The sequence below is a fragment of the Antechinus flavipes genome, chromosome 2 (genome assembly GCF_016432865.1).
Source record: "Antechinus flavipes isolate AdamAnt ecotype Samford, QLD, Australia chromosome 2, AdamAnt_v2, whole genome shotgun sequence".
Taxonomy (NCBI): Eukaryota; Metazoa; Chordata; class Mammalia; order Dasyuromorphia; family Dasyuridae; genus Antechinus; species Antechinus flavipes.
The window spans coordinates 278,833,522-278,905,610 of NC_067399.1; the positions used below are offsets into that span (position 1 = coordinate 278,833,522).

At 36.0% G+C, this 72,089-nt stretch overlaps 1 protein-coding gene across 2 annotated transcripts; it reads right to left on the reverse strand.

The window, feature by feature from the left end:
• Nucleotides 1–21,308: 21,308 nt before the first annotated feature.
• Nucleotides 21,309–54,592, reverse strand: SLC30A4 (solute carrier family 30 member 4). Of its 2 annotated transcripts, none has more exons than XM_051977264.1 (8): nucleotides 54,279–54,592; nucleotides 53,107–53,627; nucleotides 49,930–50,076; nucleotides 35,647–35,800; nucleotides 34,013–34,226; nucleotides 32,844–32,949; nucleotides 27,620–27,754; nucleotides 21,309–25,218 (listed from the first exon to the last, which is right to left on the reverse strand). In XM_051977264.1, exons 2-8 carry the CDS (start codon nucleotides 53,492–53,494, stop codon nucleotides 25,064–25,066), a joined length of 1,299 nt encoding a protein of 432 aa, XP_051833224.1. In that variant the 5' UTR covers nucleotides 53,495–53,627; nucleotides 54,279–54,592; the 3' UTR covers nucleotides 21,309–25,063. The 2 variants fall into 2 exon arrangements, with proteins under 2 accessions (XP_051833224.1, XP_051833225.1); XM_051977265.1 differs by having other exon boundaries at nucleotides 54,221–54,300.
• Between the last annotated feature and the right edge of the window lie 17,497 nt (nucleotides 54,593–72,089).

Genomic DNA, 72,089 nt, shown 5'->3' on the forward strand with positions numbered 1-72,089 from the left:
TGAATTCATTTAAAAGTTGCCAAAATAATTGTAATTGTAATAAAAAGTTCTGGGATGGGATATGTGTAAATATATTGAATAGTCTTATTTCAAGACAGTGTATATTAAATAAAATGAGTTTGTCTTTCAAGCTGTGCTCTATTTGCAAGTGGTAATATTAAACCCAAATAAAACTGACTTGTCCAATTTAGGTAATACAAAATATTCTAACATTCTTTCTTCAAATTAAAACTGAAGATGTTTCTTTTTTAGCCTTAATAATTAATAGAACAGTTTAGTTCCATCAATACTCAATTATGCTCACATTAATTTTAGGAAGGACTAAAATTTTAGGCTAAATAGCTCAATTCTTAAACTTATATCTTATAATAGCTCTAATATATCCAGTGTTAACCTATGAAAAGAGAATTTAATATTATATTTATTCTGATAATCTACTAAGGTTATAAAAATTTGCCAAAGGAAGAAAATAGGGACATTATATAGTGGGAATAAAAACTATAACTTCATGTATCGATACCAGGTTAGAATCACAGAGGTAGTCAGTCTTAAAAGATGGGATATTTTCTGTTCTAGAGGAACTACATACTGGAGAAATTGAGTCAGGGGAATCCTCTCTCAATAGATATCAAGAGCCTATTCTCTCTGACTTCCATCTGTAATTCATGGATGTCAATCCCATAGTATTACTTACTTCATGGATAATTGCCCTAATAAGATTCTTAGAAATCATTCCTGAAACAAGATTTAGAATGATATCAATTACAGTCTCATTAGGTCTCACAGAACATCCAATTATCATAACTTCATAATTTTAGGTGGGTTTTGTTATTAAGATTCATATATTCTTGATGCAAATGAAATTCAAGGTTTATAATTTTATTCTAGAACATGCCATGTTCTTAGATCAGTTCTGAAGGGACTTCTTCCTTCTAGATCTGATTCTTTTTTCTTTTTTTAAAAATAACTTTTTATTGACAGAACTCATGCCAGGGTAATTTTTTACAGCATTATCCCTTGCACTCACTTCTGTTCCGATTTTTCCCCTCCCTCCCTCCACCCGCTCCCCCAGATGGCAAGCAGTCCTTTACATGTTGAATAGGTTACAGTATATCCTAGATACAATATATGTGTGCAGAACAGAACAGTTTTCTTGTTGCACAGGGAGAATTGGATTCAGAAGGTATAAATAACCCGGGAAGAAAAACAAAAATGCAAGCAGTTTATATTCATTTCCCAGTGTTCTTTCTTTGGGTGTAGCTGCTGCTGTCCATCTTTGATCAATTGAAACTGAATTAGCTCTCTTTATCGAAGAGATCCGCTTCCATCAGAATACATCCTCAAACAGTATCGTTGTTGAGGTATATAATGATCTCCTGGTTCTGCTCATTTCACTTAGCATCAGTTCTAGATCTGATTCTTAATACAAACTCCATATAAATTAAAACTATAAGAAGAACTGAAGATAGTAAGAATACATAATTCACCTAAAAATTCAGAGAATTTTAATTGTAAGATTATGAGTGCCTGAATTGGAAAATGAGTCCCTTTGTCTCTCTTAATATTATCAGATAGCTTTTCCTCAACAGTTTTTTTTAATAATAGCTTTTTATTTTCAAAATATATGCAAAGATTGTTTTCGACATTCACCTTTGCAAAATTTTGTGCTGCAAATTTTTTCTCCCTCCCTTCCCCCAACTCCTCCCCTAAATAGCAAGTAATTCAATATATTTTAAACATGTACAATTCTTCTATACATATTTCCACCTTTATCATGCTACCAAATTGCTCTCCAGAATGGTGGGATCATTTCACAACTCCACCAACAATGTATTAGTATCCCAGTTTTCCCACATCCCATCCAATATTTATCATTATCTTTTCCTGTCATGTTAGCCAATCTGAGAGATGTGTAGTAGTATCTCAGAGTTGTCTTAATTTGCATTTCTCAGATAGCTTTTGCTTTTTTTTTTAATAAGAGCTTTTATTTTATTTTCTATGTGCATAGATAATTTTCAATAAACACCCTTGTAAAACCTTGTGTTTCTAATTTTTTCTTCCTCCCCTCCCTTAGACATCAAGTAATCCATTATATGTTAAATATGTGCAATTTTTCTATGCATATTTCCATAAATGTCATGCTGCACAAAAAAAATCAGATCAAAAAGGAAAAACAAATGAAAAAGAAAACAAAATGCAAGCAAACAACAAAAGAGAAAATACGATGTCGCGATCCACACTCACTCCCTACAGTCCTCTCTCTGGGTGCAGATGGCTCTCTCCATCACAAGACCATTGGAACAGATCTGAATCACCTCATTGTTGAGAAGAGCCACATCCCTCAGAATTGATCATCTCATAATCTTATTCCTGTCATACAGTGTTTTCTTGGTCCTACTCACTTCACTTATCATCAGTTCATGTAAGAATCTCTACGTCTTTCTGAAATCATCCTGCTGGTCAGATAACTTTTCAAACAACTTTTAAATCTATTATCCTTTGTGTGCCACAATGATTCCCTCTTAAGAACTAAAAAAGTATAACTGAGAAGGAATGGCATAACTTCTCAGCCACCCAGACCCAAGAGCCTTTGATTGCTGTTTCCACTTCTTAATTGCAAGTTCAGTGAACTGTTAGTTCAAAACAATAGCATTAAATATATAATTAATGAGTTTCCAAATGATCCCAAAAGTTTCATTTTTCCACTTTGGGTGGAGGAGATCAAAGTTCCTCAAATAGCAGTGCTGCAGTTTCACAGTATCCTGTCAGCAAGACTCAGTCCCAAAGAACTTCACAAAGAAAGATCTAAGAGGATTTTGCCATGTTTTCTTCTCAACAATAAGTAAGTCTTACTTACTATTATTATTTTTCTCTAGTTAAAAATTTTAATAACCATATAATAGATATATTTATAATGTAACTGTATTCAAATTGAAACCAGGAACAAACCTGCTTCAGCAGCTTTTATTAGCTTTCTTGTATTTAAAACACCACCAATTAATTGATAATAATTTAGTTAAATATTTTTCAAACTTATCAATTCATAGAAATTTATCTTATTAATCTATTAATTTGTCTTATAATCCCTTGCATTTTCAAGCTAATCATAGTAGTTTATGTAGTGCTTATTGTGTGTCGTGCTTTATCTAGGTCTCGAAAGTTGCTTGTCTGTTTTTAGAAATAATTTAAAATATTTAGTCAATAATTTTTCACTTTGTTAATATTCCATGCCAATTAGAAATTGTTCTAAAAATAGGGTAGATTGTATTCCTACAAGGCCCCAGTACTACAGAGCTCATCTTTAATATGAGTCAGGCAGTACACTAAGCATTTCACAACTATGTATTTCTCCCAAACAACTTTGGGACAGAGTATAAATATTTATTATTTCCTTGTATATGCTAAGACTGATTAAATTCTTCTAATTTAATACAACAAAATTTTCAATTTAATCAATAATTGACTTATTATTATATTCATCCCGTGTAAGGGAGCAGAGCCAAGATGGTGGAGAGTAGATAGGTCTTTGAGCTCTTCCTGGCTTCCCTCAGATCAATACCAGATCAAACCTCTAAATGGGTTTTGGAATAATAGAACCCACAAATATTTGTAGTGTAATAAATTTCCAGCAGAAGATATTTTGGAATAATTTCAGGAAAGATCTAGTTCAATCAGGCAGTAGGGAAGGGGGGGCCAGGTGTTGCAGGCCACTGCAGGTGCAGTGAGACTGAGGGTGGAGGAGCTTCCACATGCTGGAGGAATCTAGTGGGAGGCTCATAGCTAAAATACAGCAGTTTTTGTTACATTATTCTGTTTCAGAAGCCAGTGGATCAGTAGACCAGCTCCTAGGATGTCCAATACAACTGCAGAAGGCAATTATTGAGCCCTTGAAGCCAAAGTATAGTGCAGGATTTGACCACACTGGCCCAGCCTGAGAAGGAAGTCAGAAACACCAGCCCTAGGGCAGTGTGAGGCTGCTGTTACCTGTATAGAAAGCTTGGCACAATCTTCCTTTTGCCCTAAGAGCAGAAGTCAACTTTTAAAAATAAGCAAAAAAGCAAAAAGAGCTCTGACCATAGATAGCTTTTATGGAGAGAGGATAGAATAAACCTCAAACCTTGAGGACACTAAAGGCAAAACATTTCTAGATGAAGCCTCAAAGGGTAATATAAATTAGTTTCCATCTCACAAGGCTCTCTTGGAAGAACTCAAAAAGTATCTTAAAGATACTTAGAGAATTAGAAGAAAAATGGGGAAAGGAAATGTGAGTACTGAAAAAGGAAATACAGAAATTGTATGAAGAAAATCACTCCTTAAAGAATAGTTTTGGTGAAATGGGGGAAATGGGAGAAAAACAGAATTTCTGAAATAAAAAAAATGAACAAAACAACTCATTTAAAAGTTCAATTGGTCAAATGCAAAAGGAGATTAAAAAGCTAACTGAAGAAAATAATTCACTAGAAATTAGAATTGAACAAATAGAAGTGAAGGATTCAATGAGACATCAAGAATCAAAAAGAGTTGTCAAGAGATGAACACATCATCTTCCCATATAGGTATGTATACATTTTAACCTTTTAAAAAAACGTTTTTCTCTTTCCTTTTTTATCTTTTTATGTTTCTCTTGAGTTCTATATTTGAAGATTGAATTTTCTGTTCAGCTCTGGTATTTTTATCAAAAATAAGTGAAAATCCCCTATTTCATTGAATGTCTATCTTTTCTCCTGAAAGATAATGCTTAATTTTGCTAAAATAGTTGATTTTTGTTAGGGTTATATTTAGAGAGTATGGGTATAATTTGACTTTACTATGATGATATAAAAATAGAAGCTATGTGTGGAAAAGGGATTGTACTAGAGGGAAAGAGAATGTTAGGTAAAATGGGGAAAATTACATCACTTGAAGATGAAAAATAAAAACCTATTACAGTTGAGGAAGAGCACTGTGGTGAACCTTAATCTCATTGGATTTGGCTCAAAGAGAGAATATCAGACATATTTAGTTTACTATAGAAATTTGTCTCATCCTTTCGAGAAGTAGGAGGAGAAAGAGAAAAGGAAAAGGGGAAATATGAGAAGGGAGAACAGAACTAGAAGAGGAAAAGGATAAGACGGGAGGGCGGGGAGGGGCTGTCGAAAGAGGAAGGCAGATTGAGGGAAGTGGTAGTCAGAAGCAAAACTTTGATTAAAGAGGGAAAGGGGGAAAGGAAAGAGAAAAATACAACTTGGAGAAAGATGGTGGGAAATACAGTTAGTAATTTTAACTGTGAATGTGAACTTCAGGGATAAATTCTCCCATAAAACAGAAGTGGATAGCAGACTGGATTAAAAGCCAGAATATGTTTAATCCTACAATGTGTTTACAAGAAATACATTTAAATCAGAGTTATACACAGAGTAAAGGTAAAAGACTGGAATAAAAATCTATTACATCAGGTGAAGTAAAAAAAAAAAAATCAGGGGTTGCAATCCTGATCTCAGATCAAGCAAAAGCAAAAATAGATCTAATTCAAAGAGAGAAGGAAGGAAACTACATCTTTCTAAAAGTACTATAGATAACAAAGTAACATCAATACTAAACATATATGCATGAAGTGGTATAGCATCCAAGTTCCTAGAGGAAAAGTTAAGAGAGCTACAAGAAGACATAGACAGCAAAACTATACTCTTTGGGGATGTCAATCTTGCTCTATCAGAACTAAATCAAACCACAAAGTAAATAAGAAAGAGGTTAAGAAAGGAATAGAATTTTAGAAGAGTTAGATATGATATATCTTTGGAGAAAATTGAATGGAGACAGAAAGGAATAGAATTTTTCTTGGCAGTCCATGGAACCTACATAAAAATTGACCATGTATTAAGGCATAAAATCTCAAAATCAAATGCAGAAAGGCAGAAATAATAAATGCATATTTTTCAGATCATGATGAAATAAAAATTACAGGTAATAAAGGGCCAGGGAAAAATAGACCAAAAACTAATTAGAAACTAAATAGTCTAATCCTAAAAATGAGTGGGTGAGATCACAGATACAACTGATAGTTTCATCCAAGATAATGACAAAAATGAAGCAAGATACCACAATTTATGGAATGCAGCCAAAGTGGTTCTTAGAAGAAATTTTATATTGCTAGATGCTCACATGCATAAAATATAATTTTTATTCATGGTATTTAAATCTCTCTGTCTCTGTCTTTCTTTCTGTCTCTCCTCTTTTTAACAAGGGTCCATTATTTTTAGTTAGTTCATATGAAAGAAAATTCATAGTAACACTCCCTACTCCCCATTACTGCTTCTTTATTTTTTTGAATTACCCAAAATACCAAATCAGCTCCTTTAAAATTTTCTAAATTATTAATCCTTTAGCATAACTATTTAAGCAAAACAAGGAGATAATCCTGTCTCTATTAATCAATTACTATGTCTTTGTTAAATTTCAACTTTTTTATGATTTTTTTGTAATTATTTTGTAAATATTTCATTTTTTTCCAATTATATGTAAAGATAGTTTTCATAAAATTTTGAGTTCCAAAATTTTCTACTTTCTTCCTTTCCCTTTCCCCAAGATGTTAAGCAATCTGATATTTCCACATTAGTAATGTTGTAAAAGAAGAAATACAACAAAAGGGAAAAACCACACACACACACACACACACAAACACACAAAACACATCAAAACAAAAAAGTGAAAATAGTATGTTTCCATCCGCATTCAGACTCCATAGTGCTTTCTCTAGATGCAGATGGCATTTTCCATCATGAGTCTTTTGCAACTGCCTTGAACAGTGGATAGCTAAGAGCTAAGTCTGTCACAACTGATCATCACACAATGTCGCTGTTACTGTGTACAGTGTTCTCCAGTTCTGCTCACTTCACTAAGTATCAGTTCACATAAGACTTTCTAGGTTTTTCTGAAATCATCCTTTCTTTATAGCACAATAGTATTCTGTTACATTCATATACCACAACTTGTTCAGCCATTCACCAATTGATGGATGTTCCTTCAATTTCCAATTCTTTACCACCACAAAAGAGCTGCTACAAATATTTTTGACCATGTAGGTGCTCTTTCTTTCTTATGATCTCTTCCAGGTACAGACCTTTGCTCGATCAAAGGGTATGCACAGTTTGATTGCCCTTTGGGCATAGTTCCAAATTGTTCTCCAGAGTAGTTAGATCTGTTGGGATGTTATATTGATTGAGGAAAGTATATATATAACAGCTGTCAAAGGGACTCTGCTTTTAAAAAATTCCTAATTATTATCTATTTTAATGGAACCAAAAATTCTTTCTTTGATTCCTCTAATCTTTATTTCTCAACCATACAGATGACTTAGTCTTTACTCCACTGAATTTTGCTTTACACTTAAGCACAATTTTTTTTTTTTACACAAAACCAATTAACTACAATACTATCATCCTATTTTTGGATTTCTTAGTATTTACAAATGCACTATTCATACCAATTACTTCAAGGACATTTGGGAGGTTAGAATTGGTTACAATCACATAGTTTTGGTAAGTGATAGGCAAAGAAATTCCCAAAACAACTCATCCAGCACAAAGTACCTCATTGTCTTTTAACAAAATGTAGTCCTGCGTATCACTTTTAATTAGATCTATTTTTAATTCTGTATTCTTTGAGGTCATGATTGCTACCCCTCCTTTTTTTTTTTTTTTAACTCCAGCTGAAACATAATATATTTTGTTTTAGCCTTTTATCTTCAGTCTGCCTGTGTTTCGCTATTTCAACATATTGTAGGATTCTGTTTTTTAAATCCACTCTTCTATCTGCTTCTGTTTTATGGGCGAGTTCATCCCAATAATATTCACAGTTATGATTATTTCCTGTGTATTACCCTCTATCCCACTTTTTCCCTGTTTATATTTTTCTCTCTCTCCTTTCACTCTATCCCTCCTCACCAATGTTTTGCCTCTGACCACTACCTCTTTCAATCTATCCTCTCTTCTTTTAGCACTTTCCCCTTTTCTTGTCCCTTTCCCCTCCCACTTCCCTATAAGGTAAAATAGATTTCTATAACAACTAAATGTGTATATAATTTCCTCAGTCATCAGCCAAATCTGATGAGAGTAAGGTTCAAGCAAAATTACTCTTTTTTTCCTTTACATGCATCCTTCCATTTTCCTTTACATGCTTTAGGGGGCTATATCTGCTCTTAAAGCACTTAATATGCTTAGTTTGTTGTCACTCATTTTTTAAGTTGCAACTGACTCTTCATGACTCTATTTGGGATTTTCTTGACTGATTTGTCATTTCTTTTTCCAGCTCATTTTACAGATGAGGAAACTAAGGTAAACAGGGCTAAATGATTTGCCCTGTATGACACAGCTAGTAAGTTTCTGAGGGGGGAATTTGAACTCATGAAAATGAGTCTTCCTAATTCTAGGCCCAGTGCTTTATCCATTGTGCTACTTGGCTGTCTCTAATATATTCAATAAGCACATTCAGTCTCTTGGCTATAATCTTACCCTTAATCTATTTGCAATAATAATTATAGTAAATTGAGTAACATAACAGACCTGTCCTGTCCAGTCTTGTCCAGTCCCATACCTGTGGGACATTTCTTGCTGAATTGTACTGATATCCTTGATAGCTTTCTCCTTCTTGGATATTTGCATATACAAAGCCACAGATTCAAGAAGCAGCTAGAAGGCTCAGCAGGTAGAGGAAGCTCTGAGTTCGAATCTAGCCTCAGACACTTACTAGCTATGTGATCCTGAGAAAATCACTTAATCCTGTTTGCCTTAATCCACTGGAGAAGAAAATGGCAAATCATTAATATCTTTGCCAAAACCCCCCACAAAGGATGCTATTCAGATATGACTGAGCAAAAACAACAGATGAGAAAAAACACCATGTTTTTGAAAGGGTTTATTCCATTTGATAAATGGTCAAAGGATATAGACAATTTTCAGATGAAGAAATTAAAGCCATTTCTAGTCATATGAAAAAATGCTCTAAATCATTATTGATCAGAGAAATTATAAAATGACAGGAAAAGATAATAATAAATGTTGGAGTGAAGTGGTTTAACTCTTAGAGAGGATATAGCAATAACTCTAAGGCTATTTGACCTGGTCTTGGGAGTTGCTATAGTTCCACAGATAATCCAGGTTGTCAGATAACAATCTGTTGACCAGTAATAACAAAGTTTCTGAGATCATATAGGACTACTCAACTCCACCTCTAAGACCATTCCTCAATTCTACCTCTAAGCCGTAAAATTAGGATATCACTGACATGAAGTACCTGATCTCTCTTTTCCCTATAAATATCTCTTCTTGCTTCTGATTCTTTGCTAAATTCTTTTGGAACTTAGCCTGCTTTAATTGGCATTACAATTATTTTTTTTTCTTTTTTCTTTCTTTCTTTATTTATTTTTAAATTTAAATTTTATTTTATTTAATAATAACTTTGTATTGACATAATCCATGCCAGGATAATTTTGGCATTACAATTATAATAAACTTTGCCTTTTGACTTGGAGATGGATCCAAGTCTGAAAATTCTTTTGAAATACCTTGAAACACTGGTCAGGACCCCCAATATTTTGGGGGGTCTCTTTGAACTCCAACAGGACAGGATGTGAGGAAAGTGGAATATTAATACACTGTTGATGGAATTGTGAAATAATCCAGCCATTCTGGAGAGGAATTTGGAACTATGACCAAGGGGAATAAAACTGTACATATCCTTTGACCCAGGAATATCCCTATGGAGTCTGTATCCCAAAAAGATCATAAAAGAAGGAAAAGGACCTATAGGTGCAAAAATGTTTGTAATATCTGTTTTTGTAGTGTCAAGGGACTGGAAATTGATTAGATATTCATCAGTTAAGGAATGACTGAATAAGTTATAATATCTGAATGTAATGGAATATTATTGTTCTTTAAGAAATTATGAACAGGCTAATTTCAGAAAATCCTGGAAAGAATTACATGACTGATGCTGGCTGAAGTGAGCAGAACCAGCAGAGCAATGTACATACTAACAGCAAGATTGTGTAATGACCAACTATGATAAGACTTAGCTTTTCTCAGCAATATGGTGATGCAAGACAATTCCAATAGACTTGGGATGGAAAAATGGCATTCCCTTCTAAAGAGAGAATTATGGAGACTGTGGGTGAAAACATGGTATTTTCACCTTTTTGTTTGTTTACTTTTTCTTTCTTGTGTTTTTTTTCCCTTTTGGTATGATTTTTTCTTGCACAACATTACAAATATGGAAATATATTTAAAAGGAGTGTTCATAACCTGTATCAGATTGCTTGATGTCTTGGAGAAGGGGAAAGGAAGGTAATGAAGGAGAAAAAATTTGGAGCACAAAATCTTACAAAAATGAATGTTGAAAATTATCTTTACATGTATTTGGAAAAATAAAATGTTATTGGGAAAAAATAGATAGAACAAAGGAAGGGCTTAGAGAAACACATATTGTGCTTCTTTCCTCTTTTGTCTTCCGTTATTGTGGCAGCTCACTGAAAGAAGAAACTGGCAGAAAAATTGTCCTCTCTTCTTAATGGAGCTTGGCAGAACATAGGTACACTGGTTATTGCAATGGAATGTTGGAGTAAGGGCTAAAGGAGATTAGAGCAACAGGAAAATTCCCGAGTAAGGCCCAGAGCACAAATCTGTGGGTTAATTTGTGTGTCATATTAGAGCGCAGAAGCTGGTGGGGTTGGAGTGCTGAGTGAGTATGAGAGGGATTAATAACTCCACTGTTAATTCTAAAGGCTGGGAAGCTTCTTGGTTTTTTTGTCCTATGAAGTTGGGATCTTGTGAGTAAGAGGGGACTGGAAAAAATGTCTAGTTCTCCATCCAGTGCACTGTTAGTTCACAGAGAATGCTGAGGTATACTTGGTAAGAGTAATAACTGCTCTGAGGGACCTGTCCGTGGCTCAAGAGGAGGTGGGTAGCTTTTACAACAGGAGATGCTGAGGAAGTGAGAAAGAACAAAGCTAGGGCTGGTCGTGTTGGAAATAAATCCTACCCTTGGCCATCTGGGGAGAGGATGTGATAGAGATTTAGTTTCCCAACCTAAGATTGCTTGGTTATGTACTCCCTGGTTACTTGTCTCAGGGGGCTCTGACCCTCATTTTGGAGACTACTGTTACAAGTCAGTTTTCTTTGCATAAGAAACCCGAATTCAGATATAGCTTATTCCTTTTTTTTTTAGTAGATATCTAATAAATGAATATTTATTGATTGTCTTCATTTCAATATTTTCTATACTTTTCCTACATCTTAGAAAGGAGAATTAAAATCTCACACAACTATTGTATTATACACTATGAATTTTCAAATTAAACTAGATTTTTCTTTATGAATTTAAATGATAGGCTATTTGGTTCCTGTTTAATAATGTTGCTTTTTTTCATCTTTGGTAACTTTAAGCAAGATATAGTTTATTTCTAACCTAAGCCATGAAGAACAATGTGGTATTGAGCATAAAGTGCTGGGTCTGACCTGGATGGGATCACATTCTGTCCCTGAGGAAAGCCTTCATTGATCTTAAACAATCACTTATCCTCTTAGGGATCTTAGGGGTCACAACTATAAAATGGGAGTAGTTTTAGATGACCTTGGAGGCCCATATAGTGACTGTTCTAGCCTGTAGTCAGGAAAGGTTGCATTCAAATCTGACCTCAGATACTCAGCACATCACAACCTCTGGCTCGGTTTCCTGATCTGTAAAATGGGGGTGATTATACTAGCACTTATCCCCCAGGAATATTGTCAGGATAAAATAAGACAATATTCATAAAGTGCTTTGCAGACTTTAAAGTGTTACATAAATTCTAGTTATTATTGTTAGTGTAATTGCTCATTTCTTTTCCTTTTTTTTTTGTTTTTTTTTTTGAGGCAATCAGGATTAAGTGATTTGCCCAGCCAGTAAATGTCGGAAGATGGGTTATGAATTCAGGTCCTGCTGACTCCAGAATGAATGCTGTGTCCACTGTGCTACCTATATACCCCTAATTTATTTACTTCTATCTCCCATAATTGTTGTGATAAGGCTCGTATGAGTGATTTATGAACCTTAAAGCCATTTTTACATAGATATTGGTCACTATTATAATCTTTCAATACAAGGTACTATCTTTGAATGTTGAGATTATTTCTTCTTATATTTGCGGAAAACAGTACAATATCTTCCACATGGTAGATGCTTAATAAATGTTTTTCAACCTGAATATAAAGGATACTAAAAATTAAAAGGTCGTATTTGAGAGGAGTTTTTGAGTAAGTTCATACTTTTCTACACTCAAATATTTGAGGGGATTATAGATTATAGACTGAGAGCTGGAAGGAACTCAGATAAATAGGAACCTGAAGCTCAGAGACATTTAATGGTCTGCCTAAAGCCATAAAAGTGACTGACTCAGGATTTGAATCCAGGTCTTCTGACTTCTAATCCAGCTCCCTTTTTGTCTCACTATGCTATCAACCATGACCTCAGTCCTGTTAAAAATTCGTCAAAACAAAATAAACTGGTCTTATTTTCATAGTTTTTTTTTTTTTTTTTGGCATTTAAAACCCTTTATTACATATTATTCCTTATTACACATTATTTCCTTTCACACAGTGTAGTATAGTCAGATTAGCTTATTTTTCTTTTTTTTATAACTTTTTATTGACAGAACCCATGCCAATTTTCATAGTTTTTAAAAAATATATTTATAATATATGAATATTCTATAAGAAATGATCAGCAGGATGATTTCAGAAAGGTCTGGAGAGATTTACATGAATTGATGCTGAATGAAATGAGTAGAACCAGAAGAACATTGTACACAATAACAAAAAGATTATATAAGGATCAATTTTGATGGATCTGGCTCTTTTCAACAGGGAGGTGGTTCAGGTAAATTCCAATGGTCTTGTCATGAAGAGAACTATCTGCATCCAGAGGAAGGACTGTGGGGACTGAGAGTGGTTGATAACATAGTATTTTCACTTTTGTAATTGTTTGTTTGTATTTTGTCTTGTTTCTCTTTTTTTCCCTTTTTGTTCTGATTTTTCTTGTGTAGTATGGTAATTGTGGAAATATGTATAAAATAATTGCACATGTTTAACATATATTGGATTATTTCCCATCTAGGGGATGAGATAGAGGGAAGGGAGGGAGAAAAAAATTGGAACACAAGGTTTTACAAAGGTTGTTGAAAATTATCTATGCATGTGTGTCTTGAAAATAAAAAAGCTTTAAAAAAAAGAAACTTGTCCATTTCAGCATAAATTTCAACTATGTATATTACAGAACTTTTACAATAATAATTCCTCTTTCCTGTGCCTTCAGATATAGGATTTGGACTCCTACTTAATTAGAATAGGGGCACAGGAGTTTTCTTTTGTTAAACTTGTAAACTAACTTGTAATAGTTATCTGCCTCTTGCTCTGAGCTCCTTAAATCCTGTTGTTCAATCAGGACTGACTCTACTGTGACCCCATGTGGGATTTTCTTGGCAGAGATACTGGAGAGGTTGGCCATTTCCTTCTCCAGGTCATTTTATAGATGTGGAAACTGAGGTATATAGGGTTAAGTGACTTGCCCAGGTCTTGCAGCTAGTGAGTGTCTGAGGCCATATTTGGATTCGGGAAGATGAGTGTTTCTGACTCCAAACTTGGCATTCTACCCACTGTGCCACCTAGCTGCCCTCCTTGAAACTAAAATTGTATTAATTTATCCAGCTCCATTAAAGTTTAATCTTGGCTGAACAAATAGCTAAGTTGTTCAGATAAGGCAAATACAATGCACATGGAGACACTCCAAATGCATTTAAGATTTCCTTCATTCTAATTGGGCAGGAGTTCAATTTGGATATTGGACACTGAAATATATGCGGCTTTCTCACAGGACTTTCAGCTAAATCTATGAAGTAGGTCAAAGTATTCTTTAGGACTCCATCTTCCTGAGTTATGCTTATATAAAACTGGATGATTACCAAATACTTAGGAAGTTTCTCTTCTTAGATACATATATGGTGTTAAAAAATCCCACAATGGGACTTAAAAATAGGAAGCTTTAGGAACAGTAGGATCTTCTCCTTTCTTCCATCAGGGAAGATGACTGACCATTTGTTAAGAATTATGATAGAAGGAACTTGTCCTTATTTCGGGATTAGACTAGATCTACTGTGAGATGTATTCAAAGCAATACACATATGTTAAGCATTTATTATACAAGGTACCATGTCAGATGCTTGGATTCCCCCCCAAAAAAAAACCATTGTCCTTATGGAGGTATTGTCATTTGTGTATGTGTGGTACAAGTACAACCAGGAACAATAAAAGAGTCATAGTGTAATTTGAGGAAAAAGAACTGTGGGGGGAAAGAAGGGATAAGGAAAGACTTAAGAAAGGAAGTGACAACTGAACTGAACCTGACAAATCCGAGAGCAGCATGGTGAGTATAGGAGACAGCATGTCCAACTTTCTGGAGGTAGAAATGGAAGGCTGGACTCAGCGAATAGACAATAGTTAAGTTCCTAAAGCACCTGAAGGAGAATAATATGAAGTAAGGCCATAAAGGATGGCCAGATTGTGGGAAGTCTTAAATGGCAGGCCGCGTTATCCTAGAGGAATGAGGGAGCCATTTGGGCACTGACATGGGGAGTGACACAGTCAGATCTGTGCAAAATCAAAATCATCTTAGCTATGTGAAATCTTTTGGAGATCTAGAATGTGGGAGGAGGGACAATCTAGTGGCTTTATAGTAATCCAGGTGAGGAATGAGGACTTGGAGTAGAATGGTCTGTGAATGGAGATGGGTTGAAATTAAACTTGATAGAAGACTGGATCCAGGGAGGGAGGAGAAAGGATTAGGGTCAAGCTAGAGTGACTGGGAGAATGGAGAGATTCGGGAGAGGGAGAAAATGAGTTTCCTATTTAATATAACTTGAGTTTGAAGTGTCAACAGGACAATAGTTGGAAATGAGGGTGAAGTTTAGAAGAAGAGTCAGGGCTGAGTATAAATTTGTTAGCCATTTACATTTGTTGTTCAATTCGTTCATGTCTGACTCTTTTGGCAGAGATGCTGGAGTGGTTAGCCATTTTCTTCTCCAGTTTATTTTACAGATACAAGGCAAAAAGGGCTGGGTGACTTGTCCAGGATCAAACAAGTAGTATTTGAATTCTATCTCCATGACTCCAGGTCTGGTGTGCTATCCACTGAACCACCTAGTTGCCCCCATCATATACATAGAAATGAGAAGAGCAGATAAGCACAAGAAAGGTGAGGACAGAAGGTTCAGGATAGAGATTTTGGGAACAGTTATTCTTTCCATCCAGTGGGGGTTAGGGGTATGGTGAACCTGAGACTTGGAAAATCTGTGTGAACTATTTTGGTCCTCTGTATCACAGAAGTTTAAATTACTATGGTATTAAAAGATAAAATATGTTGCTTTATACACTGTTATACAAATATTTTATGCATTTCTGAGTTTTAAAACTTTTTCTCTGTTATCTTGCTGGCCTTCATCTATCATCTGCGGCTTCTGTAAAACTAAAAAATTTCTGTTTAATTTCTTATGCAGTCCAGGATAGCCGCAATAAGGAAAGGATAATTATACAACAAATTAATTGTTAGCAGATAAATGAAGATTCACAAATCAGACTGAGAAAGAATGATTAGGAAAAAAACCAGGAGATCTAGAAACTATGAGGAAAAAGTACCCAGGAAGAGAGGGGAGAGGTCAACTGTGTTAAAAGATGTGAGGAATATTGGGATATGTGGTTTGTATTTAAAGATTCAGGGGGCTGGGGTGGGGGGAGCAGTTAGGTGTCCCTATGAATAGAGCACCAGCCCTGAAGTTAGGAGGACCTGAGTCAAATCTGGTGTCAGACACTTAACACTTCCTAGCTGGGTGACCCTGGGAAAATCACTTAATCCCAATTACGTCAGGAAAAAAAAATTCAAGGACAATTTTTGAAGGAATAGTTTAAGTAGAGTGGTGATCTCAGAATCCAGATTTGATGGATTCAAGTTGAGTGTAGTTTTTTTATTGTAATAAGTTTATTGCTTTATGAACCATGTTGGGAAAGAAAAATCAAACAAAAGGGAAAAACCACAGGAAAGATAAAAACAAAACAGAAAAAAGGAAGTGAACAGAGCATGTGTTGATTTACATTCAATCTCCTTAGTTCTTTTTCTGGATGTAGATGGCATTTTCTGTCCAAATTCTATTGGGATTGCTTTGGATCATTGAACTACTAAGAACTAAGCCTTTCATAATTGATCATTGCATGTTCTTGCTGTTACTATGTACAATATTCCTGGTTTTGCTTGTTTCACTCAGCATCAACTCATATAAATTTCTCCAGGCCTTTGTAAAATCAGCCCGTTCATCATTTTTCTTTCTTTTTTTTTTTTTATTAAAGCTTTTTATTTTTCAAAACATATGCATGGATAATTGTGCAATATTAGCCCTTGCAAAAAAATCTTGTTTCAGTTCCCCCACCTTCTGCCAACCCCCTCCCTCAGATGGCAAGTAATCCAATGTGTTAAACATGGTAAAAATGTGTTAAATTCAATATATGCATATATTTATAAAATTTTTGTGCTGCACAAGAAAAATCAAATCAAACAGGAAAAAAAGGAGAAACAAAATAAAATGCAAACAACAACAAAGAATGAGAATGCTATGTTATGGTCTATATTCAGTTTCCATAGTCCTCTCTCTGGGTGCAGATGGCTCTCTCCATCACAAGATCACTGGAACTGGCCTGAATCATCTCATTGTTGAAAAGAGCCACATCCTCAGAATTGGTCATCATATAGTCTTACTGTTGTCATACTCCTGGTCCTACTCATTTCACTTAGCATCAGTTCATATAAGTCTTCTCAGGACTTTCTGAAATCATCCTGCTGGTTGTTTCTTATAGTTGTCCATCATTTTTCACAAAACAATTATATTCCATTACCTTCACGTACCACAACTTGTTCAGCCATTCCCCAATTTATGGGCATCCATTCCTTTTCCAATTCTTTGCTACCACAAAAAGAGCTGTTGCAAACACTTTTGCACATGTGGGTCCTTTTCCCTCCTATATTATTTCCTAGGGATGCAGACCCAGTAACAGCACTGCTGACTTAAAGGAAATATTACTTTTTAGAGGTTTGACAATGCAAGGACAATATCTTAAAGGCATGTCAGAATCAAAGAAAAATTATTTTAAGGAAGAGAAACATCCCTGCATCTTTGTACTGTATTTAAGTTGTACTGTAATAGGAATTAGAGTGGAGTGAGGTTAGTGACTTTGCACATCCCTGCCTCACTTAAATGCAATTCACTTGCAAGTCATTTACTTGATAGTAAATCATACAAAATCCTTTTCCAGCTCTAATGCTCAAGAATATTATTTATTGAAGTGATTCAGCTTTGATTCATGGGACAATGCCTTTTTTTCCCTAAAAAGGAATTAATTTAGCTGGAAAAGGATGTGGCAAGGAGAAAATCCAGTTAGAAAATTGATTAACTCTATGGTTGACAACCCTGTTGAAATGTCAAAATTATAAATATAGTGACTGGTATCTTGCCAACTTCTCTAAAGATAGGGCTGTAAAAAAAAAAGAGAAAATTCAGGTCTTCTACTTCTATGTTTTAGTCTATCTTTATACTATCTCAATAAGCAATTAAAAAGTATAATAAACAGCTGTGGTAATTCCAGTTATAGGACAGTGGAAAGAAAACTTTTGGAAACTATACAGGCTTATTAAACTCTATTTGAACTTTAGAAAAAAACAGTCACACGAGAATAAATTCCCAAATTGGAATTTGGTGTTATTGCTTGAAATGGCATACAGATAAGCTGTAGAGAGGACCCAGAATCAAAGGCACTAGATCTTGACTAAGAATATATCAAGTACATGTGATGAAAAGTCTTCACACAGAGATAGTATCAAAGGAAAGATGTCTATCTTAGGTATGATAAAAATAACAAGTCATTGTTACTCAAGATGGAAAACACACAGTCCTTTTAAAACTACTGTTCTCTGTTAAAACTGAATTTGCAAAGGATATGAACAATTTTCAGATGATGAAATTAAAACAACTCTGAAGTATTCCTTCACCCCCCTCAGACTGGCTAAGATGACAGAAAAAGATTATGACGAATGTTGGAGGGAATGTGGGAAAACATTGTTCATGGAGTTGTGAATTGATCCTTCCATTCTGGAGAACAATTTGGAACTATGCTCAAAAAGTTATCAAACTGTGCATACTCTTAGGCCCAGCAGTGTTTCTACTGGGCTTATATACTGAAGAGATATTAAAGAAGGGAAAGGGACTCACAAGTTGAAGCATGTGAGTTGTAGCAAAGAACTGGAAAATGAGTAGATGCCCATCATTTGGGAAATGGCTGAATAAGCTGTGATATATGATGGCAATAGATTATTATTCTATAAAAAATGAACAAACTGATTTTAGAAAGGCCTGGAAAGGTTTATGTGAACTGATGCTGAGTGAAACAAGAGTGTAATGAGTACATTATACACAATAACAGCAAGAATGTGCAATGATCAACTATGAAAGATTTGGTTTTCTCAGTGGTTCAGTGATCCAAAGCAATCCCAATAGACAGAAAATGTCATCCACATCCAGAAAAAGAACCAAGGAGACTGAATGAAAATCAACATTTACTATGTTCATTTCTTTTTCCATTGCTTTTTTTTTTTTCTCTCTCCCATGGTTTTCCCCTTGTGTTTCTCCCAACATGATTCTTAAATCAATGTGTATTAAAATAAATTTTAAAAAAGAACTGAATTTCATGCAAAAAAAAAAACTGTATAAAGTGTCACTTTGAGGACTCACTTATTTCTTTTTGCCTTAATTAAAAGTCAGAAGGAAAGCAATTTACATTTACTTAAAAAAACAGCAAGTTTTCCTCCTCAGAAATGCATATGACCAACATTATGCCTTTAGGAAAATACATATAAAGCTCACAATTATTTTAAAGTAATCAAGCTATTCAGTATGAATGTTCAACATCATCCTTTGGCTTAAAAGACCATTGATAAAGGTTCTGATAAAGGCCTCATTTCCAAAATATATTAATTTATGAGAAATCAAACCATTCTCCAATTGATAAATGGTCAAAGGATATGAACAGACAATTCTCAGATGAAGAAATTTAAACTATTTCTAGCCATATGAAAAGATGCTTTATTAATCAGTCTTTATTAATCAGAGAAATGCAAATTAAGACAACTCAGATACCACTACACACCTGTCAGATTGGCTAGAATGACAGGGAAAGATAATGCAGAATGTTGGAGGGGATGTGGGAAAACAGGGACACTGATACATTGTTGGTGGAATTGTGAACACATCCAGCCATCTTGGAGAGCAATCTGGAACTATGCTCAAAGTTATCAAACTGCATACCTTTTGATCCAGCAGTGTTACTACTGGGCTTATATCCCAAAGAGATACTAAAGAAAGGAAAGGGACCTGTATGTGCCAAAATGTTTGTGGCAGCCCTGTTTGTAATGGCTAGAAATTGGAAACTGAGTGGATGCCCATCAACTGGAGAATGGCTGAATAAATTGTGGTATATGAATTTTATAGAATATTATTCTGTAAGAAATGACCAGCAGGATAATTTCAGAGAGGCCTAGTGAGACCTATATGAACTGATGCTATTTTTGTCCACCTGCATTTTTGATTTCCTTCACAGGCTAACTGTACACTATTTCAAAGTCCAATTCTTTTTGTACAGCAAAATAACTGTTTGGACATGTCTACATATACTTTAACATATTTAACATGTATTGGTTAACCTGCCATCTGGGGGAGAGAGGGTGGGGGAGGAGAAAAATTGGAGTTTTGCAAGTGTCAATGCTGAAAAATTACCCATGAATGTTTTGTAAATAAAAACTATAATTTAAAAAAAAAAGAAAGAAATGACCAGCAGGATGATTTCAGAAAGGCCTGGAGCTTTACATGAACTGATAACTGAGTGAAATGAGTAGGATCAAGAGATCATCTTCACCACTTCAACAACATACTTCAACAACACTATATGATGCAATTCTGATGGACGTGGCCATCTCCAACGAGATGAACCAATCAGTTCCAATAGAGCAGTAATGAACTGAACCATCTACATCCAGTGAAAAAACTCTGGGAAATGTGTTCCCAATCCCTCTATTTTTGTCTGCCTGCATTTTTGATTTTCTTCACAGGTTAATTGTACATTATTTTAAAGTCCAATTCTTCTTGTGCAGCAAAATAGCTATGGCTATGTGCACATATATTGTATTTAACACATACTTTAATGTATTTAACATGTATTGGTCTACCTGCCATCTGGGGGAGGGGGTGAAGGAGGGGGAAAATTGGAACAGAAGATTCTGCAAGGGTCATTGCTGAAAAATTTCCCATGCATATATCTTGTAAACAAAAAGCTATAAAAAAAAAAAAAGACCATTAATAAACAATAAGACAACACTGACAACAAAATTTCAAGTCACATTTTTATCTCATTGCAAATTCAGGGAAGGGGGTAGAAAGTGCCCCTCTTGATTCAGACCAATACTGATAGACTTGTGATGGAGAGTCATCTGCATCCAGAGAGGATTATGGGGAATGAATGTGAATCACAACATAGTAGTTTAACTTTTTTTGTTTGCTTTTTTTCTCATTTCCCTCACCCCTTTTGATTTTTCTTGTGCAGCATGTGGAAAAATGTTTAGAACAATTGTATATGTTTAACCTATGTTGGGTTGTTTTCTAGGGAAGGAGTGGGGGGAGAGAGGGAGACAATTTTGAAACACAAGGTTGTGAAAGAAAGAATTTTGAAAACTACCTTTTCATGTATTTTGAAAAACAAAAAGCTATATACACACACACACACACACATATATAAAAATATAAATAAAAGAATCGCATTTCAGATTTAGAATGTCTCATTGTTTAAATGCGTTCAAACTCTCAAATACTTAAAAAATGTGCTCTTTGGCACTTGCTTCATAGATGGGCTTGAAATAGAACCCAGCTGCTAAGAACAGAACATCCTACTTCATTTTCACTTTCTTATCCCCCTGGATTTCTGGATCCACATAATAAGCAATTCCTATACTATAATATCAATTATCAGTGGAATTAGATTAATCTTATTCATCTTACTTTCTAAATGCCTACAAAGACACTTAAGTATAGATTATTGAAGTTATTAGGCTATTCCACTCAAAGATTGAAAAAGGAGAAAAACAATGTCTTAAGGTTGCCAATAAACAATTGAGTCTAATGTGAATGTGTAATGAATAAAGACAAGAGATTCTCATTTTTATAAGAGATTGTAGGCTCTGTTTAATAAAGCAAAAGTTGTTTTGCCATGTGTTTTATTTTAATAAATGTTTAGGAAAGTACGTACAGTTTAAAAATTTCAAATACAGTAAATATATACCATACTTTGATTTCTAATTACATGGACAAACCCCTGTTTCAAATAAATCCTTCTATAACTGATTATGTGCAAAATACCCAGTTTCTGAAAGAGTTTATGGAAAAGTATAAACACAGTTCCATCAAACTGTGATATGGCTTATTTAATGATATACTTTAAAACGAAGCATAAGCTTCCCAAAGCCACTAATTCTCTTGCTTGCAAAAGTCTCCACATGAACATTCTAATTTCATATTGCAATAAATTTATTGCAAATTTAATACTGTCACAGAAACCAAAAAATTCTCTCAAATAATTACTAATCTTATCAAAATTAAATAACTCAGATTGATTGGTTCTAATTGTATATCTGCAACAGTATGCGGAAAACTTGGCTCAATAAAACCATCCAATTCAGATTGGCTAAGTTGAGGCCCTGTGTGTATTTGATGTGCAGGACTTCAAACATCCCCATAACCCTTTCTCTACCTCACATGTCAAGTTCTCAGAAAGACCAACAATTATTTACAGAATGGAATGTATAAAAGATTGGGGTAGCTGGCCGGAGTCACGAAGCAGCCTGCAATAGGAATGAGGTGTATTTTGTCTACATCCAGTCAGCTGAATACATCATTTGAAAACCATATTTTGCTCCTTTATACATTGTGTGTGAACAGTCAAAAAACAAGGTCCTGGGATAAAGCCAACAGTTATCAATGCAGCATCTGAGGAAGTCCCTCTGTCTAAAAGCATCTGTCTGATGCTTATTTGACTCTTCCAGAGGTCAAGTGCAATTAAATAGCTACTAAATAGCAAACATCCCTTAGTCTATCCTGCATGTCAAAAATAACCTTGAACTCAAAACCTTGTCATCAAGTATTTGGGTTTTTGGGAAGGATTTTCTCCATAATAATGTTTTGATCAAAACTCCATATTTCAGACTATAACTCTCCTGTTGTTGAAAACTCCCTCCATTTATGCAACTCACTGGTAGTTTTAAATTTGAGAGAGTTGCCAGGAGGCAGTAAAAGTTTAAGTGATTTGCCCATAATCATGTAACAAGAATGTGTGAGAATGAGGGCTTTTCTAGATTCTAAGGCCAGTCTGGCATGTTGTTTCTCATTAAGAAAAACCAATAAATATATTGGGTTATAGTTTAGAAAATCATACATGTATTGTAACTGGATGACTGTGAACCAGTTCTGTCTTCCAAATAAACCTATATTAGTTGGTTGTTTCTAAAAATAACTCATCACCTTGTTGAATCTGAAGGAATTCTTCCCAATTATATCTACACTAGTGAGGAAGTACACTACTTACAGGGAGTATGAGTTGGGAATATTCGGAAAGAATTCTATCTAAGTTGGAAATAAATTTCTAATAATGATGTTAAGACTGTGAAAGACATTAATGGTGACCAAAGCACTTCTCTCATTCTCTAGCAAATCAGAAAGGGTTTAGATCTTGTCCAAACTATCCTATGAAAAAATCCATGACAAAGTCTGGACAGAAGGGAAGACTTAAAGGGCCAGGCAAAACTCCATAAGCAAGGAGATGTTGAGGAGCATAAGAGGGATTCTAAAAAACTGTCCTGTCCTTCTGAAGATGGTAACCTTCAGAAAAAGCAAGGAAAATTAGAATAGAGAAGCCAATTCAGTGACATAGCAAACAATTCAAAATCACATAGTTTTACATGAAAATAATGACCGTAGCATGCTAGTTACAGAACACTTTCAGAAATGACAGCAGTCCTATCCTTCAAAGCTCTCATGAGGAAGCATTCCCCACTCTACTTCAGGTACCTCTCCATCTCATGTTCAAATAAAAAGCCTCATCAGGGAAACAAGAAACACCTTACTCAAAACACCAGGCCCGTTCTGAACAAAAATTATGTCCAGACAGTTCCAAACCCCACAATATGCAATGAATTAGACTGAATAAAGTTATGTCTAAGGCAGTCTTCTACCCATTGTGTAGATCTAATTTAGCCATTATATTACAAAGTAACAAAGACCAGTCAGAAAGCAGGACATCCCACTTTGGTGGGTTCCCCAATATTCTATCTGATGCCATTTGGTATTGCATACCTTGCATGAAGGCCTAAGTTCACAGGATTCTTTTATAAAGCAAATGTGTTTTGTAAGTCCTTACACACACCTCTTTCAAGAGCAAATCTATTGTGAAAAGGCAGATACTCCTAAGTAGTTAAAAGGAAGGCCAAGATTAAGCAGAACAAGCAACATAGGTGGGTCAGAGGACACCACATTTTATAAAAATAGTTCATCAATGCAGATGGAAACAATAACCCTTGCCTTCAATTTTTGCTTAAACTGTGCAATTCCCAAGCCATAGATAGTCAGCACCTTCAAGACTTCCTTTTTTGCTGACTCAGGGCTAACAACTATCACCCGAGTGCTTCCAAAAACATGCAACTTGGTTGTGATCTTTATAAAATCTTTTTTTATACCACACTTATTTGGCATTTTTAATGTGGTTACAGTTTCAAGGCATCCATTGACATGGAGAATCCCTGATTTTTAAAATACTAGTCCATATCACAAAAGTTGATCCAAATTCTAGGATAATGTAGTTAAAAATCTGTACATAGAGGAAGGAGGGTGTGCAAAGCTGAGCCTCACAGAATTTTATTTTGCAAGGGCCATTAAACAGTTATATACTTATCCCACATTTACATAGGATCCAAACAAATAGGATACACACAATGAAAAGATCTAAAAGTGAATTACTGGTTGTTTTTACCTTCAGGCAAATTTAATTCACTTAATAATAAAACAGCAAAATTTCTGAAAACTTCTAGCGCCCTCCTCTTGTCCTTTATTTCAAATTAAATGATCACAGTTTAAAACTATAATTTCCCTAATGCAAAAAATAATACTGGAAATAATTTCTAAATGATTTTAATGACAACGACCAAAAAAAATCATGGTAAAGAATGTTTGGCTCTACTTTAGAAGATGACAAATGCTTAAAATGTATTATGCCTTGAGATTCAAAGCCTTGTTTCTAACATCTGGAAAAAATAAAGTTATAAGGCAGAAACAGACCAATGACATTCTGAATTATTTATAAAGGAAAACATTTATAAAACACTTGGGAATATGCATTTGCTTCTATTTCTTGATATTTTCCAGAACTTCCTAAAACTTTTGAGGATTTAAAAAAAAAAGTGACCCCAGTTCATCGCAAAAAGCCAACATAATTTTAAAAATTCAGTGCTTTTTTTTTTGGATGCTCAAATTAATTTGGCTTTTAAAAATTTCTTTCCCCTCTCCCCCAAAAATGTAAAGGCTGAATTCTGGGTTCTTTCTTGAAAGCCTCTGTGTCCTACGTGATACAATTAACAAAGGAAATCTTTTAAGTTTTGTCAACGAGGTATCTGCAAAGTCACATCTCATTCTGTAAACAATATTTTGGTAACATCCCTGTCTGAAAATCAAAGTAAATGTTGACCTCTTCCAGGCTACAAGCTGTCCAGGCTTTTCTAAGGGACTACAACGGAGTCCTTGGGGACTGTGTTCCTTCTTGATTCAGGCTGAGCTGTCAGGGATCCCAGTCGCTCATTCATGTGGTCACTTATTGCTGCTTGCTAGTGTTTGCACGATAAATAAGGCTGTAGTTCCCCAAGCGTGACATTAGGCATTGGCACTACGGCACCCTCCACAAGTTTTGTTCACTTCCTGCCTGTAACTCTGAAGCTGGACGGAGCACTTATAGACCCCAAAAGTGTTTATCAGCAGGTTCCTGGCCTTTGACTGTACTTCTTCCCATTCAGAAGAACTGCCGGGTGCTACAACAACAAGAAAGGAAAACACCATTGGTAATTATACCTTAATAAATGAACATACAGGAGAGACAAACAACTCTGTTTTCTGGGAGGAACAGTGTTTTGTTAACAGAAAAAGTACTATATATAGGAGCAGTAGTAATAGTATATTACATATACATAATATGTATGTGTGTGTGTGTGTGTGTGTGTGTGTGTGTGTGTATAAAATACATTAAAATGAACTTGTAGTAATTAGCGTTGAATACTACATATTTGGTGACAGCATACTATTTTAGCATATATGTATATTTCACAATATGATATGTGCACACACATATACATAAAATATACATGTATACAATATATACTATGCATCTATCTATATATACATACATTTATACTGTTATTACTCCTACTCTGGACCATGTCTATAAAGACCTTTGATTTACGTCTTATTTATTTTCCACCCTCATCATCTGGTTAGGCTGCTTAAGATTTAGAATTGTATACTTGCAGCTAGATATCAGAGCAGATAAGAGTGGCTGTGCTTGGAGTGAGAAAGAACCAAGTACAAACGCTATCTTAGACAAATATTAGCAATGTAACTCTGGGCAGGTCAATTAATTTGTCTGCCTCAGTTTTCTTATCTGTATAGTGGGGATAATGGAAGCACCTACTTCCCAGGGTTGTTGTGAGCATCAAATGATGTATGGAAAAAGCTTTTCAAACCTTAAAGTGTTGTGAGTGGTAACTATTATTATCTTTTAAATAAGAAGAGGACAACTTTAAACTGAACAAGGTAATGATAATGACCAAATCTTCTTTCATCCCCTATTGTGGAAAAAAATTGTAAAGATGGGAAATTATGAGGACGGATTATCATGCTTACTCTAAGACAACAACAATGTATTGTTTGACTTTGTTAAATCTCCAAATACATTTAAAATAGAAATGTATCTGAAAAAGAATTTGAAATAAAAACAAAAGGCTAAACAATTTTTAAAAATAAAGCCAGTTTCCTGAGGCAGCCTGGTGGCAGAGTATCCACCCTACAGTCAGGATGATCCAAGTCCAAATTCAACCCCAGACATTTATTAGTTGTGTGACTCTGGGCAAGTCACCTAATCCCAACTGTCTCCAAAAAAAAAAAAAATAAATGTCAGTTTGCAAAATTGCCATATTTTATCACTTTAACTAACCTCTCATTCCCCACCTTCCATGTTTGAACTATTAAGAGGATTGGAAATTTAGAACTGGAAGAGGCTTTCAAGGTCACTGAATCCAACCCTCTCCTTCTAAAGGAATTGAATGTAGGCCTTCCTGTTCTTCAAGTCCAATATTTTCATCCACCATGACACAAGGCCTCTCAAGCACAGTCAAACTCAATGCAGGGCACGAATCCACATGCCTGAGAGTAAGTTTCATGCTCTATCGATCAAACTAGCATTATCACTTAAATTTATCACTGCAAATTATCTACATTTAAAAAAAATATAGATCACACCTGGTGTTTTGTTCCCCGCCCCCCCAGAGCAATTGGGTTTAAGTGACTTGCCCAGGGTCACACAGCTAGGAAGTCTTAAGTGTCTGAGACCACATTTGAACTCAGGTCCTCCTGATTTCAGGGCTGGTGCCCTATCCACTGAGCCACCTAGATGCCCAATCACATCTGGTTTTTAAATCACTCTAGATAGGAAACATTTTACCAATACTTTGAAACACTGTTTCTTAATGATATTCCTTCTGTTCTTTTTTGGTAATCCCTATTACTACTACACCCTGAGATTAAAAGAAAAACAAAACCTTCATCAAAAATATGAATAGTTATGCAAAAAAAAAAGAAAAGAAAAAATAAATAAAAAAGGAGGAAAAAATATCGCACAATAGTTATAACTGAAAATGTCTCAGTCTTGACTTCAGTCTCTCATTGTCAGGAGGTGGGTAGCATGTTTTCTCACTGTTCTCCTCCTCTTTTTCCTAATCTATATCTAGTTTCAATCCCTAACCATTATTGGAAAACTTAAAACTTGAGAACATTAGCTTTGATGATATAGAAAATCAGATCAAATATATCCAAGATATGTTTATTTTCATCTTCAGATTTAACACAGCAATATATCTCTTGTTGCCTTGGCCTGTACTGAAAGTGTTCTGTTACAAACTAAATTCTCACCCCATCTGCCAGAAGCCTCGCTCACCTATTCCACTCCTTCAAATTTGATCATAGCTGTTTATATGTCGTTTCCATCAATTCCTTATGAGCTAGGTCTGTCTTTTACTTTTTTCTCCCCAGTTTTTAGCAAAATACATATAGTACATAGGTGTCTAATAAATGCTAGTTGACTAACTGGATCACCTACTACCCAATTATAGTGATATAAGGATCACAAACCTTTCTTGTCATACTGTGGGAGCAACTCACCTAGCTGTAAATGTACAATGGCTGTTGTTTTTCCGGAAGTAAGAGACCAAAGATTTATATCTTCTACTGAATGAACATCTTCTATTTTCATCAAAGCTTCTTTGATATAGTCTATATTCAAATGACTTGGCACCCCTACAAGTTCAGAATGTTTTATAAGCAGTTAGCTTGTAAGGAAAAAACACATACATACACATGCATTCTAAAAGTTACAAGAATATTTAAAGTTTTCTAAGAGTAAAACAAAGATGTAATCAATACTACAAAACAACTACTCTACAGAGATGTAATCAATACTACAAAACAACTACTCTGTCTTCAAACAAACAAAAAACTAATAAAAGACTAAGAAAGATTATTAGGAAGAAAATATAAGGATATTATTCAAGTATTAAAACTGACATTGGTTTTGATAAAAATAGCCAGCATTTAAAAATAACTCAAAGTAACAGAGGTAATAACTGAATACAGTTTCTTTCTTTCTTTTTTAATTAAAGCTTTTTATTTTTCAAAACATCTGTGTGACTGGGAAATGAGTGTGGACCACAACATAGCATTTGCATTCTTTCTGTTGTTTGTTTCTGTTGTGGTTTGCTTGCATTTTGTTTTTCTTACCAGTTTATTTTTACCTTCTTTCTAAATCTGATTTTTCTTGTGCAACAAGATAACTGTATAAATATATTATATTTAACATATACTTTTAACATGTTTAACATGTATGGGACTGCCTGTCATCTAAGGGAGGGGATGGAGAAAGGAGGGGAAAAGTTGGAACAGAAGTTTTTGCAAGGGTCAATGTTGAAAAATTACCTATGCATAAGTTTTGTCAATAAAAAACTATTAAAAAAAAAAAATATGTGTGAACATTTTCCCTCTCTTCTCCCATGGTGTCCCCTACATGGCAAGTAGTCCAATATGTTAAACATGATAAAAATATGTTAAATCCAATATATATGCAACATTTTTATACAATTATACATAAAAGAAAAAGTGAAGCAAAATAAAATGCAAGCAAGCAACAACAACAGAAAGAGGAGAATGCTATATTGTGATCCATACTCGGTTACCACAGTATTCTCTCTAGGTGTAGGTGGCTCTCTTCATCACTGAACAAGGGGAACTGGTTTGAATCATCTCATTGTTGAAGAGCACCACATCCATCAGAATTGGTCATCATATAGTCTTGTTATCATGTATAATGATCTCCTGGTTCTGCTCATTTCACTCAGCATCAGTTCATGTAAGTCTCTCCAGGCCTCTCTAAAATCTTCCTGCTGGTCATTTCTTACAGAACAATAATATTCCATAACATTCATATACCACAATTTACCCAGCCATTCTCCAATTGATGGGCATCCATTCATTTTCCAGTTTCTGGCCACTACAAAAAGGGCTGCCACAAACATTCTTGCACATACAGGTCCCTTTCCCTCCTTTAAGATCTCTCAGGAATATAAGCCCAGTAGAAACATTCCTGGTTCAAAGGATATATGCACAGTTTGATAATTTTTTGAGCATAGTTCCAAACTGTTCTCCAGAATGGTTGGATCCATTCACAGTTCCACCAACAACGTGTCAGTGTCCCAGTCTTCCCACATCCCCTCCAACATTCGACATTATCTTTTCCTGTCATCTTAGCCAATCTGGCAGGCGTATAGTGGTATCTCAGAGTTGTCTTAATTTGCATTTCTCTGATCAACAGTGATTTGGAGCACCTTTTCATATTGACTAGAAATGGTTTTAACTTCTTTATCTGAAAATTGTCTGCTCATATTCTTTGACCATTTATCAACTGGAGAATGGCTTGAATTCTTATAAATGAGTCAATTTTCTATTTATTTTAGAAATGAGGCCTTTATCAGAACCTTTGAATCTAAAAATATTTTCCCAATTTATTACTTCCCTTCTAATCTTGTATGCATTAATTTTGTTTGTACAAAAACTTTTAAACTTAATATAATTAAAAATATCTATTTTGTGATCAATAATGATCTGTAGTTCTTTGGTCACCAATTCTTTCCTCCTCCACAGATCTGAGAGCTAATTTGTTTATAATATCACTGAATACAGTTTCCTAGAAAATTAGTATAGCCAAGCTTGGTTTGAAAGAAATCTAAGAAGTAGTAATGAGACAAATCACAAAGAAGGCTCCAAAACAAGTTTTTAAAAATGTTCTAGGTTTTATATATTGGAAGCTTACATTTAAACATACAATTTACCATTATATCTAATAACCAAGATAACAGTGCCATGAAAATCCAGAGTGGAAGGTTTTTGAATACCACTGATACTACCTCCACTTCCAATCTTCTTCCTTTTGGCTAAGCCCTCTGAAATACAGCTTCATTCACCATCACTCAGCTAAAACTGCTCTCTTTAAAGCTACTAGTGATCTCAAATACTGAAATGAATAGCCTTTTCTCAATCCTCTTTTGGACTTCTCTGCAGTACTGGCAACATTGACCATCATCTCCTGGATATTTTCTCCCTTCTCTGGGTTTTCATGACACTGTTCTCCCAGTTTTCCTTGAGCCTGACTCTTCTTGCAGCTTCTTTTCTGGACCATTCTCCCTGTCACGCTCATTAAACTGGGCACACCTGAGGGCCCTCTTTCTTTCTTGATTGCATCTACTTTAGTGTTCTCACCAGCTCCCATGGATTTGATGACCGACTCTACATAGGGGACTTCCATCCTGATTCTTCTGGCCGTAGAGTCCCCTTAACTCTGGGCTCACATTACCAACTGTTCACTGGCTATTTCCAGAAGGATGTACTACTGGCATCTCAAACTCAATACAGCCAAAACAGAACCTGACTCTCCCCCTAAGTCCTCCTCCTCCTCTTCTGAATTTCACCTCTGATTCCAAATATGGTGCCATCTCTCTCGTCACTCAGGTCTGCAATCTCGGTGTCATCTCCAGCTCTTTACCAAACCCACAGATACAATCAGAGTAACTGACCCACTGCAAGCACTTGTCAAACTCTTACAATAGCCTCCCAAATCATTTGGTTCCCCCACTCCTATCTACTTCCTCATTCTACATGCTCGTGCCTTACTAAATGAATGGACAAATGCATGAAGCATTTATTCAGCACTTACTGAAATTAAAAGCACTGTGTTAAGTGCTGGAAATACAGAAAAAAGTCAATTCCTGTCTTCCAAGGAACTCATTCTAAAGGGAGAGACAATTTATATGGAAAGTTTCAGCTATAAGTCAAATGGAAACCCAGTTCTTGGGTATGGTAGCAGAGCAGCAAGAAATACATCTTCTTGAAGGACACTATTCCCAGGGCCCTTTGGTTTAAGATGCTGGGCTGCCCCATCATTAGGGTCTGAAGAAAGATGGTGGTCAAGGTAGTGGAAACCATAATAGCTACATACTAGTTCCTGACCCTCCATCAAGGTCCCTTTTCAAGGTTACTTTGTATTTGCCATGCCAAATCCATAATTAAAATGTAAACTCCTTTGAGGGCAGTATTGTTTCACTAAAGACTAGTACAGGTTTTGATCCATAGTGTATTCTTCCTATGTGTTTGCTTTTTGATGCCTAGAGTTTGAATTTTCAACAAGGAATAGGAAATTCATACAGTCTGGTGGTACAATAAAAGTGAGGGTTGTTGTGAGGATTAAATGAGATAAGCTATGTACAGTACTTTGCAAACCTTAAAATGTTATATAAATGCTAGTGTTTTTATTTTTTTAAATTATCATCTTCCATTTTCACTGGGAGAATTGTTAGTACATTAGAGCTGATCTGCCACAACAAAGCTCTGGTCTGGATGTATTTCTTTCTCCAGTGCCAATTTCAGACTTTTGGCTCCTGCTTATTAAACTTCAAAAATGTAGCTCTATAATCTTTCTCCCCCAGCTCTTAGCAGAGGAGGTTCCTAAATTATCACTAAATAAATGCCATTAACTATTTCTTTTTAACCTTGACGAGTTATGAGTGGGTTGGATACATCTTGGCACTTGCCACAGATTCTCAAAACTTTTGGAAAGCAAATTAAATTTGCTAAGAGATTCTTTGTCTATATTCCTCTGGTTATGTCATATGCATAATAATTTCATTCAGAAATGATGTAAAGATCCTTTAGCAAAGTCTCTGGAAAGATACAATATTTATGTTGAGTATTGACTCTCACCATTAGTCTTCCATATTAGTCTATTGGAATTATTTAGATTGGGTAACTTCTTACTTTTAGGCCTCTTAGAATGAAGTTACCATGACCAATCACATAATAATCTGGAATTTCACCGGTGTTGGTGTTGCCTTCTCTAATCCAGATGGCAACCCAGAGGGATATGCTTATCAGATCCTGGGTTTAAGTGTTCTAAGTGCCCTCTGAAGCTACCCCTTGATTTACAGATGAGGAACCCTGAGAACTACAGAGCCTAACTGATTTGCCTGAGATCACACAGATACCAAGTGTTTGTCAGAGGATTTGTTTTCAAAGCCTGGGGTCTCTTGGATCAGGGGCAATTAGGTGATTGACAGACTCACTTTGTGATGCTGGGCAAGTCATTTTATTGTTTGCCCCAGTTTCTCCATCTGTAACATGAGCTGGAGAAGGAAATGGCAAATCACTTCAGTATTTCTTCTAAGAAAAACCCAAATAGGGTCATGAAGAGGTGGACATGATTGGAAAAACAACTGAACAACTGCACTATATCATTAACTGCAAGCTGAGAGTTGTGATCGCTGGTAAATTTATCACCTACAGCCAGCCTGGTGAAAAGCTGCTCCAAATTTAGCTGTGTTGGTACTCAGGTGATAGACTATCCCTGAGCATCTGAAACAGAAGAACCTGTTAGAGCTCTTGCCTTGCTGTTATATTCTCCAAAAAAAACAGTGAACACTTCCATGACAAGAAGAGGACTTCAGTGGCACTTTTACTATTAGAATGGGATACTATTAGAATATTGGCTCTCCGATACTAGTTTGTAGCTCACAGTGAAGGACAAAGGATAAAAAAAAAAACCTGAAAACGCTAAGCAAAATACAGAGGGAAATGTGAGAATCAAGATATTCCAAAACTAGCCTCTTGTTACAATGGATAACTCAAGAGCAGTATTGATATCTGCATAGTTTTCACTTGAGATGTCCAAAATTACAATACTCCAATCATCCTCAAAGAAAGGATGTCAGAGTCTTTGTCCTTGAGAAGTACCACAATAAAATTCAGATGACAACACACATAAAAGGAAGTTTAACACTGATCTTACCTTCCAATATAATAACGATTGTGTCCCAAATGATTCGAAATGTTGTAAAAGCCACAAGTAATGAGAATATATATGTACAAATGGGATCGGCAATCTTGTATTCTGGCTGAAAGGGAACAATAAGGATTATTAAAACATGTAGAGACATCTTTTTCTTTCCCACTTTCTATGGAAATTGACATGATGCTATTAAAAAAAAATAAAAATACACAAAGTAGAGAGGAATTCTAGGTCATTCAGTTCTGGTACCTTAAGCAATGCAGCATTCAAAGTACTTCAGAAAGAAAAAAAAAAAATCACAGATGTATATATATGTGGCAATAAGAAAATCTACTCAAGATAGATCTCCAAATAAGGAGATTGTCTGTTCTTCCCTTGGTAACATGTTTCAGAATCTCACAATAATGATAAAATTAAAATTTTCTCTAATGAAATTTAAGTTCATTATCTTTGACTTTCCATTAACAATATCAGAAAACAGTTGTTCATTGTTCATATACTGAGGCAGCTAGGTGGTACAGTAGATAGACCACTGGCCCTGGAGTCAAGAGCAGAGTTCAAATCCAGTCTCAGACATTTAGTAGCTGTGTAACTGTGAGCAAATCACTTAACCTGGACTACCTCAAAAAAAAAAAAAAAAAAAAAGCCATATTTCACCTTTACCAATTTAAAAATACTCAGAAAATATGCTGTTATGAATAAAGAGTTGGCCAAGAACTCCTGAATTAAAATCCTATCTCTAATAGCACATTCTATGACTAACAGAAGTCAAAGGACTTAGCTGGGAATATATTAATATATTAAACCCAAGCACCAGATCTTATGTGTTCTCACTTGATGGAAATGACTGATTTTGATTTCTCAGTCACCCACATTGCCTTTTCTTCTCAAGTGAATTATCCTGTACATATACATACTTTTTCAAAGCTTAAAAATCCTCTAACAAATTTTGCAATTGTTAATACTGAAAAATTACCCACGCATATATCTTGTAAATAAAAAGCTATTAAAAACAAAATTTAACAATTTAAACCTAATTTCCCAAATATCATTTACCATCACTGAAACCCGTGTGGTGAAAAATGTTTATCTTTAATGGGGAACTTTTAATACTCTATGCTATGGCAAAATAGCACATATTTTAACAATAATATCAACATCTGGATTACCTTGAATCGAATGATGTAGGCAGCTATCAGCACCCCGATACTTTGCACCAAGTCTCCCAGGGCATGAACAAATGCTGCTCTCACTGCAAGGCTGTCAGTTCCTTGGTTATGTCCATGCCCGTGCCCATGCCCAGAACCTGTGGTAGGAGAGTTTGGCGGAGGGGAGTGGGAATGGGAGTGATGGTGACCAGATTGATTCAACAGAAATCCCATTCTGTTTTTTTAAAAAAAGAAAATATCATTATTTTTCCAAAGAGAGAAAAAAAAAGGCAAACTTTTGTTACTAGTCTCCTTTAAGGGGACACAAAAAACCAGCAATGTAACATTAATGCTTATAGCACCTTTAGACAATGACAAAAAAAAAAAGGTATGTTTCTATATTCCAGCGAAGAATTCTTTTTCTTACATCATCAGCTTTCTATTTGGCACATTCTATAACCAGCAAAAATCAAAGGACTTAGCTGGGAAGATCATCTAAGCTCAGACGCTCCCAAATGAGAGCCTGAAACTGCCTCCCAGGACCTCTGGGACATGGTCCAGAAAGAGCAGGGTTTACATTTCCTACCAATAAGCCTGGATGGGGGACTCAGCATTGCCATTTTCAATCTCTGTTTCCTCAGAGTCATTTCATAGGAAACAGTTTCATTCAGCAGCTCCAAAGCCAGCTGAGGTTGAAGGGAGAGCCAGGTCTCCATCGGCCTGAATCCTGTGGAACCTTTTGCCTCCTAACTCTTCAGGACTCGAGGGTAGCTGTTTTCTGGAGCTCAGAGCAGAGCCAGCTCCCTTGTGTTGCAGTTAAGAGTTAGGAGACAGGGGAGGAGGATACCTGCTGTCACTCTTGCCTTCCATCATTCACCTTTCTGTGCTAGTAACCACTTTAAAAGGAGAGTGACAAGACATTCTGCAGGACACATGGACGGGCACAAGATCACCCAGGTACATCCAACAGATGAGATGTATATAGGAATAAGAGGACAAACAGGGAGGGAGGTAGAAGACAAACGAAAAGGACAGGATGGAAGGAAAAGGAGTGGCAAGAAGACAGATGTAGGAGAAACGTAAGGAGGAGAAAGAATAGGAGGACATAGGGTGACAACAAACAATTCAGCAAATTCTTTTGTTTAAATACCCATCTCTGAACCTACCAATATTAGGTATACTGGGATTTACAAAGTTCCACAGGTTATTTCTGGACAGAACAAATATGCAGGTTTGGTTGAAAAAAATATATACAGTGATAGCAACTAACTAAAACAGTTTTCAGAAAGTAGGACATATTAGAAATTGTGTTTACACATACCACTTTTGTTCTTATTTTACTGTTTATTGCACCTTTAATGTGAAAACTCTAGTATTATTATCTCTAAGACCAGTCTCCTGATTATTTTGTTTTAGTCAAACACATTTATGCTTGAATCGATAGTAGAGAGAAAATGGGATCATGTAGTAGTTTTACTATCCTTTTTGGGAAAAATTAGCACTTAATATACAATGAACAATTTTTAAAATTAAAAATTCAAACAACTACTGTTCCATTTTTAAATTTTATGATATGTAGTATTTAAATAATATTTATTAACATTAATAACAAATATAAAATATTCAACAGGAAAAAAACAGTAAATAGAACTTACATTACATTAACTGCAACTCCAATGGCTGCGGTTATGAGCATTATATCTCCATTAATTTCATAATTCATATGGATGGTTCTTTGCACAGCTTCATATAAGAGGAATCCCATAAGTATATAGACCAATAGAACACTAATAATAGCTGACAAAACCTCTGTAAAGATAAACAAGTTACATAGGCATATTTGTAGCTAAGTAAAATTTATCAAAATATTATACATACTGTATTTACACTTTCTTGCTTCAAAGACATACTGCAACATATAGTAGGATAGGCATTTAGTTTGGGAGTAAAAGGCTGAGTTAGAATCTTGGTTTCTTTCCTTTTTTTAAAAAAAAAAAAGTTGGTGATATATTTTGTTTTTGTATGACTTCATTTTCCAAAGTATCTTCCTATCCACTCCCAGAAAGCCATTTCCCAGCACAATGAACAAAACATCAACAAAACAGTTTAGCAAACTAACAAACAAAAACTAACTAGTTAGCAAAACTAGTTAATATACAAACACTAAATGTAATGTTTCACAATCATAGTCTCCCACCTCTACAAAGAATTGGGGGAAAGAGGAAAGGATGGAGAGGGCAGAGAGGTGTTATTCATCTCCTTTCTTGAGCCAAATCATCATTCTAACCAGCTTTGCCTCTTATCTCTCTGGGTCTCAGATTGCTCATCTATATTAGAAATATTAAATATGCAGCCTAAACCAGATTAAAATGTAACTAGAAAATATTTAACAAAATAAAAACATAATGAAATATAGATATTTCATTTTAAAACTTAGTCACTATGCAGGCCACAAAAATCCTTAGGACAGGGATTGGTGGCCCTCATCTCTCCTTGAGTTTGATTTCCTCTAAAGTTCTACTCTTATCAAATTCTTCTCATTTCTGAAAGGCCTTTACCCAACATGACTTTCCCATTGTAATTAAATTTCAGCCTTTTGGAATAGTGGCTTTGGAATGTTTAAGAAGCCAAAATCAAAATTTTTTTGAAGCTTTGGATGGAAGTCTATTCTTTAGTTATTGAGGGCTCAAGAAATGCTGCTTTGATGCCAAAGATAGTAATCAATTTTTTTTTTCCTATTCAAATAATGTGCAAAGTACTGTGCTAAACAATACTTATAAAAAGCCAAACACAAAGAACAAAAACCTGTTCCTGCCTACAAGGAGCTTACATTCAAGCAACTAATGTGGCGGTTCAGTGGAAAGAGACATTTGGAGTCAGTAAATTCAGACACTAATTTGCTGCATGACTCCTCTATAAGTCACTTAAGCTCCCTGGCTCAATTTCCTCAACTGTAAAATGAGAATAGTACTCACCTCCCAGATTTGTTGCTAGGAATCAAATAAGGAAAATTTTTGTAAAGTATTATAAAAATGCTATCTCTTACTGATAAAGGTCTGTAGCCTAATATGTAAAGAGGTATAAAACAAACACATAGAACAATAAAACAGAATTAGGAATATGAAGGATTCAAATTTTTTCTGTGTTTGTGTTATAATCAAGGTTGCAACGAACCGGAAATACTCAGAAATTCTAGTCTCCAATAGAAGCTAGCCTAATTAGTCTACGTGGTTCCTTTCTGCTCTAAAAACACTAGGATACACAGCCATTTCAGCATCATAGAGGATGGATTCTAGAAACCATTTTCTGGCACTGGTTGGAGTCAGAACGGCTACTGGTTTGATCCAAGCCAATATTTAGTCTGAGGGTATTTTCTGCCTTGGTATGGCTGTTTCCCCTGAAAACATAAGCTCTTTAGTTATTGTTTCTTTTGTATTGTTCTTATGTTGAAAAGCCTGATGAATGTTGTTTTTGCCTTTCCATTTGAGCAATCTAACTTTGCACAAGCTGATGACCCAGAAAGTTGTTTCCAATTCTAAAATTCTATGATTTTGGTGGGGCAGTTAGAAGGCATGGTGGATCAAGGTCTGGGCCTGGAGTGAGGAAGACCAAGTTCAAACCCAGCCTCAGACACTTACCAGTCATGTGAACCTGCGTCACTCAACCTCTGACTCCCTCAGTTTCCCCATTAGCAAAATGGGACTCAGTAATGGACCTCATCTCCTATGATTGTTGAGAGGATCAAATCAGATCATAATTGTAAACCATTTAGCATAGTGCCTGGCACATAGTAAGTGAGTAAAGTGAGAGTTGTGTGTGTGCTATTATCATTGTTTTAGCAGTCCATTTTACAGATGAGAAAACATAAGAGATGTTTTCATCTCATATGAAATGAAAAGAGATAAGAAAGCAAAACTTTAATATAATTTGTCAAGTGTCAAAAATAGAATTTCATACAAGGTCTTCTACTTGAACAAAAGATCAATGCTCTGTTCTGAAATGTCTTTAATGAAAATACGTGCCATGAAAAGAACAGAAGTTTAAGTATATGGAACTTTATTAGCACAAATATTATTTTACAGTTGTTGTAATCAAATTATAGAAATTTAAAATCAGTTATGCAAAATGCCTTACAATGTTTACTATATTGTGAATTTTTAGAATATTAATTCAAATTCTAAAGAGGTTTTAGTTGGGCTGAATAACAATAAAATCAAAATAAAGGGGGGGGACCCCCCACAAACATTCCAAAAATGGGGAATCTTGCACCTGCTCCTAAATTAGGCTTGGCACTATGCTCAACAGTTTAGAGAGGCCATATCCTCTTATCCTGGGAGACTCTACTTACTAAAAAAACTACAGTTCCAAGTTAAAAGTAGTCTTTCCCCATGGTGGCTCTAACATAAGTATCACAAGGGTTCTTAACAGCTGAAAACTTACATCCATTTAGTGCTTTGAGATGTACCAAGTGCTCTCCTCACAATAATTCTTTGAAGTAGGTCCTGAAGTATTGTCCTCATTTTACAGATGAGGTAAGATGACTTGATCACATGGTTATATAGCAATTGTTGGAGGTGGGTCTGGCAAAACCACGTTTCCAGTCCTGGATTCTTTCAACCATACCAAGCTGTATTCTGAGTTAAAGATTAAGGATGACTTTGCTAAGGATTCCTAGTTTAATTATGTGGTAAGTCAGGAGATGCTGCTATACCAGTCATGTTCCTTTTTCATGAATTATTAAGGGAATCATTTACACCATACAATCTCATTTCCTAGAATAAGAATGGAGAGATATTGTTGCTCTGTAATTTTTATTCTAAAATAAATAATCTGTTGAAATTGCCAAACACTGTACTGATAGACTCTAAAGAAATATTTTAAAAGATAATATGAATATATCCTGATAGACTCTAAAGAAATATTTTAAAAGATAATATGAATATATCCTAGAAACTGAGACATATTTAAGATTAGATGCTTGTTACATAAGTGAAGATTATTAAGATGTAAAAAAGAAATTCAGCTTTGCCGAAACAAATAACTGTTTCTTTATATTTTAATATTAAATTTAACAAGAAAATATAGTAAATATAGTAAGGTAGTTAAGTTTATCTAGTCAGAGTAGATAAATCCCTGTGCAAATGTGTGGATTTTTTTAAGATTTAAGAGGAAAAAAATTTTCAATCAACAGTCAAATTATGACCTGCTCAGTACTTTCATTCCAGCTCTGAGTTGGTCCCAGGTCACATAATCTACAATTAAAATTACTAAGATAAAAGGAACATATAAAGCCAGACTGAAGAGTTAATATTTTTCATTTTCTAGAGAGGACCCAAGTGAGTTTCATAATGTAAAACTCAGGAGAGATCTGTGTAGTTTAATATTACTCCCATTAGTTCTTAAACAAGCCTGAAAGGTCATGTTTCAATCTGAAGGGAAATTTTACTACATAATTAAAAACTCTTGAAAGAGATGTTTTTAATGGAAATGTTGGCAAGCCTTTTATCATAGTAATCCTAAAAAGCTTTGCTACTGCACTCTATACATTATTTGGTCCTCATTAAATTACTTATCTATGGCAAAACTAGAGGGCTAGGGGAGGGATTAGATAGAATGAATGACTCTAGGCTGTTTTCCCACAAGTAACTGAAATAAAAACAGATCTTTATAATCAGAGATGGGGCTAAGATGCATTCTGAGTTCAGCACAGAAACCAAACATTTAATAACATTTCACACACCCTCAAACTCCCCCCCGCCCCCAAATAGTAACAAATCCCTCAGCAGGAGATGTGATCTGGAAGAGCTGTAGACATTGAGAGAATTCAGATAAGACCTGACAGTTAAAATGCCTTTTATGTACTTAAAGAAACAAACATACACACCCTGCTGATGGAATCAGAGATAATTTTGACTCATAAGAATATGATTGGAAAACAAATGATACTGAATCTAGACTTCTTGACTGTTCCAAGGGGGGCTACTTATGATATAATATAGAGCCTCAATTCATTCAACTTCAAAAATATTTTTATTGGCAGTAAAACAGTAAAATTACTCCACCTCAATTACACTTTACTGTTAGCTGAAAGTACTTTCAGTTACTAGTCAATTCACAATAAAAGATTCTAGACAAACCTGGATACTAATATTAAACATAATTATTGTACAATTCATATTACAATAATTATGTAATAAGGTGAGAAGCACTTGGTTGAGGAATTGTAGCATGTGTGGGTCCTTTTTTTCCTTCTTTCTCTTTGGTGCAATTAGGAGACTACATTGGAGAGAGAGAGTGCTGGCCCCAGAATCAGAAAGACCCAAATTCAAATCCATCCCAAGCACATTTACTAACTGTGTGATCCTGGGTAAGCCTGCCTCACCTGTAAAATGGGATCATAATAGCCCCTACCTCATGGGCTGCTCTGAGAATCAATCAAGATAATATCTGTGAGGTACCAAGCATGGACCCTGGCACCGCGGGGGCTTAACAAATGTTCATTTCCTCCCTCTCTCCTCTGAGAGGAGAGCAGAACTCAGTAGAAGAGATGCTATTGCTGAAAAGGAAAGGCTAAGAGACTCTACCAAACAGCCACGGACATCGTGCTGTATGCATGCTGTTGTGATTATTTTAGCTAGCTGCTGAATCCCAACCAGAAGTAGGAGTGACCTACCTGAGAGAGGCTCTGATTTTATCACTCCCTAGATGAAAAGCCTCTGTGGCTTCCTCCACCTGCCTATCAAATAAAGTTTAAACTCCTTTGTCAAGAGAAATGAAAAGATTTTCAAATAATGTCCACAAGATGAGAAATCTCCCATTTGTTACCAAATTGAATTATGAAACTAATTACAATTATTACTGGCTCTAAAAAATACTACAGACACAACTTAGATGAGTATTGGCAAACTGGTGGGTAGCTAGATACTACTGACTGACCTAAAAGTCTATGTGTGCTAGCTAATCAGGGTACTGCCCCCCCCTTTTTTTTGCTTCTAAAAATCTTTGGAACAAAATCTCATTTTAGGTTCAGATGAGCAACAATCGGCCCTCACGCTATGTGCTAGAAGTCTAGGCACGCTACCACTGGCCCCAATCTACTCTGAGGACTTCTTCTCCGAGTTCCTACCTCTGAAGGACCTTGACTCTTTCTAAAATGTATTTTAGCATTTATCAGATAATTCTTTTTTCCTACAGAATAGTAAGGTCCTTGAGGACAGGGAGTGCCCTATTCTACTTTGATTCTACTTTGGACATACCCTGACATCTCAAACTCAAAACACTAAAAATAAAAATTATTTTTTCCAATGAATCACCCCTATTTCTGTTAAGGTACTATCATCCTCTGAGCTGCCCAAGTTTATAAACTGAAATTCATCCCTGGTTCTTATCTCTCCCCCAGTTATCAAGCTTTGTTGATTTTACTTTCACAAGATATCTAGCATCTGTCCTTTTCTGTCTGCTCACTTGACTACTTCCCTAATTTAATAGAATCAGTGTAGAGATAAAATGATTTCTTTTTGGTGGTTCAGGAGCTCAGTCCTCTTGGACAGGGTCCAAGACTAACTTACCTCATACTGAGTTCCACCTCATAGCAAATAGTATTCTAGCCAGGCTCCACTGTATTTCTTAACATTTGCTGTCAATAACATTTGCATTGGTCTAACCTGTTCTAAGACCTGAAATGGGCTCCCTGATTCTAGCCTCTTCCTGTTCTAATCCTTTTTCTACAGAGCTGCCAAAAAAACACAAGTCTGACCACCACACTCTTTTGCTCAAAGATCTTCAAAGGCTCCCTACTGTCTCTAAGAAAAAAAAACCAACAAACACAAAAACTCAACACATACTCAAGGTCTTCTACCATTTTGGTTCCAACTTATCTATACAGACACCTCTAGCATTATTCTCTTTGACTTACTGTCTAACAAAACTAGAGACTAGGAACTTTCCATTCCATCCTTCTACTCTCACTTTTGCCGAGGAAATCCTTCATGCATAGAAGGCCTTTTCTTTCTCATTCTCCACCACAAATTTTTTCCCTTTAAAGCTCCACTCAGGTACCAATTCTTTGACAAAGATTTTCCTTGATTCTCCTACTTGTTAAAGCAAACATTCATTGTGTATTACTTATAGTGTTGTGCATTGTTTATTGTTGATTATTTGTGTACGTGTGGGATCCATCTTCAGAATTCTTATGATTAAAGTCAGGGTCCATTTCATTTTTACTTTCTTGGCAGAGATTTGCAAATGCATACAAGTCTTTGTTTCCACCACAGATTAGCTCCTTGAAGAAATCAGTATTATTTATTCTAAATACTCCAAAAAAAATCCTTAAGTACATGCTAAGAGGCACTTCTACAAAGATGAAAAATCACCTATATCCTTTGCCTTCAAGGATATAATGGATCTAACTGGAGATAATTCTCAGATATGTTTAATACAATGTAGGAGATGAGAACAAAAAGAATATCTATACAAGGTATTCTATTTCACTTTTGGCTGGAGATGAAGAGTATTACAGAAGGAAGAGAAAAAAGATCCTGAGAAAGACCCTGGAAAGGAGCAGATTTCAATAAACTGAAGTATAGAGTCCTTTGATAGGGAACAAGTTGTGGTCTCTACGCAGCTAGGAGGTACAATGGATAGAGCTTAGGACTTGGGAGTCAGAAGGACCTGAATTCAAATTCTCATTAGCTGTGAGAAACCATTTAACCTTTCTGTGCCTCAGTTTTCTCATCTGTTAAAGAGTATAAAACACATGTATTTCTTAAGGTTGTTGTGAAGACAGAACTAGTGCTTGTAAAAGCACTCGCCAAACCTTAAAGCATTACATAAACACTAGCTATTATTCCCTTAGATTGTGAGCTGAGAACAAAAATTTCAGTTTTCCATTTTGTTTTCTTTTGTATACTTAGTGCTTATTGACTGACATAAAACAGGAGATTAAACAAAGCCAGATTTCAAACTATTATTACAAAGCAGTAATCATCAAAGCAATCTGGTATTGGCTAAGGAATAGAGTGGTAAATCAGTGGAATAGATTAGGTACACAATATACAGAAATGACAATAGTAAACCAAGGGTTTGATAAACCCCCAAATCCAAGCTTTCAGAGCAGGAATTCCTATGGTTCAACAAAAACTTTTGGGAAAACTGGAAAGCAGTTTAAAGGAAACAGTCATACACCAAAATATGTCAAAAATGGATATGACTGAAATGATCAAAAATGGTCAAAATGGGCAAATGGTTTAAAAATATAAAGGATGATTTGAACTGATGCTAAGCTAAACAAGCAGAACCAAGAATACATTATACACAATAACAGCAAGAATGTGCGATGATTAACTATGAAAGACTTGGTTCTTCTCAGTAGTTCAATGATTCAAGACAATTCCAATAGACTTTAGAAAGAAAATGCCATCTAAATCCAGAAAAAGAATGATGGAGATTAAATGTAAATCAATACCTGCTTTTTTTTGGTTTTTGTTTTCTCTTCCATAATTTTCCCCTTTTATTCTGACTTGTCTCTCCCAACAAAATGTGTCAAAAGCAATGTGTATTAAAAACAAATAAAAAATAAATGTAAAGCATGATCTATATGCAAACTGGGGGAACATGGAATATTTTACCTGTCAGCTCTATCTATAAGGGAAGAATTTATGAATAAATAAGAGACAGGGAAGATCACAGGAAGTAAAATGAATAATTCCGACTACATGAAATTTTAAGTTTTAGCCCAAACAAAACTAATGCAGTTAAAATTAGAAATAAAATAACAAATTGGTAAAGAATTTTTATAACAAGTTTTTCTTGTTATATGAAGGTCTCTTGTTAAATGAAGGTCTCATTTCTCAAATATATAGGGAAGTGAACCAACTTTACTAAAATGAGCCTTATATGAAGATCTCTTGTTAAATGAAGGTCTCATTTCTCAAATATATAGGGAACTGAACCAAATTTACAAAAATATGAGCCATTCCCCAATTTATAATCAAAGGATATGAAAAGGCAGTTTTCAGAAGAAATCAAACTTAGTCATAGTTACATAAAAATGCTTTAATTCAATTTTCATTATAGAAAAGGCAAATAAAAACTCTGAGTTACCACCTCCTACCTATTAGATTGACTAACATGAGAAAAAATATGTCCAGAAAATGTTAATACATTAACACATTACTAGTAGAGTTATGAACTAGTCCAATCATTTTGGAGAACAATTTGGAATTAAGTCCAAAGAGCTACAAAACTGCACATTGCTTCAATCCAGCAATACCATTATTAGGTCTATATCCCAAAGAGATCAAATAAAAAGGAAAAGGATTTATGCATACAAAAATATTTATAGTCTTTTCTGTGGTGGCAAAGAATTGGAAATTGAAGGGATACTCACTAAGAAATGACTAACAAATTGTAGTATGTGATTGTGATGAAATACTATTATGCCATAAGAAATGCCACAGAATGTTTTCAGAAAAAGCTGAGAAGACTTCTATGAAAATTGATGCAAAGTGCAATGAATAGAACCAGAGAACATTGCAGTAGACTGTAACAATGACCTGTTGTGAAAGACTGGGCTACTCTTGTCAACATAATGATCCAAAACAGTTCTAAAAGACTCGTGAAGAAAAATGCTAAGCATTTCCAGAGAGAGAATTGATACTCCAAGTGCAGACTGAAACATATTTTTTAAATTTTATTTTTTCCCCATGTGTATATTTCTCTTACAACATGACTAATATGGAAATGTTTTGCACAATTTCACATGTCACATGTCATATTACTTGGCTTCTCAAGGTTGGAGTAGGGAATAGAGGGAGAAAACTGGAAACTCAAAATTTTTAAAAAATGGATGTTAACTTTTTTTACATATGATTGGGAAACATTTAACAAAATAAAAACATATTAAAAAAAAACAACAACAAAAAAAAAAAAAAACCAGGGATAGCACCTGCCCCTAATTGTTGAAAAAACTTTTTTAAGGGATAAAAACCTCCCATTTTCTGAAAATCTACATCTTTGTAATCACTGTATTTTCATGGTTACTGTTTAATTTCTCTCATTTATTTCCACTATAATTGTACCAAACATTCTAAGAAAAACCTTACTTAAGGAAACAATGAAAAAGAACTGGGTAAAGAGGGATAGAAGAAAATGTAAGAAAATTATAAAGATCAACCAAGACTTATATGAAGAGATATGAGAAGATGCTCTCAACCAATCTTCTTTGTGGAAGTGAGAGGTCCACAGGTATTACACATTATTTTTGGATTTTTTCAATGTATAGAATAATTATGCTGTTTTCCCCCTTTCTAAAAAAAAAAAAAAATGTCTTTCTGGGAAGATATAAAGGCAAGAATTCGACTAAAGCCCTCTGACTCCAAATCCAACTTTCTTCCCACAATAACACATTATGATCTAGTCACAGGGATACACTGAGTAAAAATGTAAACAAGTAAAAGAATAAACAAGAGACAGGGAAGATCACAGAAAGTAAAATGAATAATTCCGACTACATGAAATTTTAAGTTTTAGTGCAAACAAAACTAATGCAGTTAAAATTAGAAATAAAATTGGTAAAGAATTTTTATAACAAGTTTTTCTTGTTATATGAAGGTTTCTTGTTAAATGAAGGTCTCATTTCTCAAATATAGAGTAAAAGGAACAGATCACAAGCCTTGAATGATTTAGTAATGATGAGATCCTGACTTCAATTACTAAGTGTCAGGCATTGGACTAAGTGCTAGGTATACAAATCTAGGTACCTGATGGGAATGTTCTCTGACAAAGGCTGATCAGCTAATAATTATCTGATTTGTCTTTAAGTTGACTTCCTCATTCAAAAGAAAGGGGAAATAATGAAAATAAATTTCGAATTTCCAGCAACAAACAGGAACTGGTAGCTGGTGTGGATATGATGAGAACTTTGAAGAGAAGTGAGTTCTTCTGTAATTGGTAAGGAGAGAAAAGCCAAGTATGGTCTGACATGCCCTAGATTTTGAATAGATTTCAAATTGTTCAATGAAAGAATAGGTAGCATCACATGGACTGAAATTCAATGTAGGAAGTCAGTCCAAAAGAGTTGGAAAATTCTCAAATTTTGAAGTCAAAAAGAGAAAATTCCAATGAGGAAAAAAGGAGAGGAGGTTTATCTAAAGCAGTGGTATACAAACATTTTGGATCACATATCCCCATAAAGCAAAGATTTTATACAATATGTTTATTTATAAATCATATACATGTTATGGTTGTTCTAGTAATTAGATACATTATAAAACTTTATGAAATACAAATTTTTATATTATGAGATTTAAAAAAAGATGATCTTCATGGCAGCTGTAGAAAGGAAAAATTGGAGAAGTGAGGAAAGGAGGAAAATTAAAATGAAAGAAGGAAGGAAATATATTAACAAACTGGAACTGGCCAGTTGGGTTCCCAATGGAGTAGCTATCCACTAGTGGTTGTTTGTACTTCTTTCTCCAATTGGACCATGACTTTGGGAAGGGGATGCCATGACGTGCAAGTGAATTGGGCTGGAGAAATGTGCAAAGTGACCAAGTTTTTTTTCTCCTCTGGAATTATTTGGGTTCAGTGGCAAGATCACAGAAAGGGAATAGATGCTAGAGAGCTGGTGTTGAGGCTGAAATGAGAAAACTTGACTACTCATTGGATGTGTGGTGTGAAACAGGAGATGAGGAGTTGAAGAGGACAATGAGATTGTGAGAACCTAAGGGACTGAGGATGATGGTGCCCTTGGTAGAAAGGTAGGTTTGTTGAGGGTTAACAGTACGTAAAAATCTGTTATATATTCTACAACCTATCCATACCTGCACAGAATACTTGATTCAATCTGTTTTGCCTAAAATGAAAAGGAGAGAGCCCTTACTCACTGTGACTGCTTCACAGTCCTTCCTCCCAGAGGCATCTACCACAGCTCCAAAGTCAAGAGGGACTTGGCTCTTCCAAGTTCCAAGAACTGGAGAGGGAATTTTCCTATCGATTCTGTTTAAATACATCTTTTTTTTTTTTTTTTTAACTGCTCCTCTTAATCTTTATTTTCAGACTCTTCTACTTCTATCTATTCCACTCCCAACAATCCTCCATTCATTTATCTTCTTAACTTAGCACTTTTAAAGAAAAGGAAGTGCTTTGACTATAGAGAAATTTGCAAAAAAAATTAGTAAGACTGATCATGCTTGTTACCTCCACATATATAGTGGTACTAAATGCTATTTGTAAAAATAAATCTACCATGCAGAAACAAATCAACCATTTCTTTGATACTTAAAATAGGATGTTTGAGACTGGCAATTTGTCTGTCCCTGCCTCCAAATGAGAAGTGAGCATCTATAAACTTTTCACATTTATGTAGAAATCTAGAGATACCATTCTGACATTGAGATCCTTCCTAATGGAGTTCATGGTTGGCTGTGGTTTTTAAGACTTTCAAAAGAGCCAAGAATTTATTGGAGGAATCCCAGCCTATGGGAAACATCAGTTTAGGGAACGCCTGATGTGAAAATTCTCTCCCACTACTGCCCATGATGAGCAACTCGTTTAAGTCTTGGAGAGATTCCCAGGTCACTGAGAGGTTAAGCGATTTGTCCATGGACACAAGGTTAGTGTATCAGAAGCAGGGCCTAAGTCCAGGTCTTTCTGAAGGCCATATGAGATGACACGGACATAATGTCCTTATGTAGTGGTACCATAATTGTAGGGCTGAAAGGTGCTCTCTGCTGACCTAAGTCAACCTTCTTTTTAAAATGGGAAAACCTCTAAAAAGCCACACCATATAGTAAGCTTGGAGTAGAGCTGAGTACAGATTCAAGTCTGATAACTTACATTACAACTTCACATAGTAAGGAGAAGATAAGTCTTATAATATTTGAGAGGACAATTTTGTTTTGGATGAGACAATTTCTTTCTTTGTTCCTCCAATGTGAAATTGTAACAGATCAACAGAGACTATTTAGAAGTACCAGAGGACATATTCTATTGATATTCTTTCCCTGATCTTCTGGATATTAACTTTGGGATGCTATGCATATTAGAAGGATCCCTACCTCACCTCCTTCCCAGATCAATTTTAAAATAATTTGCTCACAAAGAAATGCTAGACTTTCTCCTCTACTTCTCCCAAAAGAGCACAGGAGTTTAAATATCAGCCTTTCCTGCCATGGAGGGCTCTAAAACTGTAGGTAAGATTAGAATTTTCATATCCTCTAATCCTCCTGCCTACTTCCTTAGCAAGTGGGAGTTACCTCTGAGTCCCAAAGCCCTCTTGGACTTTGCTTACTCATTTTTTAATCTTAGAATATATAAAGATCTCAATAACGATGTTGCCCAGACCATTCCAACTGATAAGAACTATGAAGGTATATGATCAGACAATGTTATTCCAGGAAGTCACTGCAATTAATCATCTTGCATCTTATTTTTTTTTTCTACTACATTAAAAAATTAATTTAAAAATGTTTTTAGATCCAACTTGATTAAACAGGCATACAGTGTAAGTTGGTTAATGCTGGAGTTATTGTCGGTAATGAATCTCTAATTTCAAGAAAGCAGGGTTTAATAAGCCACATAAAAGGCTGAAATCTTCAGATCTCAATTGCAAAATTGTGCTGAGCATGCAAAGGGATAAGGAAGGCAGATTTTTACCTATCCCTTTATAGCTATCATGTCAGGTTAAATTTCAAGTCACACTCTGGTATACATAATAAAGCTTGTGAAAATCCAGATAACCAGAAAATATTAGCACAAAGAAAAGGGGGACTGCCATATTGGCTCAAAAAAGCAGTATTTCTACAAAACTGAACTAAAAGATAGTAATCACAGGCAACTACCAAAGGTATTAATTTAATTTAATTAGCAGCTCTTCCCTCCCTATTTCTGCATCCACACCATTTATTCATGATGTTTCTCCTATGTAATTAGTATCAATTGATTTTAATTTTATGTATTTTATAAATTATTATAAACTGTAACACATACTAATTAAATAATAAAGGGAATAAGAAAGGATCACAAGTATGCTTCACTTTCAAGTAAGTAAACTTTATCTTTGGAAGAAAGTAAATCTGGAGTATGAGATAAAAGTACAATTTTCATTTTCAAAAAAAGTTAGTGGCCACAAGTGCCATATTGCAATATATGCTTGCAGGACATTATATGTTGCTTTAAGGTTTATGAAGTACTTCCTGTACAGAGATGGTTAAAACTCAATCTAATAAAGTTTGATTCGACAGAAACCCATTTGTATCATATATATATAAAAATATATGATACAAATGGGTTTCTGTTGAAAAACATACACACACACACACACACACACACACACACACACACACACACACACACACACGTGTTTTGTTTTGTTTTTTTACTGAGGCAATCGGGACTAAGTGATTTGCCCAGCTAGGAAGAGTTAAGTGTCTGAGACCAGATTTGAACTCAGGTCCTCCTGACTTCAGGGCTAGTGCTCTAGCCACTGCACCACCTAGCTGCCCCCACATATTATAGTTTTAAAGGGAAAAAAAAAGCATCTAATCAGAATGGTAGGAGATGGAGTGTTTTGATGCACTGAGGTTTTAACTGAAAATCCCTCAATGAAATTTTAAAATGTACAAGTCTGCTTACTAAGGCAGGAAATATGTTGAACACAACCAAAAATCTCTGATAATGAAAGGGTCACTACGAAAAATAACAATTTCTGCAACACCACAGATAGAAAAGATATAAAAGATTTAGTTAGATTTATAAACTTCATGACATACCCAAAAAGCTGCTTTTGTAACAAAAAATGAAAATACCTTGTATTAGTATGCACATGCCTCTCAACAACATTTCTTTAAAATTTCATTTAAGAGTTTGGGTTCATTGGACTGCAGTTATTCAAATAATGCTATAGACTCATACACTGATAGAAACATGAATTCACTTACCTAAACGATGAAATCCAAAAGTGAATCTTTTGGTTGGTGATTTTGAAGAAAGCCATAAAGCCAGCAGGGTAAGTATGATAGCACTGAGGTCAGTTAACATATGAAGTGCATCCGTCATGATTGCAAGACTATTTGCGATATATCCACCTTAACATGGAGTAGGAAAAAAATAAGGTTGAATAAGTCAATAACCAATAACAGATTAGCAAACTAGAAATATTAAACTTTGCAAGGTCTTAAAGATTCTAATTAAAGGTCTGAATGTAGAACATAGACTCCTTCAAATCACAGGCTAACTTTTATTTTTGTCTTCATAATCGCACTCCTGGTGCCTTGTATCCAGGAGATGTTTTTAAATGTTTAACCGTATAGCCCTACTGCAAATAAATGTTCACTGTAAGTGGTATTGTCAATTCCTCTTTCTTATCTACAAAATGTAAATTCTCAAACCACAAAGTTCAAGTGAACTGTTTTGCCTATATGCACATGACATCTTATAATAGATAAAAAGATGTTATATCATGTAGCAATACTTTTCAACAAAAAGAAAATGAATTTTATAAATATTACATTATCCTGAATACATAGGATATTTTGAAATTTATTCTTACAAAAAAAATTACTAGCATTAAAGAGACTCACTTTACAGACTTATCAGACCCCTTCATTTTGGTTAAACCTTGATTTTGGTTTTTAATTTTTTAATTGATGCCTTCTTTTCATTATATTCATTTGAGTATATATCTCCTTTATCAAACTACCAAGTCTTCTCAATTCAGCGCAAAACACGAGGATCTAACAGTTTATTTGCTATCATATACCCATTGTCTAACATGTCTATAATGAAGGAAGGCCCTGATAATGAAGAAACTTGCATATAGTAAGCAGAAGAAAGGTACATTAATACACTATTGGTAGAGTTATAAATTGATCTAAGCACTGAAAAAAGTCATTTGTGATTATGCTCAAAAACAACAAAAACAACTGACTAAAATGTCTTGGACCCAAATTCCCACTGCTAAGCATGAGAGGTCCCATATCTTTCAAGATAATTACTGTAGCCTTTTTGAGGTAGGAAGGAACCAGAAAAATAGTAGGTATCCTTTGATTAACAAATGGTTACATGAATGAGATATTAATTAATAATTAATAAAATTGCTCCAGATGGCATCAATTAAGAGATAGTTTTATCCATAACAATGGAGAAAAAAAATCATTTTTTCATGTGATCATAAAAAATTGGTGAGAGAAGAATTCAAATACATACTGCCCTTTGAATTCAATCCCAACTATAGGAAGACCTGATTTGATACATAAAGACAAGATGAATATAGAGAATTCAGAGAAATATAGTTAGACTTGTAGGAACTGATGCAGGAGGAAATAACCAGAACTAGGAACTGCAAACATGAGTGTAAGGTAAAAGGAAAAAAAGGAAAGAATAAAATGCAAATGAGAAAACAAGACTACTCACAGAGGATTGAGAAAATGCATCTCCTAGTCACTGCAGGGGGGAGACTGTGGGTGTGAAATATTGTGTAGACTAAACCTCATAAAGACAATCTGTGGGCTGCCAATGTATATATGGGAATTTTCAGTAGTAAACTATTATTCAACTCTCACTTTCTGAAACATAGGACTAGCCTCATATCACTGGAAAATAGCTGATAAGTCATCTAAATCCATGTCTTTCCTAAAATCAGAAAGATACTAAAACTTTCTTTAAAAGTGCTACTCATATGTCAAAATAATGTTTGAGAAAATTTTATGATCTCTTTTGGTAAAGTAGTACCTTGTCAAAAAGAGCCACTAGCCATTCCTCAGACTATGTATAAAGTTTGATTCCAAGGTTCCAACTAATTGACAAGAGTCAAGTATTTCAGAATTGAAATTATGAGAATGGCTGGAAAAAAATTTCATTATTATCAGACATTTACCATACACATCATGGTTCATGACATGTGAAAATGAAATCCCTTTCATGTGTGTGAAAGTGAAGCATCTTTTCTCCACTTAGCAAAGTTATCTTTGAGGGACAACACTTAACACAGTACTTGGCACAAAGGCATTTAATAAATATTTACTGACTACACAGGCTGCAGCTACAATGAATGGCTGTGTAAAACACTGAACAGAATGCTCCCCAAATGAATAGAATACACAAAACAACAGGATACTTACTGCTATCAGAGGATTAGCTATATAAACTTTTTTCTAACAGAAAGTTCACCAAAATAGTGATTTTCCAAAAAATCTTCAGAGTCCCTTAATGTTTAAATTATTTCCCAGGTGGCTAGTGGACCAGGAGTCAAGAAAATCTGAGTTCGTAAATCCAACCTCAAACATATGATGTGTGACCCTAGGATCTGTTCTAGTTCCTTCATTAATAAAATGGGGATGATGATATTATCTACCTTCTCCAAGGTTCTTTTGAGGGTAATAGAGGTATTGGTTAAAAAGAAAAAAATATATAAATAATATAGCTATTGTTAATAATATTAATATCTAATTAATGTTTATTGATAGCTATTAATTTAAGTGGATCAATCTCTTGAATAATTAATCAGTCCATGCAATTATTACTTTTATTTACTTCAAAGGGTTCTGATGATTCCCTAGACTGAAGATACTACTGTAATCAGGGTGTGGTGGAAGTGATTTCTAACCCTGGCTCTGCTACTTTCTGGCTGTGGAATAGGATTAGATGATTTCTAAAACTCCTTCCAGTTCTAGTTTATAATTCTGCCACTATTAAAGTCAAATGACTTTCTGTAACACCAATCCTTCTATAGAGACTTTTTTTTCCATCTGACAGGGTTCTTATAATTCAGTTATAGAAATGAGGGTCTGAGAATCATTTATTATCTAAAATATTTTTCAGGATGCAGAAATTAACTTTTAACTTTATCTTTAAACAGAAAAAAAGGTGAATAATACAACTCAGTTAAAAAGATCTTAATCTTTTTCATTTGATGAAAGACATGTTCTTCAAATTTAGGTTGCTCATTTTTTAGGCACTTAGGTTGGTTTGTACATCAGAGCTTAGTAACTTTGATGACTAGAAAACTATTTCCCTTGGGGGGGAAAAAACATTAAATCTCAAGTCATGAGTTACCTAACGTTCTGTATTGTCTTTCCCGGCTAGGCAGAAGAGAAAATGCCCATAACACAACTCACCCACAAGTTCACCAATCATGAAGAGCAGATAAAGAACACCAGCTATGGTAAGCCTGGTTTTCACCTTCCTAAGTTTCAGCAACTCTCTCTGTTTCCGGCAATTGTCACAAGGGTCTACTTTGAAACCCAGCTGGCTGTTGGGCAAAGGAACATCCTGATCCAGTAAGGAATCATCATCTCCCTGGAAGGCCAGGTGAGTCCCATTAATAGTTTCTGGCGTTTCTAGGCCATCATCAGCAACTACAACTCGAAGTTTATTAAACCTGGGGAAATCTTCATCCCCTACTTCATCCGAGAAGTCAAAGGCGCTAGTATCATTCAGAAACGGAGGGGTATCATCTTTTTTCCACCAAGACTTGAGGCGGTTCCATACATTGGCTCGGGCCATGGCTGAAGTGATGGCTGGTTTCTGTGAATCTGTCGGCTCTGGACTTCACACTGCTTGGAGCTACCAGTCACCAAGTTCCCTTCACTTGGAAAGAGATTTCTGGGTAGAGCATATCCGTTTGTTTTTTCCCATCCTAGGTAAAAAAGGAGTTAAATAAAAATTAAATGTTTGCTATCTTTAGCTTTAGTTTAAATGCCCCAGCTGGGACACTACGTCTAACTTAACCTGAGCCTATTTTTGCTCCGCTCTATGCTCACCGAAGCGGGAGGAGAGGGAAGGGGGTTCGGGAACCCTCCAAGTTAGGGCGCTGGCGGGGGCAAGACAAGATTGGGAGATGGGACAGAATTCGGACAGCAGGAGCGGGGCAAAGGCTCCCAGACGGAGCCAGGACAGCCGACTTCCGATAGAACAGGAGCACGAACATTAGGCGCAGAACACAAGCCGGTAGAGGGGACGAGGGCGCGGGACTCTCCACGGGACCAGAGCCCATACAGCAAGCGTAGGACACAAACCCCGGATGGGGCAAGAGCCCAGGCAGCAGGCGCTGGGCTCCAAGGGAAGTCTTCCCCATTGGCACACAAGAACGCCGGTGCCATCCACTCACCTGCACCCCGCCCGCCCGCTGTCTCTCCGGGACAGAACATAGAACGCTCGAGCTGGAGTCTCCCTTATCCAAGCTCAAGGGGCCGAGCCTGGGTATTACCTCCACAGCCCGAGCCTGCTCACCCTGGTGGGTCCTCCCTCCCCGGGGAGTCTCCTCATCGGTGAAGTCGAGGCCAGATACCTGGGTGGCTGGTACGGCGAAGCCTCCTGCCCGACGCCTGCTGGGGAGCCTCCACGCAGGGGAGAACTCATCTCCCCGGCCCGCCTCGGCCCGCTCCGCTACCGCTGCGCTCCGCCCCTCTGCAGCAAGGTCAGCCTGGCGCTCCTGGCTTCTTTATCCAGCTCCGGGAAGGAGAAGCGCGGAGAGTAGGAGAGAGAGCACAGCAGAGGAAGGGGCGGTGCAGTGTGGGGAATGCAGTCGCTTAGCGTCGCACGGATCCGGGCGCCGGCTCCGGCGTCCGACAGTTTTTGCGCTAGCGCAGCCTCCCACACCGAGGGCGCCTCCTGCGCCCCAATGCCCCTGCGCTCCTGAGCGTCCCCACCCCCTCCGCCTCCGCGAGGGGCAGCGCGCGTGCGCTGGAGTCGCGAAACTAGAGCCGCACGAGAAAGGGAGGGGTCTGCACGAGAACTGGCCGGGGGATTGCTGGGCGGAGGCCGAGAGAGCGCGCGAGAGCGAGAGCCCTCTTCCTGCAGTACCCGAGGCACGCGCGCTCACGGTGGGGCAGAGCGCGCACAATCGAGCGCCTTCCAGCCCCGCCCGCTCGTCCGCAGGGTCCCTAGTTCCCCGGACTCCGGGGTCCTAACCTGTGTGTCTCAGTTCCTTGCAATATGGTTATTGCGGCCACGGAGCAAGGCCTCCCTCTGGCTCCTGCGCCCACTGTAGGCGAGGCTGTCGCTGCCAACCCGTCAGACCAGCCTGGACGCTCTTCGGGGGAGAAGGGAGAAAAGTCCGTGTCTTCTGCGCTCTCTCGGCCAATTCCGTGGCTGCCAAAGCAAACGGCCTCTTGTGCGGCGGCCCTTGTTTCTGCGTCCACTCTGACCCCGGAGCTGCGGGGAGCCGCGGAGGGAAGGCGCATCGGGGCAATCTCGGTACTGATTCCTGTGCGACGCCGTACCTAAACTGCCCGGATAAACTTAAGTCTCAAACCACGTTCCTCTAACTGCAGGCCTGTAACTGAAAGGCCTGACGAGTTGGCAGAATTTGTTGCACAGTCGAGCTAAGTGAGAAGAGACCTGACTTTAGGGTGTCAGCAATTCTTGGCTCCTGGGTTAGGCTTTTCACCCTTCTTTGCAGTGTCCGGGAATCTCTTGTAAGAAACGATTTCAAAAATTAAAGCAGGAGGCAGCTGCGAACTTCGACAGCAGCCTTTCTCTTCACCATATGTATGACTCTGGGCAAGTCATTTTACCTCCCCATTTTCTCTCTGTTTTCTTGCGGACAAAATCTCTAAATACCCAAATGTAGGAAGCAACGATCCCATATCTCTCGCACTGACACTTAAATGTATAATGTAGGTACCTGGATATAGGAGAGCCTTTATTTCATCCCCATTGCTGTATCCCCAACCTCCCAAACTACATGAGATACCAAGGCCTTAGAGGAAACCATGAACAGATACAGAAACATGTAAAATATTCAAATAACTTGTTCGATTCCCTCAAGAGGGTAAACACTTTTGGGAGCTAATGAACAATCACTCCTATTCACGTAGATCGACTCGTAAGAAACAGCAGGAAGTTTAGGCCAGCTCTTTCCTACCCGACCTTGCCACCTGCTCTACCATGACTTGGTTTTTGTTCTCCAGCAGCAGAGAAAATTTCTTCTAAGCAGGTGAACTCTCGAACTTTGGAACTCTTGAACTTGATTACCACATGATTAACCCCTCAAAAGCTGGAGAAATGGAAACTCAAGATCTCTCTTCTCAGTAGAACACAGCTTGACCATTGCCATGCGCTTCTTTAGGAATTCTATCAATGCTTTGGCTGCTGCCAATATCTTAAGCATGTCAAGTTGAGTCTCAAAAACTGGTGTCTGATCTATATTCATAAAGGCAGAAAGAGCCTGATATTTGAAGTCCAGAAACCTCAGGCAAAAACCCTCCTTCCCATTAGAATGAAGATCTGCTCCCAAATGGCTATCAAACTGTGCCTACCCTTTGATTAGCAGTGTTACTACTGGGCTTATATCCCAAAGGGATCTTAAAGGAGGGAAAGGACCCCACATGTGCAAAAATGTTTGTGGCAGCCCTGTTTGTAGTGACAAGAAACTGGAAACTGAGTGGGTGCCCATCAGTTAAGGGATGATGAAATAAGTTATGGCATATTAATGTAATGGAATGTTATTGTCCTATAAAAAATGATCAGCAGGATGATTTCAGAGAGGCCTAGAGAGATTTACATGAAATGATGATAAGTAAAATGTGTAGAACCAGGAGAACATTATATACAGCAACAATAAGATTATGTGATGATCAACTCCAATGGATTTGGCCCTTTTCAATAGTGAGATGATTCAGTTCAATTCCAAAAGACTTGGGTTGGAGAGAGCCATTTGCATCCAGAAAGAAGACTGTCGGGACTGAATGTATATCATAATATGGTATTTTCACCTTTTTTTGTTGTTGTTGTTGTTTGCTTGTTTCTCTCGCTCTCTTTTTTTCCTTTTTGAGCTGATTTTTCTTGTGCAGCAGGATAAATAAGAAAATATATTTAAAAGAATTGCACATATTTAATTGCATATATTATTGGATTGCTTGCTGTCTAGGGGAAGGGAAGAGAAAGGGAAGGAGAAAAATATGGAACGCAAGATTTTTCAATTGAAAACTATTTTTGCATATATTTTGAAAAATTAAAACAATTATTAAAAAAAGAGAGAGAGAATGAAAATCTTCCCTACTCTATTGGGACTTGGAAGTCTAAGGGCTAGAAAGTTAAATAAGACAGGTTTGCTTTATAGAGCAGAGTGAGAGGGTGACTTTTTTAGTAACAAACAGATAATTCCCTACCCCCATTCACAGTTACCAGACTGTAGTCTGACTACACTGACTTGTGTTACAAGTCAGTGAGAAACAGAAGAGTATCCTGTGTCCTTTCTGCAAAGTTCAAGGGTTCATGCTGACCTCCATTGAAGATAGCTTTCAGATGCTGCTTGGGAAAACTCATCACAAGGTTTCCCCTGTTCACCCCCATAAGTGAGCTCCTAAGAAAACCAGTACTCCTGTTCAGGGATTATGAACTTTTCCCTAATTGTAGATAAAGAATCACACACACATACCTGACTTTCCAGAAAACCAGTGCAGATTAGGTAACTTTGTAAGTCAACATCTTCTCAAAGCTATAGCTCATCAAATCATAATGACATAGTTCCTTTTCTAGACCAATCAGAGGGTACATTAGCTAAAGCTAAAGATCTGTGAGGATAGAACAGTGCTTATCACTTTACAAATCTTTATTTACTTGACAAAGAGGATTTAGCTTTTGTAGCAGAAACTCCAAGAGTTCATCCAGTACTGACAATTCAAAGGAACTCTCAAATTGAGATGAAATCTCATTTTTGGTTTCTCTAAAAGTTGCTCAGTGTCCCTTAGTCTAAACTCTCATCTGAATCTAAATTTCTTTTATTTGAAGGGAAGCAATAAACTGGGAAAACATCTTTACAGTTAAAGGTTCTGATAAAGGCCTCATTTCCAAAATATAGAGAGAAATGACTCAAATTTATAAGAAATCAAGTCATTCTCCAATTGATAAATGGTCAAAGGATATGAATAGACAATTTTCAAATGATGAAATTGAAACTATTTCTACTCATATGAAAAGGTGTTCCAAATTATTATTGATCAGAGAAATGCAAATTAAGATAACTCTGAGATAACCACTACACACCTCTCAGATTGGCTAAGATGACAGGAAAAGATAGTGATAAATGTTGGAAATGTGGGGAAACTGGGACACTGATGCATTGTTGGTAGAGTTGTGAACAGATTCAGCCATTCTGGAGAGCAATCTGGAATTATGCCCAAAAAGTTGTCAAACTGTGCATACCCTTTGATCCAGCAGTGTTTCTACTGGGCTTATATCCCAAAGAGATCTTAAAGGAGGGAAAGGTACCTGTATGTGTAAGAATGTTTGTGGCAACCCTCTTTGTAGTGGCCAGAAACTGGAAACTGAGTGGATGCCCATCAATTGGAGAATGGCTGGATAAATTGTGGTATATGAATGTTATGGAATATTTCTGTAAGAAATGACCAGAGGATGAATACAGAGAGGCTTAGAGAGACTGACATGAACTGATGCTAAGTGAAATGAGCAGAACCAGGAGATCATTATACATTTCAACAACAATACTCTATGAGGATCAGTTCTGACGGAAGTGATTTTCTTCAACAATGAGAGGATCCAAATCATTCCCAATTGATCAGTGATGAACAGAACCAGCTACACCCAGTGAAAGAACACTGGGAAATGAGTGTGAACCACAACATAGCATTTACACTCTTTCTGTTATTGTTTGCTTGCATTTCTGTTTTTCTTCCCAGGTTATTTTTACCTTCTTTCTAAATCCGATTTTTCTTGTGTAGCAGGACAACTGTATAAATATGTATAAACATATTATATTTAACATATACTTTAACATATTTAACATATATGGGACTACCTGCCATCTAGGGGAGAGGATGGAGGGAAGGAGGGGAAAAGTTGGAACAGAAGTTTTTGCAAGGGTCAATGTTAAAAAATTACTCATGCATATGTTTTGTCAATAAAAAGCTATAATAAAAAAAATTCATTTAAATTTCTGTCTTATCCATATTTCCTCTTCAATCATCCTGAGACTTTCACTTAGCAAAACTGCAAAAGAGATGGGGGTGAGATTTTTTTCACTCCTCTAAATGTTCCTGGTTGATAAATAAATCAACTCAGAAGCAAAACTGGAAAAGAATCAGTGGCAACCTATGTCATTTTCTACTAGCAACCCAAATTCCTTGATTCTCCACACAGTCTAAGCATTTAATCTATAGTTTAGCAGGGCAAACTCCTATGAATTCAGTGTTGATGATATTTACTGTATCTGGACACACATAGTTTAATTTAACATTAAAGATGAGATATAAACATCTATTTTGTTCCTGGACCCTAAACTAGACTACAGGACTTTTCCATATATATTGTCTCCCTCATTAAAGTGGGAAATCCTTGAGAAGAGGGACTAGCTAACTTTTCTATTTCTATCTTCAGCTCTTAGCACTGTACTTTGCATATAGGTAAGTACTTGATAAATTTTTCATTCATTCAAAACTAAACTAATTTACCTAAAAAATGTGTGTGTGTATTGTTGGAATCCTTACTAACTGCTAAGTAATTAGAGTTGATCTAATCTTACAAGAAGATGTTTTGGGCAGAACCTGAAACAAGGTACTAAGTAGAACTACCCATAATCCCTCTCTCTGGAAGGAGCATAAATAGGCCAATGGGCCAGTCGAAGAGGCTCTAGAGAGAGAGTGAAGACGCTACAAGTCGAGATTTCAGCGGAATGACATGAAGACTGGAGCTGGCTGGAGGCTGAAGAAAGCAGAGGCCGAGGCTGAAGGACCAGACCTTTGGATTTGGTGACATTCGGAGAGAGCTCTTGGAACCAAGCAGAGAGATAGGCCTCTAAGCTAACCGGGCTATATTGGGATAATAAAAGATCTGAACTTTTATCACCTGGCTGCGTTTTGAGAAGAAAAAGCTCACAACAGTGTATGTGTGTGTGTGTGTGTGTGTGTGTGAGAGAGAGAGAGAGAAGAGAGAGAGAGAGAGAAGAGAGAGAGAGAGAGAAGAGAGAGAGAGAGAGAAGAGAGAGAGAGAGAGAGAGAGAGAGAGAGAGAGAGAGAGAGAGAGAGAGATGATGGTGGTGGTGGTGGTGGTACAGAACAGACTTTCAATTTCTAGCAACATAGTGGACTCCAGGTATGACAAATCCTCCAGCAATGTGTATTTCAGCAACTGTATAGTCTTGAAGAATTCCTGAAAATGAAATGCTTGCTTTATAATATCCACAAAATGAATGAATGAATCTAGTTCTTCCTGAAGTTAGTTTGTGCTCTCTCTGATTTTTTAGAAGGCAACTTGGGATATTGCAATGTCTCAGAAATATTTTAATTATTTAGCCCAGATGGATTACATACTAGACTACTGAAAGGGTTACAAAGTATGAGTACTAAGCCTCTCTGGGTGATCTTTGTAAGATTGTGGAAAATGGTAAAAGTACCAATGGATTAGAGAAGGCAGATGTCTTGGTTTTCAAAAAGTAAATAGAATATAATCTTTTTTTGCAGGCTTCTGATTTAGTTAAGTGGGGAAATTCTAGAAAGTCCTCAGAGTATATTGATGGAAAACCAATCTTGGAAGACCTGCTTTCTAGTAATACTTATTGGCCATGTGATTATAAGCAAGTCATTCAGCCAGTCTCTCATTACTCTCAGAAAACAGTCCAAAAGGCTATATAAGTGAAAGGGTAGGTGTTGGTCTGTATTGATTGTAGAAAATTCCTTACTACAAATTCCCTATATCAGTGTAATCATAGGTCCAATTCTAAAAAAGTAAAAAAAGAAAAAAAATTATTCTAGAATGCAGTATTTTTTAAAGTGTATTTTAATTTTCATATGAGTAAAAATTGAATTTTACTCTGTCTTATCTCTCCAAAATAAAAACATATACACAGTTAAGCAAAACAAATTCCTGGAGTGAGCATGTCCATTTCTTCAGCATTTTGAATCCATCACTTTTTAGTCATCATAGACTCTCTGGAATCAGTGCAATGATCAAAGTCTTTGAATCTTTTTAAATTGCACAACATCACAAATATGAAAATATGTTTAAAAGAATTGCACATATTTAACCTATGTCAGATTGCTTGTTGTTGTGTAGAGGGAGGAGTAAAGGAAGGAGAGAAAAATCTAGAACACAAAGTTTCACAAAAATAAATGTTGAAAACTATTTTTACCTGTTTTTGGAAAAATAAAATACTGTTTAAAAATAAACTCAAAAGTAAATAAAATAAAATTATTTGTATTTATTATGTTGTAGTATAATTTTTCTTCCTAGTTCTGTTCACTTAATTCTTCATCAGTTTATACAAGTATTCCTATTGTGGGAAATAGATAAGGTGAAGAACTTACAGGAATGTATGAATTCTTTTTCTGTATTTTATTATTTCTGTGTTTCCCCTATGACCTGTATAATATGTGCAGGCTCATATCTACTTGAGCCTTGGCCAGCTAGAAACATATTTATTTAACCTGAGCTGATGACATTTATTGGTATTTGACATTTACCGATATTTAGTCTATTAGCTGAACCACTGTCTGCTTGATTAAGCCTGAAGACCTGACTTTCTGTTTCCTAGAAATCAGGAAATTTCAGGGAAACAGAAACCTTCCATTCCAATCTCCCCAAATAGCAACAACCAATTAGATGCCTCTCCCCCCCACCCCCCTTCTCAATGCTCTCTTACTTGTGATGTAATTTCTTGTATAAAAGCTATGTATCTTTACTACTTCTTTAGCCCTCCTACCGTGAGCTTTCTCTTTCTTATCTCGGGATGGGACGGCTCATCCTCTGGAGGTTTTCAATAAACAACTTTTCTGCCTTCTACTGAGTGATGTCTGAGTAGTCATTTTGGGTAAGGGTCTTCTACATCCCTCATACTATGTTTCTCTGAAATGGGGAGAGGAATGCCAAAAAAGCTAAAGAAATATTAGGCTACCTTGGGAGGTGTAGTTTTCAGGACTAGTGAGGAGATAGAAAAAAAATAGTACATAGTGACACATAGTGAATGTGTGAAAATTGTAGCAAATTAACCAATCAAGAATTGTACAAGAAAGGATGAGCTAGCCACACAGAGAAAGTATTAAGTGATAGAAAGCCTCTGTGGTCCATTGCTGGCCATCATCTCATTGAGAGGAGGGCTGAACCTCCCCTATAGAGGTGTTACAGGACACAGGATGGGTAGGCCTGCGCAAGTTTCCATCTGGATTATTGGAAGAATCACTGACTGATGAGAGCATAAATCTGACGAAGTATTGATAAACTGAGTGCAGCTAAGTGGTGCAGTGGAGAGCTCACCAGGGCCAGTCATCTTCCTGAATTCCAAGCTGACTGACAAACTGGATGGTCAGCTTGGGTAGCTCACTTAATTCTGTTTGCTTCAATTTCGTCATCCGTAAATGATCCAGAGAAGGAAATGGCAAACTACTATAGCATCTCTGCCAAGAAAACCCCAAAACAGAGTCATGGAGAGTCGGACATGAATACAAAATTGATAAGTTAGGGTATGTGCAGAGGAAGGCAGCAAGAATGTGACAGGCCTCAAGTGGAAATTTGGAGTGTTTTTGGAAGTGAATAAGACAACATAGGGGGAACATGATAGCTATCAGAAATTATTTGAAAAACTATCATGAAGAGAGAATAAACTTGTTCTGCTTGTTCCTAAAAGATAGAACTAGGGATAATATGTCTAAGCTTAAAAATGGCAAACGTAACAATGAGTGCTATTTGGGAGTGGTGTTTTGTTTCCAGAGATCCTTTTTGCTGGATTTCTTCAGACTAATGCTATAAGGACTATCTGACAGGCATGTAGTTAAGATTCTTCTTTAGTTTGGAATAGGTGATATCTGAGGTTCCTTCTCACTCTAAGATTGTAAATTTATGGTTATCATGATGAACACGATTGACCATATCATAGAGGCAGTCCCTTATTTGAAGTAATTTTTGTTACTGTTGAGATATTTGAGTCATATCTGACTCTTTGTGACTCCTTTTGGGGTTTTCTTGGTAAAGATATTGGAGTAGTTTGCCCTTTCCTTCTCCATCTCATTTTAAAGAAAAGGCAAAAAGGATTAAGTGACTCCCACAGGATCATACAGATAGTGTCTGAAGTTGGTTTTGAACTCATTGAGATGAATCCTCCTGACACTAGGCTGGCACTATCTCCACTGTACCACCAAGCTGCCCAATTTGAAATAATGATGACACATTTATGTTGAGGCCATATATCATTACTTCATAACTATTACAATTACATACACTTCATACTATTACAATAAACCCATTTTTTAATATTCTATGTTTGGTCTCCCTATGGAAGGCCACTTCCCATTATACTCTGTTCTCCACTTAGTCATCAAAGTGATCTTCCTAAAGCAAAGATCTGACCACATCACTACCCCCAAGTGAATAAAACCTACTGGCTTCCTGCTTACTACAGGATCAGATATAAAATCCACTGAATGTTAGTAAAATCCTTTCATAATCTAGAGCCCTTCCTACCATTCTGGGTTCCTTAAAACTTAGCTTCCCACTTCACATTCTGTCATCTACTGATATCAGCCTCCTAACTGTTCTCTGAATATCCCGTATTCCTTGTCTTTCACCATATCTGGTGAATATCCCCACGCGCCCTGTATCCCATTCCTAGAATTCTCTTCTTCCTTTTCTCTGCCTCCTGGATTTTTTGCTTCTTTCAGGTTTCAACTAAGATCCCTTTTTCTGCAGGAATCTTTTTCTCATCCCTCTCAAAGTTAGTGCCTTCCCTCCTAAATCATCCACAATTTATCCTACATATAATTTGTTTTTACACAGATGTTTCCCTTCATTAGATTTTTGATTTCCTTTAGGACAAGGAACTGTCTTTGCCTTTCTTCACCTCCCTAGCCCTTAGCACAATATCTGATGGAAAGTGCTTAATAAATAAATTTTTGACTGACCAACTTGTTTTTTCTACAAGGATAATGTGACAAAGGCTACTCTCATGAATGATTTTGAGAAGTTTGGTGCTTCATGATTTCTTGGGTTAGAGGATCCATTGATTGTCTTGGTGAATAAAGTCATAACTTCTGAAGAAGTTTCAGCTTCCTCATATGTTAAACAATTGGTTTGGACAAGAAAATCTCTCAGGTCTTTTCAAGTCCTAAATATTTCATCCTATGATTCTTTAGTTCAATTAGGTAGCATTGTAACATATAAATCATTTAAGTGCAATATCAGAAGGCCTTCATATATTTCCTGCAATAGATGCCCTGGGACTCTTCTCTCCCATATATGAAAACATTCCAAGCTAAGCCAAGTTTTCTAGAATAACTGGGCCCTGCCTTTAGTTTCTCTATTATACTAAAAGGGAAAAAAAGTAGCCCCTAAAATGCTTCTATAACTTCCCAAGAGTATACCCAAAGAGTACCTGTTTTAAGTGCCTCCTACCTAGAACATACCCAAAATCTGATACAATTTCATCCAAGGCAAATATTAACTACCCTGTTGAACTGATAATTTAAAAAGAAAAACAGAAGTGGGAAGGTTTATGTTATAATTTTAGATGAAATAGGAAATTGGATGCTTTTTTGACAAGTAGTTTTTTAGGCTTTCACTAAAAGAGAGAAAAATGGTTTTAGATAACTTATCCTATCTTGTTCTTCAGCAAAAGGGCTATAATTTCCTCCTTCTAATAAACCCTTCCCACTGAAATAGACTTTCAAAAAGTTCTATGAGAGAGTGACAATATTGGTCTTCTCAAGACGACAAAATGGAATGCTAAGTTCCAAACCCACTCTAAGTGGTAAGACAAAGTTTTATTCATTCATTTTTCAGTTATGTCTGACTTTCATGACCTCTATTTCCTTCTCCAGCTCATTTTACAAATGAAGAAACTGAGGAAAACATGGTAAAGTGACTTGCCTAGAGTCACCTAGCTAGTGTTTAAGGGTAGATTTGAATTCAGAGGCCTAGAGCTCTATCTACTGTGCCACCAGTTTCTCCAAGACAAAGTTATTTAATTGTAATTATTTCTTTGAACAGTTTTTTGACACCAATTAAGCAATTTAAAATGAGGTCAAGTCAAGTTATATCCTCTATAATATCCTTGACAAGTGGTCAATAGATTGAGAAGCCTATTGTACTTTTTAACTAATTTTTAGGAAAGGTGGAGAGCATATTAAAATCTTTTAAATTCATTTGAAAATATTAAGAAATAATATTCTGTAATCTAAAACTTCTTCCAGACCTTTCCTTTTAGGAAAAATATTTTAAAAGGTCAAGAACAATGACATAATGATAGTTTCAGAATAATGAAAGGACCAGTGATAGGATCCTCCTATAGGTTGTTCCCTCTTTCTTCTTCTCCATTCACAAAGGATTCACAAAGACTATCTATATGAAGGAGGCAGCTAGGTGGCTTAATTGGCAGTACATTTGGTCTGGAGTCAGAAAGACCTGAGTTCAAATCCAGTCTCAGACATATACTAGCTATGTGTCCCTGGACAAGTAATTTAATCTTTGTTTGCATTATGTCACTGGAGAAGGAAAAGGCCCAACCACCACAGTATTTGTACACCCATAGATAGCACTGGCTTGCTAATAACAATGGGTCATGGACAAGATTCAACAGCAACAATTTAGAAAAAATCAAGTAGTGACTATTCTAGAATGAAGACTCCCTCTCAAACTTTATTTCACTTCAGGGAAGTCTCTTCTAACAAGATAGAGCTAGATAAAACTAATTATATAGAGACCTCACCTGATAGTCTGTACTTTTCACAACTGAAAAAGTTATTTGTTTTTTTTTTAATGAACAGAAATGCCTCGGGGGAAAAAAAAGAAAAGAAAAGGAGAAAACAAATTTCTTGTAACAAATGTGCAAATAAGCTAACAAATAAGCTAAACCATTTCCCTCAATGGCTATATAGTGTAACCTTTGATTCATAGGGCCAATTGTATGGGACTCTTCCCTTATTAGAAATTGTTTACTCAATATCCATATCTCTGTGAAGGGCAAATAGAGTTGGAACTGAAGAGAAAAGAAATTTCAGCTTTTCTGATTTCTGGTTTTAAGAGAGAAGATCTGACAATTCCAATCTCTCTTTATATTGTTGAAAGGCAAAAAAACTCTGGGAATAAAGGTAGCAGTCTATCAAATCCCATCTCAGCTTACTATATATAGATTTTGGAAAATTACTCTTTGGGTAGGATCTGAGATTCATTCTCTGGATTGGTATGAGTGATCTCATTTCCAGTGGGAGGCTTTGTTCACTGTAGTGTTTGGCATATATCCTCATATGTATACTTTTTCTTATTTCTGTTTATTTGTTATATTCTATTTGTTGGATATTTGTTATATTCTGTTTGTTGGATAAATGGGTTTATTTACTATTTTCTATGTGTATTCATTATAAAACTGGCATCCGATGGGAAGGGAATTAAGCAGTGAGTATATAGCTTGAAGCATTCTTTCCTTATTAAGGATCAATAATTATTATTCCTTAATAATAATTAATAATAATGTACAGCTTGAACCTCAAAATTGCTTCCCCCAAGAGCAAATGATAAGATTCTGAATGGTGGGTGTGGTGGGCAGAGAGAAACTGAAAAATTGATAAAAATTATACCCTGGGGCTGGCAGGAAGAAAGCTTTGATAATCAAGTTCAATTTAATTCTGTGATCCAGAATTGTATCCAGAACTGGAGGTAATCCAGTCAGAAATACTAGTTATGTCAAGTTCTTGAAGTTAAATTCTCCTTATACAACAACTTATAGCCAATACTATAATTACTGCCCTCCTTGGGATCAGTCCACCACAACACTCTGCCTTGTAGTGTCTTTCCCCTTTCCATGCCATGTGGTATCTCACCTAACTCCACTCTGCTTCCCAACTTCACTTTTCCTCCTTACAACTAATGAACTCTTTTAGGGTGTTAAGTCCTTTTAGGATTTAGCCTGCCACCTAAGGCCATGCCCGAATTTCATGGGGTAGGCTCTTTCTACTGTGTAATTGTGAGTTCCACTGAGGAACTTGTCTTTCATATATTCTTTTACTCTTTAATATTTACCATTCCTGGTACTTATTATATCCCTCCATTTTGTCTGTAACCTCCTCCCTAAATAAATCTACCTTTTGCCACTGTGAATTCTTCACATGACTGAACCCCAACTTTTGGTGCCAAACCCCACATCACAGATCACATCACAGATAAATATAATTGTTATTAAATAAAGGACCTTTTCCTCTTTCTGATTTCTTTTGTATATAGGTACAGCAGTGGTGTAACAGGTCAAAGGGCATATATTGTTTAATAATTTTAGGGGGGTACAATTCCAAACTTTTCCAGAATAAATGAACTAAGAGTTCATCAATGTGCCAATTTTCCCATAGCATCTCTAACATTTTTCACTTAACTTCTTTTGTCATCTTTGCCAGTCTTGAAACTGTGAGATAGAGATAGAATGTCAGAATTTCTTTAATTCTCATTTCTCTAATTAGTAGTGATTTGTAATATATATATATATATATATATATATATATTTGTTATGGCTACTGAAAACTTGAGGTTTTTCCTCTTGAAAACTACTTGTTTGTATCCTTAGACAAATTTATCAGTTGAGGAATGGCTTATATTTCTCTAAATGCTAAATCCTTAAAATTGTTTCAGATGGACTTGTGGCTAAAGTGCAGAGTACAATATTAATATTTTTTTCCTTAGTAATCTACACAATGCTCCTGGTTCTTACCTTTTGGTGCTAAGCAGAACAACTTTCTCTCAGTTCTACAAGGATTCCTTCAAATGATTAAAGGTAGCTGTGTTTACTGCCAATGACTTCTATTCCATCTTCCACTCCTTTCTTATCCTAGTCTTCTCTAGGGTAAACTCCTTATTTACTTCAACAAATCTTCACAGATTGTGATCTCCAATATCTTTGATCTAATATGAACTTTTCCAATCTTTAATTATAGGAGAAATGTAAGAAAGGAGAAGCTCTCAAGAGCTGAAAAAAGAGTTGTTTGTTCCCCCCCCCCCCCCCCCTTGGCAAGGATTAAAATGAAGATAAGGAACTAATACTAAGGTGCCTCACAAATTGTGTTAGTCAGTTGAGCCTGTGATGATTTAAGTGCAAATCAGAAAACTGTAAGATTTCCCCTTTTTTGCTTGTTTTACTTTTGTTTTAGGTTTTTTTTTTCCTTAGAAAATCTAAAAATTTTTTGAAAAAAAAAAATTGCCTGAATATGTCTTTGAAAATACAGAGGTAATTAGTGCACCCCTAGTGGCCATATTTCTCGTGTCCTAGTTCTCTGACCTGATAGATCTGGCAGACAGAGATGGAAATCTTGGAACCAGCCTTGTTGGCTGAGGTCAATTCCCACATAAGTATTAATTTTTTGTTTTTGAATTAAATACTGAACTCTTATTAACATACTCTCTTCTTCTATCCAATCATTTTAAACTTAATTATGATAAGTTAACTAATATGCTTAAAAGTTCATTACTGTAACCAGAGCCATATTAGAAATTTCTACTCATAACTAAGTGGTAACATTTAAGAAACATATAAATACATATTTTTGTTACTTTTGTTTTTAAGAATAAGAACTACTGAAAACTTAGAATAGAAAAAATTTCAGAACTGACCCCTCATTTTACAAATGAAGAAACTGGGGTTTTCCAAAAGTGAAATAACTCGCCCAAGATTATAAAGTAGATCCAGAAGTAGATTAAGCCCTTCTGATTTCAAGTCTAGTACTCTTTCTATTACAAAGTAATACAGTTCTGCATTTAGAGTTAAAAGAGTTGAGTTCAATTTTTGGAACATGATGTAGTAGATAGGGTATTAGACACAGGAAGACACAGTTGAAATCCCACTTTAGCTATTTTCTAGCTGTGTGGCCCAGGGCAAATCAGTTAATTACTCTGTGTCTTAGTTTTGTTATCTATAAAGTCAAGGAATTGGACAAAATAACTCCTAATTCCTTTTTTTTGGAAATCCAAAAATCTACAATCTTTAGTCCAGAATTTTGTTAGAACTGTTTTGGGAAAAAAAAAGTTTACAAATTAATTGGCAAGAAAGCCCAAGTACTAAAGTGGTCTTTAAACAAACAAGCAAACAAAAAAATCCAACAACAACTAGTTAAGAAGGACACATAGTTAACCTTCTGGCCAGTAAGAAGTTATTCACACAGATATCAGAATTTTAAAGGAATTTAAAAGTCATATATTTGAACTTCTACCTGAAATGGAATTTTCTCTATATCACATCTAGAAACTGGTCATCTAATCTTTACTTGTATTCATCCATTGATGGAGAACCTGCTATTTCCCAAGGCAGCCCATTCTACTTTTGTACAACTCTAATTGTTAGTAAGATTTTCCTCATATCAAATTTAAATCTGCCTCTCTGCAGCTTATACCTATTACTCCTAGCTCTTTCCCTTGAGCCAAGCAGAAGAGGTCTAATTCCTCTTCCAGTTTATACTCTGGACTTTTTTCTACCACTTCCCGAAAGTCTCTTGGTCTTGAATGCTTATTCCTTGTGTTTGTTTGTTTTTAAAGTTTTTTTTTTTTTTTATTAAAGCTTTTTATTTACGAAACATATGCATTGACCCTTGCAAAACTTTCTGTTCCAAATTTTTCCCTCTTTCCCCCACTCTCTCCCCTAGATGTCAGGTAGTCCAATACATGTTAAATTTGTTAAAATATATGTTAAATCTAATAGGGAATGATTATATTAATACCTCAGTTGTTGGTATTTTAGCTCTTTTACCCTTAAGAGGCCAGAATTCTTCCAGGCTCTTTGAAACTTTCCATTATTTGCATACACACACACATCTTTGGGTGTCCCACAGCTCTATCTTACACATACAAGATTTTTTTTATATGGCATTGAGGATATTTGTTCTACTCAACCAAGCCTTTGTTTTCTATTCTTGGCTAACTTAGGGTAAATTTTTAAAATTTATTTCTTCCATTTTCCAGGGACTAGGTGATGTACCACTGTTCTGTTCCACTCAGAACCTTTCTAGGATCTTTGGGGTTTGAAAAAGCTTTTATCTCTTTTCATTTGCCTTTCTTACTTTAACCTTCTTCAGAATCAACTGGACCAAATTATGAAAATTTCCCTGCTCTGTCAATTAGTGAAAGAGGAAATGGGAAGAGTGGGGTGGGCAGGGAACTGGTAGCTTAATCAAAGCAAAGGAGGAGGGCAGGGGCCCTATGGTAAAGATCCATACCCTTGATACATTATGTTTCACAAACTCCTTGATATTTCATAGGTAAATTGAAGACTTGAAAACTGATTTGGATATGTGAACTGAGGAGAAAAAGGAGTCAAAGATGACTGATGCTGTTTTCTGAGCCACTTGATAGGAAGGTAGTGTTCTCAGAAATAGGAACAGGAACAGAGAAGTCAGTAGGAAGAGTGGTCAGGAAGATGATGAACTCTGTTTTAGACAAGTTGTTAGATCTGGCAAGACATTCAGATGGAGATGTCCAGTAAGCAGCTGAAGATATAAGGGATCTAGATCTAGGAGTCTTTTACATAGCATTGAAGCTGGAGAGAGCAGATGAGATTGATAAGTGAGATAATGTAGGGGAAAAAAAACACAATTAAAAGGTCAAGAACAAAGCCTTGAAGATTTTCAACAATCAGGGGTTGGAAGAAGGATAAATTATTTGAAGGATACAAGTAGACCAAGGAGTGTTCACATGCACATTCTCTCTCTCTTTGTCTCACTCTGTCTCTGTCTGTCGGTCTGTTTCTGTTTCTCTCCTTGTCTCTGTGTTGGTCTTCTTGTCTCTCTGCTGTCCATCTCTTTCTCTGTCTCTATCTCTGCCTCTCTTTCTCACTCATAGACATAGACATACATAGAGAGATCACATACTTTCACAAACACACCTTACACAAATATATATTTAGACACACTTGCATACAGATATACATATCCATATCAATCCATGGACTCATATATTCTCTACATCATTCTCCAGGAACTAAAACAGCAACAACAATGAAACCCAGGCAGAAACCCAGGAAACCAGTGTCCTATTCTGCTCTGTTCTGTTCCACGAATGGGTAGCTAGTGGTGTGTGTAAGGTAGGGAGGGGTGTGTATGGAATGCAGGTAAGCAAAATGATAGTTTTGGGATACTTCTATATACTTCAATGGAAACCAGAGAAGAAAAAGGTTTTAGGAAAGATAAGGTAATTAATAATATCCAAAGCTACCAAGAAGTCAAAGATAAAGAGCAAAAGACCTCTGATTTTTCCTATCAAGAAAATGTGTTAATGGTTAGAGCTATTCATAAGTCCAATGGACTTTCCCCATAAGTATTGGGTTCCTCCCCATTGGAAGTTTTCAACCAAAGGATGGATAATTATTTGTCAGAGGTTATAGGAGATTCTTATTTGGATGCAGGATGGATTGTAAAACCTCAGAATTCCCTTCCCTCTCTGAGATACTTTAATATTGTGATTGGTCAATGAAGTCACCAGCAACCTTTAGAGATGAATTTTAGAATAGTAACGATGAAAGTCAGATTGCGAAATGTGAGAAAATGGAAACCATAGATTTCTTTTTAAAGAAGCTTGGTAGTGAAGGGAAGAAAGAAATAGAATGTATTTTATTTTATTTTGTGGAGACAGTGGTGAAATCTAGTTTATTTTTATTTTTTTAAATAACTTTTTATTGACAGAACCTATGCAGGGTAATTTTTACAGCATTATCCCCTGCACTCACTTCTGTTCCGATTTTTCCCTTCCCTCCCTCCACCCCCTCTCCCAGATGGCAAGCAGTCCTTTACATGTTAAATAGGTTACAGTATATCCTAGATACAATATATGTGTGCAGAACCGAACAGTTCTCTTGTTGCACAGGAAGAATTGGATTCAGAAGGTATAAATAACCCGGGAAGAAAAACAAAAATGCAAGCAGTTTATATTCATTTCCCAGTGTTCTTTCTTTGGGTGTAGCTGCTTCTGTCCATCCTTGATCAATTGAAACTGAAAATTAGTATGGCAGAAACTAGGCATTGACCCACACTTAACAGCGTACACCAAGATAAAGCCAAAATGGGTTCATGACCTAGGCATAAAGAATGAGATTATAAATAAATTGGAAGAGCATAGGATAGTTTACCTCTCAGACCTGTGGAAGAGGGAGGACTACAAAATAGAAAATTTTGATTATATCAAATTGAAA

Coding starts and splice junctions, on each gene's coding strand:
- SLC30A4 (XM_051977264.1), bottom strand. CDS start 53,494: ATGGCCCGAGCCAATGTATGGAACCGCCTCAAGTCTTGGTGGAAAAAA. Junction 27,755..32,843: donor AATCGTTATTATATTGGAAG/GTAAGATCAGTG, acceptor CTGAACTTGTAG/GGGTGCCAAGTCATTTGAAT. Junction 25,219..27,619: donor CATTGTACATTTACAGCTAG/GTGAGTTGCTCC, acceptor TTGTTGTTGTAG/CACCCGGCAGTTCTTCTGAA.